This window comes from Hyperoodon ampullatus (genome assembly GCF_949752795.1).
Source record: "Hyperoodon ampullatus genome assembly, chromosome: 1".
NCBI lineage: Eukaryota > Metazoa > Chordata > Mammalia > Artiodactyla > Ziphiidae > Hyperoodon > Hyperoodon ampullatus.
Genome location: NC_136914.1, coordinates 181,756,328 through 181,817,275, shown reverse-complemented (window position 1 = coordinate 181,817,275; position 60,948 = coordinate 181,756,328). Strand labels below are relative to the sequence as shown.

At 35.9% G+C, this 60,948-nt stretch overlaps 1 protein-coding gene across 5 annotated transcripts; it reads right to left on the bottom strand.

The window, feature by feature from the left end:
- Nucleotides 1–797: 797 nt before the first annotated feature.
- On the bottom strand, nt 798–43,741 carry MAPK8 (mitogen-activated protein kinase 8; the record flags this gene model as incomplete). Of its 5 annotated transcripts, none has more annotated exons than XM_079698042.1 (11): nt 798–943; nt 5,302–5,379; nt 8,481–8,544; nt 9,096–9,220; nt 9,539–9,721; nt 11,512–11,583; nt 14,923–15,088; nt 28,840–28,978; nt 29,066–29,124; nt 39,614–39,743; nt 43,620–43,741. In XM_079698042.1, the coding sequence occupies 11 exons, from the start codon at nt 43,739–43,741 to the stop codon at nt 798–800; spliced, it is 1,284 nt and encodes a 427-aa protein (XP_079554168.1). The 5 variants fall into 5 exon arrangements, with proteins under 5 accessions (XP_079554168.1, XP_079554170.1, XP_079554167.1 ...); XM_079698044.1 differs by having other exon boundaries at nt 798–934; XM_079698041.1 differs by lacking the exon at nt 11,512–11,583 and adding an exon at nt 11,074–11,145.
- Between the last annotated feature and the right edge of the window lie 17,207 nt (nt 43,742–60,948).

The following is a 60,948-nucleotide window of genomic DNA, read 5'->3' as shown; positions in this document are numbered from 1 at the left end:
ATGAAGTATCCTCTTGATTTTATGTGATCATAAGCTTTGAGCATGCCACAAATTTGCAGAAAACACCATATTCTCTTACTTTACTTTTGGTGGGTAGGATGGGGGATAGGAGGGTGGTGGTAGATGCCCAACATCTTCAAAGACATGCTCTGAGTTATTCTACCATTTAGATGATGGGGCTTTTGCCAAAATTCATGTAGGATTACCTACCAACTGTTGTAACTAAATTAGAATTGGCAAGTAGCAAATATTGGAGGTTTTTTTAACACGTTCATCATTTACAGTAGTTATTCCTGAATATAACTGGCTACAGGTTATTTTCCCTCACTCCTCTGGGGTTATTTCATTGATAAGCACATAACCCTAAAGGATAGCATCATGAACAAAACATTTGAATAAATTCTAATAAAAAAACTATAAAAATCTTAAATAATTCATGATATAGGCAAGTCACCACATAATAATTGCTTTGATAAACAAAATCTTACAAATTCAGTAAAAAAAAAAATCAGCAGCATAAGATAAAGCAAATATGCAAAAATTTTAAACCATGATAAAATAATTAGGTTTACATTATACAGTTAATTACAGCAAAAATAGTTTTGTTGCTGTTTTAAAACACAACTTAAGTTTTAAATTACATCACTTGAAATTAAAAAAAAAACTACTTTACTACAAAATGAATTCTACGTTTTTGAAAAATCACTCAAAAATAAGACCACTGAATTGTTTTCAAAGTAGTTCTATCAATGACTAAACAACTCCCCATCCCTCCCACCCCCACAAGGCCCAAGTAGTCATCTACAGCAGCCCAGAGGTCCAGCTGATGCTTCTAGACTGCTGTCCGTATCGGAGGCCAAAGTCGGATCTGTTGACATTGAAGACACATCATTGACAGACGATGATGACGATGGATGCTGAGAGCCATTGATCACTGCTGCACCTGTGCTATGAGAAACAAAACAGCAAATCAGTTGCAGACAGAGTTGCAGACCGAGCTACTTGTACTGTACTGACTACCTCCAGTGGTCAATAATTTTTCTTTTGGTTTTAAAAGGCTCACTAAAAATAATCACAAGTGATATTCAACACAACACTAACAAACACTTTTCACTGCTAGCTACGAGGTAAGAATTCTGAAATCGTCTGGAAACTTGGAGTCCTGTCCTTTCAACTAATTTGTTTTTCATTTTCAGTTCAGGACAAGAATTGTTAAGTCCAAGCCATAGTTAGAAATGGTCCTATGGAAAGACTCATGAATTGGCTTCAGACTGTGTGTGAGTAACACTTAATAATACATGCAAAACTGTCTGCATTGCATTTTGTTGGAGAGAGGATCTCAAAGGAATGTATGACTCAAAGAGTTAAAAACTACTGCCCTAATAAATGTAAATTGATGCAGCCACTGTGGAAAACAGTATGGAGGTTCCTCAAAAAACTAAAAAGAGAATTGCCATATGATCCAGCGATCCCACTCTTGGGCATATATCCAGACAAAAACTATACTTTGAAAAGATACATATACCCCAATGTTCACTGAAGCGCTATTTAAACAGCCAAAACATGGAAGCAACCTATATGTCCAACGACAGATGACTGGACTACTACTCAGCCATAAAAAAATAACAAAATAATGCCATTTGCAGCAACATGGATGAACCTAGAGATTACCATACTAAGTGAAGTAAGTCAGAAAGAGAAAGACAAATAACATATGATATCACTTATATGTGGAATCTAAAATATGACACAAATGAACTTACCTATGAAACAGAAACAGACTTACATAGAGAACAGACTTGTGGTTGCCAAGCAGGAGGGGGTGGTGGGGAAGGGATGGATTGGGAGTTTGGGATTAGCAGATGCAAACTATTGTATATATGTATAACTGAATCACTCTGCTGTACACCAGAAACTAATGTAATACTGTAAATCAACTATACTTCAATAAAATAAATTAAAAAAAAACTACTTCCCTAAAAAAAGTGCTCTATGATATCTTCTCACTGTAAAGTCCAAACAATCCTTCTGGTACATCTTGTTTTAAAGCAAAAGCCAAGACGAAGATTAAAATCATTTTAATTCAAAGGATCCTCAGTTCAACTGCCCCATTTGGTTACGTGACTTGCCGAGCCACACAAGTGCCCCAGTTAGGTAAACTCAGGTCTTGTTATTTCAGTTCTAATAAGTACTTGGTATATGCAAATATGGACTTATTAAACACGAAAGTAGGGGGAGACTGTTTCCTTTACCAAAAGTATAGCCTAACAAGCATTTCCTGGATTTTAAAAAGCAACAGGAATACTTAACCTATAGAAAAATCCTCTCAAGGGGGTTGGGTCAGGAAGGGAAGGGAATGACACCGTGGGGTGGGGAAAAGTTAAAGGTGATTCATGTACTAGGTTAAGTGCTTTTGAACTACATGACCACTAAATAAGAGTCATTCCAAATTTGAGTATATTAAATAACGCAAGTTATACAAAAGTTCCTAAGAACACATTCATGGAATAAAAACCAATGGTTTTCAAACTGAGCAATAAGAATAGGGGTGAGTTTCAGGGACCCAATGATGTTAAAACTAAGCAGGTTGAAAACCACTGTTCCAGAACGCAGCACCTCATTGTTTGAAATTATCCCTCCTTTGTGTCCAATGATAAGCAATAAAAACACTTAAATATGAAAGGTCCTCTGAGAGCTTGTCTTCAAATCTAACAATGAAAATGCTAGGGAATGGGAATAGGCAAATCTTTAGGGCAGTGGGGCAGGGACTGGGAAACAGAAAGGAATGGAACCACAAGGGATAAAGCAGGTGATGGGAGGTGCACTGGGAAAGAAAAGCAGACTGGGTACTTCAGGCCTAATAGAAGAGAGGAAAAGGAGAAATGTGATAACTTTCTAGACCCAAGAACCCATTAGCTCCCAGCCAAGAGTGAAATGAAGATACTAAACTTTTAAAAGTTCAATTGGTACACTACAGAATGTACCTTTTCTGACTAAAGAGTATACAATATTATGGCTAGCTTCAAAGACCTGTACTGAAACATTCAAATCATAAAAGGGTTCTATATACTTTTTCATGCCTCTACTTCTTTATCCAAATTTTATTTCATCCAAATTTTTTAATCTAATAAAAATCATTTTTTTCACTTGATTTTATTTTTATTTAAACATCTTTATTGGAGTATAATTGCTTTACAATGTTGTGTTAGTTTGAAATGCATCATAATTAAAGTTAACTTTTTAATCTGAAAATCAAATAGCTAAGGGAAAAAAAACTTGTTTACTTCTGACCTTTAAAGTAATATATTGGGTTGGCCAAAAAGTTCATTCGGGTTTTCCCGTAAGTTACAGAAAAACCCAAACGAACTTTTGGGCCAAGCCAATAGTAAATTCTCAATATCTGAACAGCAGTAATATGGAAAAATCTTTAATTTCAGGTATCTGGGTCATTTCCCTCTCAGTGACTCTACACACTCAAAGGTATGCAAACTCATTCTAGTATTAGCCAAACCAAAATAAAGATAAGAGGCAATCCAGAAGGAAAAATATTTACTTTTTAAAATCAAGTCGAAATGGTATTGTGATTATCTGATATTTTGAGTCATCAAATACTGTATCTTGTTTTTGCATATAATCAAGAACTGAATATTTTTATAACAGATTAATTTACTAACACTCTTTTTTGCCAGCTATAACTGAGAATCCAGAAAATGTCTAGAAACTTGCAGTCCTGTCCTTTCCACTGATTTATTTTGTAACCATAGCCAAGTGTTGTCTAGGATTCAAATTTTTCACTTATAAATTAAGAACAAACACAACTGCTCTATCTATCTCATGAGATTATTAAGTTTACTCAAACATTTGACACTTAGGATGTGCCATTCACTAGGACAGTATGTTAAAGTATAAAACTCTCCCTAATAATAGACTTTTCAAATTCCATTCAAGCCTCCATCATGAACAATTCATTTATATGACTACTGTATATCAATACAAAGCTAATTAACTGAGTTATTAAAGCATTTATAAGATAGCTTTTGTTACAGCTAATTGTAGATAAAAAGCTGTTGAAACCAATTTATGTTTTCAAGAGGATCTATATTAAAATTTGGAAGACTGCATTCTTGATCAAGGTTTAAAAAACAAAGAATTAAAAGAACTCAAAATATAACCAAAAATGTCATAGGAAGCTACAAAAATTATTTAAACAAATATATGTTTATAGTACAACAAAATGGGCACCTGAAATTATACCTATAAATCTTACTTCATTGATGCTAAATATGATATCCATTTTTTTTCTTAGAATGTATAAGAATTTTAGAAGGATTAAAATGGCATAGTTTCACGCAAATTCAAGACCTACCTGTTGAAACATTACTCAGCCTTCAAGGCTCAGCTCAAATTTAATCTCTTCCCTAAAACTGCCCTATTCTCTGTTGCCAGCCATATGTGATGCTGGAAAAACCAGGCCCTCTGAAGTTACTAATAAACATGGCTTCAACTATTGCTTTGCTACACAAAAGATTTGTAGTCTTATATCATTTAATTTTTCTAAACTTGTTTCCTCATCTGTAAAATGTGCACAACAACCCCTTCCTCAGGGTTCTGGGGGGCTGAATGAAACAAAGTGCAAAAACTATCAGTGTCTATCATGTAGTATGTACTTAATATGTACATGTTACCTGTCATTTAACTTTTCCTTTAAATTCTTTATGCTTTTACAAGTACTAAAATTTAATATAAGATGAGCTTATGATAAAAGAAAATGTTTAACTCCTGCAAACCAATGTTCTTAAGAGCTAGAATACCTTCTGACAGCAGTTTTAATGCTACTGCCTTAAACAAATCAAAAATACCAAAATGAGAAAGAGGTATCATGTACAAAATTGGTATCCCGTACAGAATTTTGCCATGAAGTTTTAGTTTATCTATCCAAAGTAAGGATTGTTAAATCACAGAAAGGTAAATATATTGAATTGTGATAAACTTCTTCTTTAAAGACAACAATGCCAACAACAACAAAAAAAGGTTTTAAGTTTCTGTTCTTCAATGGGATGTCAGTATCAAAGAAAAAGATATGCATTTTATGAAGTCAGTTACTGATATACTAGTACAATGTACTGATAGAACAGTGTACCAGTGCTTTCAAATTTACCACAGAAATTGTATTCCTTATACTTAATAAACTTTGAATACTAATGGTACTAAATATGGAAAGAACTGAAGGTTTCAGGCCACTGAAGACTACAACGCCAAGAAGTAAACTGTAATCTTAACTAAGCTTATATTGTAACCAACCTAAAGGAGAGGGTTGCCCCCGTATAACTCCATTCTTGGTTCTCTCCTCCAAGTCCATAACTTCTTTGTATATCAATTCTGAAAAAGAGGTGAACAAAAACTTTTCAAAGTCTGAGAGGCAATCTCCCAAGATATGTATGCTTTAAGTAAAAAATTTTTACACACATTAAGTACTTCGAATGGTGTTCTTGCAATGGCAGAGGCTCCAGAAGTGTCAGCCTAAGATTCAAAGGTGTTAATAACAATTTCTTGATCCTCAACCATGAATTATACTGAAAGAAGTAAAGTCTCTGCTATAATATTCCGAAAGTTGGATTAAGATAGAGCTGGGGTTAGAAGCTTTATCTTTTTTACTCCACCAGCACTTTGTACTATACCATATCATTCTGTACAGCAAATGCTAATTTAATTCTCTCAGTGAGGGCCTGAATCAAATTTGTCTTTAACTTCTATTTCCTGAGCCCTGGCATAGTACCTGGTACATTGTAGGTACTTACCCAGATATCTGTTAAAAGATTTAAATGCAAGAGTATGTGGAACCTTCTTTAATCAGAATAGAATATAAATATATATATATATATATATAAATTTTTTTTGCTGTACATGGGCTTCTCACTGTTGTGGCCTCTCCCGTTACGGAGCACAGGCTCCGGACGCGCAGGCTCAGCGGCCATGGCTCACAGGCCCAGCCGCTCTGTGGCATGTGGGATCTTCCCAGACTGGGGCATGAACCCGTGCCCCCTAGCATCGGCAGGTGGACTTTCAACCACTGCATCACCAGGGAAGCCCTAAATATATTTTTATTAAAGAAAAAGAATCAGGTAACTATACTTTAACTCCTTCTGAGTTGAAGCATGGCATGCTATGACTGTCAAGAAGATTTCTTCATGAGAATCTTGTTCCTTAACTAGGCTTCTGGACAGTGGGTGGACTGCTGGGAGGACTACTCCAAATGAAGAGTAACACCAGATCCTGCCTTGCAGTGTACGTGCCTCCTGCCCTGTATTCTTCTATATGATCCTGATGTCAAGTGTGATGTGCCTTATGAGTCTGAATGCCGACCTAAGAAGAACCTTCTGGTGGATGCTAACATTGCCATTATTCATCATCTTCTCTGGGTCATAAAATCCTTTGAGAATTGCATAAAAGCAATGAACCCTCTTCTGAGAAAAATGTATAAACAAAAATTGTTGCAAAGAATTTCAAGGAGTCTGTAATTCTTTACATTAAACTTTCAATAAATGATTTCTGATCACAGGGTATGGCAACATTCATGTTGATAATAAGGTAAAACAAGTGGATATGTTGGGATGAACAAGAGTTGGAGACGGCTAACTTTGCTTGCGATGGTAACCTACTTGGGCTGGGAAGAAGAAAAATAGGAAGTCTTGATAGAGGAAAGAATGGGACATGCTTTTCTTTAAAGAAACAAAAAGGAATGGTAAGCATTCCGGATAGGAGGATTAAAAAGAGAGAGAAAATACCCCTTTGTAAAGTGGGACTGAGGCAGAAGAACCAAAGCTAATCAGGAGTACTAACTAGACAAAGCAATCTGTAGTTCATGGCTTTGGCAATGAATTTTTCTGTTATGATGCTAAAATTCTTAAGCAGATCTTGAAAAAGGGAGTTTGTAGGTAATTACTAAACGGCATTTGGGGCTAGGAGAAAAAGATACAGAATAAAGATAAACATGTTTACAGTAATCAAAAATCCCAGATATAACCATATACAAATGAAAATACGATGTTTCACTGATTTTAAGATGTACTTTTTTCACAGTTTAATATCTTTGAAACTGGGTTGCATCTATAATCAATCGTGCAGTACAACTGGCATTGTTTCCTCTTTCTTAGTGGTACGTAATAGTGTGTTTTACAATTGGTGGCCTATTAAGATTCCATGAAATACCAAAAATGTTTATTGTAAATGTAATGATATAGAAAAATATCAGGTTAGATACTTTAATACATACTCTGATCTATAGTTTCTATACTCCTGTATATTACATATATAGATGCACTAGGTTCTACCCAATTCTATCATTCTGGTGGGCTCTACAGAGTCTAACTATATGTCTCCCAAAGTCAACTTGGCGAAAACTAATCTCTGGTTATTCCTAAGAAGAAAGAATCAAATTCATTCCTCCCAAATAAATCTGTAGATGGATTACGTGCTCCGATTTATATTTTTGCCTTCCAAGTATTTAGGTTCTTAGCTATTAATAACATGTCTTCTGTCTACCTGATTTTAAGTGACTTGTCCAAAGTCATGTAGTTACAAAAGTGGTCAAAATATCAAATGACAACAACATAAATGGAGGCAAGCAGGATCTAAAAGTTACCTGGCCGAACTGTCCCAGGGAATCTTTTAAAGAAAGAAATATTTTAACATTGCCATGACTTTCAAAGCATTATTAATGTTCAACCAAAGTAAAAAAATAAAATAAAACTATTGGATATGCAAAGATTAAAAATTAACTCACTCTGCTGGTGAGGGTGGGGGTAAAAGAGACATTCCCATAAAATGCTGATGGAAGTGTAAACTGCAACAATTTCTTTGGAGAATAATCGGAAATAACTGAAAAATATCCTTTGGCCCAGTGAATCTCCTTGTAGGATTTTTCTTACAGGCATGTTCTCAGATGTGCACAAGAACACTGCAGAGTTGTTTGTAACAACAGACTAGATACAACTTAAATGCTCTTCAAATGGTTGTTAGATACAGAACCCTGTGACACAGCCGAACAGCTGATCACTAACCGGCTATTAAACCAAATGAGCCAGGTATATGGAGCAAGAGAGAATAATCTCTAAAATATACGATTATATCAACAAAGCAAGTGTGCACTGTATACAACCATATGTGACTAAAACAGGGTGGGAGAGGAGAAGGGGGAAACATTAAACACACAAGTTTGTATTTTTGTAGACTACGGAAGCACATAAAAGTTCCAGAAAGCACAAATGTGTCTTTGTCTGGGGTGGGGAACAAAGACATTAGGATTAAGTCAGTGAGGGAAGGAGACATACTCTCTACTTCTGTAAAAATATTAAATCATATTATTAAATATCAGTTACGAATAATAGAAAATATCTTTCACTTCCCTAAAATGATGAATAAATCAACATAGAAAGCCAGAGCTCTTTCAGCTTCATCTTAAAGAATCTGGTGAATGTTACCTTTCCACTCTTCTATTGTGTGTTCTCTTTCATCTAACTGCTTGTCAGGTATCTTTGGTGGTGGCTGAAAAGCAAGGGAACAATAACTGAGTCAGTTTATTGGGGGTATATAAATTCTTTACAATTATTTGAAATGTTAGCCAGACAGAAGGCTTGGAAAAATACATCATTAGGCCAAGATTGATCAATGATCAACACTGATCTCGTGTAGACAGAACAGTGACAGGAAAAAAGATGTTTAACCGTCTTTTTCTTTTCTTCCTGTTTTTGAAATTGTCACATTTTATTTATATCATAGAATTGTGGTATGCTTTGGATACAATAATTTGTTTACAACTAAGTTAAGATGTTTTCCCAAAGTGCTCAACATTCTAGCTCAGCATACAAGGTGTCACGGCAAAAAGGCAAGAAACAGTGGGGGGGGGAACTTTATTTTGTGTAGGAGGTACTTGGATATGTTCATTCTCTTAAGAAACTTTTCATGCAAAAACAGAAAAACACCATCATCATTTATTTATATTTTTATTTAAAATTAAAAAATATCCTCCAAACCTAACTTTAACTCTAACTCTAAGAGTACAATATAGTCTTCAAACATTAAAGAAAAGAACTTACAGCTTCTGCTTCAGAAGGATCATACCAGACGTTGATATATGGGTGCTGGAGAGCTTCATCTACAGAAATCCTTTTAGATGCATCAATTACCAGCATTTTGGATAACAAATCCCTTGCCTGACTGGCTGCAAAAATAATGAGATGTTAATGTACACATATCTCATAAAAGCTTTAAAATTATCAATAAATTTCAGAAACTTGAAATTATCATTTATTAAAAAATGCTTTAAACAGAATAGATTTATTATAAAATTAGGTCATACATATGATTAAAAAATATAAAGTCACAAAAAAATAACTAAAGAGAACTAAAACTTCACACTGTTCCATTACCCAGAGACAATGTTATGTCCCATGAGAATATGAATACACCCTCATAAACCCCCTCCACAACCACCCACCTACCCACAATGGAATTAAAGATATATGTTTATAAAAAGTACCTTTAAGTTTGTTGTGTTCCGAGTCAGCCGGGAAAAGTACATCAGGGAAGAGTTTCTCAAAGCTATATCCAGCATATTTAGGTCTGTTTTCAACATAAGTCCTTACTGTTGGTTGTAGTTTCTTCATGAATTCAGGACATGGTGTTCCAAGCTGTTCAATAACTTTATTCCACTGATCAATATCTAATATCAAGTAGCTAAGAAAAAATACTGTGTATCTAATGTTCAACATATTAGTCATATCCATATTAAAATAAGAAAATGGCAATTAAAAAATCCTAAGAAAGAATGTGGCAGTTATAAATCTTACAGCCACCTTGCAAAAGGCAATGATTGTAGGTGGACAAAAAGGATCAGTAAACAAGCTTTGTTAACCTTATTTATTATGTGCATGTGTGTGTCTACTAATACTAACTTTATCATAAAAATGGAAGCTTAAATTCTAAATTCTTAAATTCTAAATACACAAATTCTAAATATAAATGATAAGTGGCTCAAAGAAAAATGACAATTACTACCCATAAGGACTCTAAATGTAAACTGTACATAATTTTAGAATACAAAATTTGCCTTTCCTTCCAGCTTATCAGAAAATGTGAATGCATTTCCGAGAAGATAGGAAATATTTCTTATTACATGTCCTGCATTTCTTGAGTTTTCTACACTAACAGAAAACCAGTAGCAATAAAAATGATGGCATTTCCTTTTGCCATTCTTTGTTCAGCTTATGTTAATAAAATTTTTTTAAAGCTCTGGAATTTAAGAAAATGACTCAGTATTTTGGTTAAGGTGTAAGGTTAGAATTCTCTGGTTTCTTTCCTTCCAATCTTTAGCGTTTACACCTCAAACTCCTCCCCGTGGACTAAGACCTAAAACTTTCCTATTGTAACCCAGTGAATACGGTTTTTCCCATTCCTCTTCCTAAAACAATTCTAAGTTTCACTAGCTGATAGACACATAACAGATCACTGTTATTATAAAGATTAGTAGTCAGTCAGATGAAAAAAAATCATGACCCAAATCTACTCATCACCATGTAAAATTATTACTGCTGAAATTCTCAGATGAAAAGATCAGTGTGTTATGTTGAGTAATGAGACAATAACCAAAAGACATAACACACACAGCACATTAACAAAAAAGGAAGCGGGGAGGACAAAACAAAAGGATGACCAGAAGCAACAGACAATTCCAAAATTCATTATGTCCTAAGTACTTCTAGACTTACTCAAGTGTATAATTATTAGAAAATTTAATACAAGCCATGACTTTTGATTTAGGTTAAATAAATCAACTCAAAGCCAGCAAATAATTGCGGATAATTAACCTGAGCAGTTTTCAGAATTAACATATGAAACAACAAAAAAATTAGGGAAAGGAAAGTCTAAGTCAAATAGCAGGTGGTATTTTGAAAGAGTAATTTAACAAGACTTTCTTATTAGGGAGAGACAAAATACATTATACCTGACCAAGCTGAAGTGCTGTCATACATTTTGACCTTTAGAAACTACATTTTAGGCCAAAGATAAGGATACGATCAGTACCTGGGAACAAAACACCACCTTTGATCATTTCTCCCATGATGCACCCAACTGACCAAATGTCAACTGAAAACAAAATGCAATGACATTAACATAAAGATTTTGGTTAAAATAAAAAAAAATATATAAACATTAAAAAAAAAATCACACACACCATGTATACTTCAAAATTATAGAAAGCAGTATAAAATAAAAATGAGTGACAGTGAATGTGCTCTAACTACCAGCAGAGACTGTATTTCCTACTGCCAGATGCAGCCTACAAACATTTCAGCTTTGTATCTCAACAATTTTTGAACTATAACAGCCACAAACTTTACGTCTGTTTAAAAAAACCCACATGTATAAATGTACACTATATTCATTTTCATTAGAGAACATAAGGAAGTTCATCACCTAACTAATTAAACTGCTGCAGCAGCACAAGGATACAGTCCCTTCCTGGAAAGAGGATTTTGTGGCAAACCATTTCTCCCATAATGCACCCCACAGACCATAAATCCACTATATGTTTGCAGCACAAAAGAAGGAAAAGCAAAGCAAAAGGTCGTTAAAATCAAAGAAGCATAATATGACTGCGTTATATAAAAACTGCAAAACATCACCAAAAGAAAAAAGTGATTTTAATTTTAGCTAATGGAATAATTTAAAACACAAAATATTTGTCAAAAGGCTTTGATTCACAAAAGCAAATGTAAAGTGTGGCGTTTTAACTACATATCTAATTTAAAGTGAGAGCTATGCACAGAAATCACATAATTTAAAAAACCTACACATTTTGCCCCTGAAAATTTATTTATAAAATATGAAAAAGAACCAAACACAAATCTTATAAGTAAGGCTGAAAATGTACACGAGGTAGCAAAATTTTAAAAATAAAATCTTTATACTATTTTGAGGTCCAGCTGTGCACTATACTCTCTCTTTAAGTCAAATAAAAGAAAAAAGCATGAGCAGAAATAATCTAGTATATTAAAATACTTAACAGAAACAATGTTTCTATGAATAATTACAGTTATTCTATGAATAATTACAGTTCAACTTTCAAGGATAAAATTTTAGAGGAAAAGTTAATTTAAAGCTCTTCAGAAATTTTCAAGTTGGAGTTAATAAATTCATTCTGAGAGGTGCTATGTTTACTCTGAATTGAAGGTCATTTTTCTCCTTGGCAACACCATGCTGCATTTACTCTACTATCCCAAAAGGAACAAGTGCATAGAGAACGAACAAATAATCAATCAAGAAAACTTAGTAAGAGAAGTATATTTCATGTTTTCCACCTAAAGTGTTTTAAACCCATAGAACCAAAACGCTTTTGGTTTAAGAAGTTGGTTTTGGCTGAATACAGTTTGAAAGTTCCCACAGATTTATTATCTACAGAGTTTCCTAGTGGACTTACTGACCCTTGCCAACTTTAATTTTTTTCTTTTTTTTTGTTGGCCACACAGCATACACGATCTTAGTTCCCCGACCAGGATCAAACCCGTGCCCCCTGCAGTTGAAATGCGGAGTCTTAACCACTGGACCACCAGGGAAGTCCCATGACCCTTGTCAACTTTAAATGAGAGCTCTAGTCAATACTGAAAAGAATCTGCTAGACATAGAAATGGGCAATTTGAGGACCTCCACCTGTTTCATTAAAACTAAGCACATACCCTGACATTTTATATCTTTGGGTTTGAAAATCAGACAAAGAGAGTAGGTGCTTGCAGTTTAATACAAGAGGGGAATGAGCAATTTGAAAGGAAAGCTTTAGAAACTTGCATTTGTTTTTGAAGTTTGAAGGCCCCAATCCTCTAATAGCAAAAGAAGAAAAGGGCAGGAATAGATGTTAGAAATATACCCTTTACCAATACAGGAGGACTTGGGAACTTAAAGTCAGTACTTTCTAATACACTCATGAGGAGACTGCCAGTTCATTACAGAATTTTAGGAGCTAGATTAGGAACAAATTTTAGAAATCCTGTGGAACTAAAGTTTCTCTAAAATTTCACATTAAAATACATACAATTCTTTTTATGTTTATGGCATAGTTCAACTTTCAAGGATAAAATTTTAGAGGAAAAGTTAACATTCATAAATCAGTTCAGAGAAAAATTTTTTCCAGGGTTTTCATTTTTTGGCAAAAATCTATTAAAATAATTTTTCCCTGTGGACTTTATAGAGAATAGCAAGCTTTAGTTAAATATTCAGGACACTACTTATGTACATAATCTTAAGAAAAACATCTTAAAACAGATTTCAAAAGCTGCAAGCATAAGAGAAGATATTGTCTGAGTTAATGAAGACTTTCCTCAGAATATGATAAGCCTGATTCATACATAAAACAAGTTTTACAGGGTCTAACTGCTTAGTCTATTTGGCAGTTTAAATATATTCCATTATCTCACACTTTCCAAAAAGCTTTGAGCCGGCTTTCAATAAAAGATGTATAAAATAAAGTTGTTAAAACAGGTGGGGGTGGGTGAAAGGTGTTACTAACAGGCAGAAGTTCTTATGTTTACCCTTGCTGGCTAATGTAGTTATCATAATTCAGCATTACATTTGACTCAGTTTCCTGCCCCCCCCCCAAAAAGGCAATAAGGTAGATCTATATAATTCTTATCTAAGAAAGGAAAACATGTCAATTCTTTACATGACAGTTTTTCTTGGTGCTAATTTCTGGTAGGGAGCTCCCAAGATCACAATTATAGGACAGAGTGCCACATTATACATTATCTGTGACAATCAATGGTTTTACAGCAAATACAAAAACAATCTTCATGCCAGTCACTTAAAGCAAAGATTCTCAAAAAAAAAAAAAAAAAAAGAGTCTAATACTAAATCTAACTCACTGGATTTTACAGGGTATAAGGCAATTTTAGATAAAGAGTAAGACAACAGAACAGCATGTTTATTTAAGAACAAAAGAATAGTAGTAAATATTTGAAGTGTTTTTAATGAGCTCAGAGAAGAAAATTAAGCTAAAATCCTCAGTTCAATGTTATCTTTTATAAAAAAGAGTCCCAGAATACAGTTTCCTGATTCAAAGTGAACTGCTGCTTCAGATTCTTTGCTAGAAAAAATGTCTAGGTCCTATTCTAGTAAGTATTTTGGATTAAGTTACCACATTTAAAAAGTTATAGTTTAAGTCAATAAAATCCTGTGTAGACTTATTCATCTCTTAAATGACTGAGATTAATAAACAAAATTTCTTAAGTATAAATATATGTATGTTTATGCATAAAATTTTTTTAAATTCATGAACTACATGCCTGATAATGTTCTTCAACCTTGATTCTAATGCTGATACATATAAGTGACTATACTTGCACATAATAATGTGAGTTCTTTAAGGCTGGACACAAGGTCTTTGATGAAACATTGTTTTCTCCGAAAGGCAACCTTAAATTAATTATCCATCAGCTATGCAGAATGGCATTATTGCAGCCCTTAAAGTCTGCACTAAGTGCTACTGCTATTAACTTTAATGTCATGGGATTGGAAATGTGTGCAAATATCATTAATGCAAACTTAAGATTTCTTGAGCCCATGTTAGAATGCTCATTTTCAAGTTACAGGCAAGAAAATGGTATATATTCTGTTACAGGGGCCATGGCAACAAATTCTTTATCTAATGCTAGTGTTGATGATTATATATTTGTATTTAAATAAACAGGGGCCCCAAGTTTTTCCAAACGTTTATGACAGAATTTGTAGTTACTTTCAAACTCCTGATAAACATCATTTCATACAGTGATACATTTAACTCTATGCACTTCAATTTAAGTATTTACATAAGAAATCTGATAAACAAAAGCAAATAAATCAGAACAGTATTTCAAGTAAATAGTGTTTGCTGACCGTTTTCTTTGTAGCCCATCCCTAGGATGACCTCAGGTGCTCTGTAGTAGCGAGTCACTACGTAAGGTGTCATCATAAAACTAGTTCCTGCAGTCCTGGCCAGTCCAAAGTCAAGAATCTTCAATGTGCAGTCTGATTTTACTACTATATTACTGGGCTTTAAGTCCTTCAAAAATAAAAATTAAAAAAATGGCTGCTATGATATAAACAAATATTTTGCAGTCCACAAGTTATGAGATCACTTATAAAACAATTCATGGTTACTGTTCATTTTTCTCACTGTAATTGTTATCACTGCACAGATTCATCATAATAGGCAAATCTGAGAAATTAGCTTGATGGCATTTTTAATTTATGAATATATACAGTTATTAGAAGTTAGTAATGCTTTATTTGCTAGAAATTATGATTAGCTAGAAACTTTCAATCAAGTGGTGTGAAAGCAATTTGGAAAGGCATCTCAAAGCTCACGTAAGAACTATTACGGTAAAAGTAAGAGAGAATCGTAAGTTAGCATCTATATGCACTTGTATACTAAATTTTCAGCTTTTAAAAGATCCCATTTTAAAGTCAAAACAAGCTTTATATAGATACTATATACCAACAATGGGCCATTCTATGTCAACCCAAGCACGTGTCACTTGACCTTTCAAACTGGCAGATGTTCAACTCTAAAGGATCGAAGTCAGTCCTTCCATCACTGATTTCCCACCCGAAATCGTACAAATTTGCTCATAAAATTTTTGACTGCTAGTTGAGGTAGGACACCATTGTCTTGGTGCCACTAATCCATAAAATTACTTGCTGTTGATGCTACCAAATAATGTCTTTGTGAAGAATTTCCCACCTGAACCCAACCTCAATGAATTCTGTGCTATGATCATTAAAAGGCAGCAGCATAAACACTCATGGCTTCAAGTTCAACCCATGAACTTGTTAGCTCCCATGTTAGCTCCCATGAATTCTATTATGAACCAAGAGACCAAGGAAAGCAGGAGTATGATTCACATACATTGAATACCAGTGATTGATGTAACACAGAATAAAGCTGGCCTGAAAGATAATAATTACTTTTGTAATGTCTATATCCAGAGAAGCATGTATGCTGTCTTTAGCATATTTTGATATGCAATCATGGATGGGTTAGGTGATATGTAATCTATAGGTTTTATCAAATTAAAAATAGATATCAACAGGCTTATTGAAACAGAAAATGAAAATTTTCATTATTGCTATCCTGTAAATACGTTGTCACTATTTCCAAAATACAATATCTCTGCAAAGTAACACTGCATGTTCAAAAATAAATATTATGAGCCTTGATACTATTTCAATGTCTATAGCGTTGGTTAATGATTAATGGCTCTTCATACTACTGCATTCTAGTCTAGAAATAAGATTTCAACCTTAAACACTTTATTTTGGAAAGATTAAGAACAAAATACAATTTTTTAAAAATAGACATCTTGTTAAGGAAAAGAAACTGTCCAAAAAGAATATCATCTGAAATTCATCCTTGCATATCAAGATGTACCTTTCTACACATGTTTAAGTTGCATTGTTATCTATACCTCTGAAGAATAACTGAACTTGTATGAATGTGTGACAGAAGTAATGGACTAACAATATTCCACCTTCTCTCCCACATTTTTCCAGCCTGTGATTAATTCTAGTCAATGGGACGTGAGTGGGAATCAAGAATAGAAGGGCCAGTGCATAACATCCTTTTGTCTCTTGCCCTGCTTTGGTGACTAGTAACATTCTAGATATTGAGCTGCTGAGCATCTATGTATGGCAGAGTCCTCACTCCACTAGGACCTGTACTGGACACATACTGTGGGAGATAAACCTTGGTTGTGTTAAGCCACTGAAAACTCAAGTGTTTGTTAATAACCTAGTTGTGATATTGTGATTTATAATACGAAAACCATATTTGGTCATTGTCCCAATTACTAGCACAGAGCTCCTAGAACCCTTGGAATTTCCTAAGTGATAAGAGCAATAAAGGTGAAAGGAGTGCTTTTTTTATTCATAAGAAGTACCTTTCAACTACACCAGAATTGACTTAATGAGGTTACTTTTGGAAAGTCCCGAAGGATAAGGCTGGTTGCCAGGGAACCAACAAAATAATTAGTGTTGGAACTTTCAGTCCCACCGGCCCCCAGACCACCCGGGAGGGGAGAGGGGCTAGAGACTGAGTTCAATCTCCAATGGCCAAAGATTTAATCAATCATGCCTATGTAATGAAGCCTCCATAAAAACCCAAAAGGACTGGTACAGAGAGCTTCCGGTAAACACATGGAGGTGCTGCGAGAGTGGTGCACCCAGAGAGAGCTTAGAATCTCCGTGCACCTTCCCACATACTTTGCCTTATGCATCTCTCCATTTGGCTGTTCCTGAGTTACGTCCTTTGTAATAAACCAGTAATCCAGAAAGTAAAATGTTTTCCTGAGTTCTGTTAGCCACTCTAGCAAATTAACTGTATCTGACGAGGGGGTTGTGGGAACCTCCAAATTATAGCCTGGGATTATGACTGGCATTTGAAGCTGGGGCAGTCTTGTGGGACTGAGCCCTTAACCTGGAGGATCTGATGCTACTGAATTGAGTAAAATTGTAAGATACCCAGGCTGGTGTCCAGAGAATCTGAGAACTGTTTGGTGTGGGAAAAACTACCTCACATCTGGTGTGAGAAGCATTATGGTAGTAGTGTGAGAGTAAAAGAGACACCTAAGAATGTTTTCCGTTACACTAGTCTATTCTGACTAACACTGAAATTGATGACAGGAGTACGGTGTGACTATTATAAACACAGGATCATAGCTTAGTAGTTGAGCAGCAGGCAGCAGGGAAACTAATATCAAAGGTTGGAAAGGTGATCCAGGTTATAGAGTAGCAAGACATTTCATGACACTGTCACCTACAATAACTTGGAAGGCACAGCACTTGCATAATGAACTTGAGCTCTAGAACAGGGGTTGGCAAATTAATGCCTGCCTATTTTTGTGAAGAAAGTTTTATCAGAACACAGTCACACTCTCATTACCTACTGTCTATGGCTGCTTTTGTGTTACTATGATAAAGTTGAGAAGCTGTAACAGAGACTGTATCTTATCATCTGCAAAACCTAAGATATATACTATCTGGTCTTGCCTTTACAGAAAAAGTCTGCTGACCCCTGCTCTAGAAGGAGATTGAAAAGCAAAACTTTAGTAGTGGGTATAGGTGGCTATTGGCTACAAATCAAAGAATTGGCCACTTCACAAGAAGAAATAAAAGGGAACAGAGAATCTAGAATTTCAAGGCCTTGCCATTCTGGGAAAGCTAAATGCTACTAGACCTTTCAAAAAGAAAAAAAAAAAAAGAAAAAATGGTGGGTTGCTCAGCAAATATCTCTGCCTCCTAACCCAATATACTTCTTCACCTTATTGATGGGCCTACACTAATTCTGGCCAATGGACTGTGAGGAAATGTGATGTTCATCAAATCTGAAGAGAAGTTTTAGATGTGCTTGATTGATTTAGCTTGGCTCTTGCCCTTCTTTCACCATGAGAAAAGGATGGGCCCCAGGGAGGCACTCCTTCAGCCTGGATGCTAAAACCTGGACATGAAACAAACCCTGAACCTGATCCCATGATCTGGAGCAGTGCCACACAGCCAACCTGCAGACCCCTGAGCAAGAAATAAATGTTGTGAGCCACTGATATCTTGAATTTGTTTCTAATGCACCATTTTCACATAACAATTCTGAAAGCCTTTGATGGAAGAAGACCTGAAAAATCTTTCAACTGATGAAAATACCTCAGACTTGCCAACAGAGGCCTGAAAACATAAAGGTAGACATTAAGTCCAAGAATATAGAGCCAGTGAGCTACCAGATGTGCTTTGAAAAGAACTGTAATTAAAAAGATAAGAAGTCTCCTGAGTTTCTAAGAGAGATGTACCATTTAAAAAAAAAAGAACTCCTTAAGCCTGTGACTGTTATAGCCTTAAAACAATGGTTCTCAAATCAGGGCAATTTTGTTCCCAGGGGATATCTGGCAATGTCTAAAGACATTTTTGGTTGTCACAATTGGGGAGTACTACTGGCATCTCATGGGTAAAGGCCAGGAATGCTGCTAAACTTTCTACAATGTACAGGAGAGCCCCTCAAAAGAAAGAATTATTCATCCAAAATGTCAATAGTGTCCAGGTTAAGGACTGTCTTAAAGTGACACTTGGGCCTCCAATCTTTAACAGATAGGAACTTGTGAAACAGGGGCAGCCCCCAATGAGAACACACTTTCCAATACCCACTTCAGATATACTCAAGAAGGCTAGCAGAAAAGACTCTCCACAGGGTGGAGCCAGGTACCACAGAGAAGAGTGGACAGAGTGCTCCTTGCAGACATCAGATTCAGGGCCTAATCAACGAGTAGTCTTCCCCACCACAAGGGCAAAAGGACGCTAACAATGTCTACACAACAGAATTACAGATTACAAATAAATAACGACTGCATTTTTCAACTTCCCAAATGGGATTGTTTATTGTAGTTACCCTGACCCTGTTTGACCACCATATCTAGAGAATGGGGGGAGGGGGAGGAGATGCAAGTGACCAGATAATTTGGTCATTTTAGTTCTAATATTTCTGGACCAAAAGGAGAAATATCTGGATTAATGTAGAGATTACTATGTATCACTTAGCACTAAATGCCTTGATAGGCTAGGACTCTGGATTATCTTCCCTAAGGAGGGGGTGACTAGGTACTAGGTGTGGAATAAAGGAAGCAAAGGAATGCTTGATAAGCAGAGCAGAATGGCACAGACCATTCTGAAGTCTGCCTCCCCCCACTTCCCAGTTCCCTTACAATAAGGCAGGTCCTTATGACTAGTTCTGCCCATGGCCTTAGACCCAGTACATTCCACCCGGCTTTTTCTTCCCCTGACACAGGGACCAGCAACTATCTAGATGCTGGAGGCTTATACAGCTTAGCTTGGATCTCTGAGCAAATATGTAGAACTCCATCCCCCATCCTGACTTGTACTGAACCCCTAAAGGATGAAAGCTCAGGTTATTTTATCAAGCAAGTAATCTCAGACAAGCAGAGAGGGTAGGTAAGGGTAAGGGGAATTTAGGAGTAGAACACAGAGGTGAGTATCAATTGTGGCCTCAAGACCAGCTACAGAAATGGGTGCTATGGTTTATCCCATTAAACTTCTTGGAACTTGCTCAAGAAACAGACATCAAATAAAATCCTGGAAAAACAGTTTCCAGAGCTTACCGTATGAAAGAAGTAGGAACAAATGGCACCAGGGGTGGCCTATGGTGGGTGCTGTGATACCTGCTCTGAGCCTGGGTTTAGGACTGAGGCACTCATTCTTCCAGGGGCTGGCAGTGTTGACTACTGACAGTTTTCAGCAAAATCTCTCTCCAGGAAATGCCCTCAGCCACAGAGAGCCACTTTTTCCAAAGTCTGCTCTCCAAGACCAAGGTCTGCTTGAGTCACCAGTTGAGGCCTCTAGAGTGATTGCATCCAATTTTTCCCCTATGTCTATTTTTTACTTCCTTTACTCCCCACAGATGTTGATCCTGAGGGGACTCCCCATTAAACTTCTTACATGTCAATATATCTCCATCCTTGAGTTTGTTTCCCAAACAGCCTGATCTAAGATAAAGGCATATTTTTCATCATAGTAAAAGACCCCAATATGTCTCTAATTAGCTCAAATTTACTGTGTAAATTTTCTATAGTTGTACTTAGGTTTAAACACTTTATCTGTCTATACTAATGGAGTATGTTAGAACATCCCAATAACTATCATTGTGTTCGTGCAGTTCTTCTATTTTCTACAGTTTAAGCTTGGCATACTGCAACACTACTCCATGTATAAAGTTCTTCACAGTTATTTATCCGAATAAGTGTATTATACTCTTTATCTTTACAAAATGACGGTTTATAACAGTATTCAACTTCACCTCATTAAACAGAGATTCCTTGTTTTCACATCTGTATTCTCCCAGTACATCTTTGCCAAAACCTTTGCTCTCAGCCTTTGGGAGTTAGCTACAACTGTCTGCATTATAGAAACATATACATGTTGGTGGTGGGTTTGTGTGTAGGTCAAAATCTGACCTTTTAATGAAGAGGTAATCGCATCTACAAATTATGCTATATATTGGTCTTCTGTAATTTAATGTTTCCTTTTTTGCTTCTTACTGTTTCTTTTGTTTTCAATCTTCTGTCATTTGATCTATATGTCTGTTTTACCCACCCGCTACCCTCATTAATTTGAAAATTTTCTATTTGGAAGATGTTACTTTACTATAATCAAATTAACGTCCATGGTTGCAGATTACTTTCCTGATCCATAGGACAAAGTTAACAAACAAAAACAAAACCCAGAAGTCTAACTCACTTGCCTGTAACAATATAGAGTATGGGATGAGGAAAGTAATGTACTCTCCCATCTAAAGAGATTTCTCTTATGTTGCTTAAAGATAGCATTTACATATAATATTATAGCAGTATATCTGTATAATTGCTTTGTATATTATACAAAGCAATTCGATTAGAATGATAACTAAAGATAAGCCTGAATATCTCAGATACGTAATTAGTTTAAAATAGTTAACTTGAGCACAAACTATGTATTTATTTCCTTTTTTGAGTTAGGCTATTTGATACAAGGTAGCATAGAATGAAGATATAATTCCACTGAATTAAATAATTTTTTAAGAAATTCCTTTCAAATTAGATGCAACACTTTCAAAGAATAAGCTAGAATTAAAACTAAAATACAAAAACATAGACCCACACAAAAACTTGTACACAAATGTTCATGTCAGCATTACTCATGATAGACAATGGTAATAATCCCTTAAGTGATAGTCCCTTAAGTGATGAATGTATAAACAAAATGTGGTAGATCCATATAGTGAAATGTTATTTGGCAATAAAAGGAAATTAAATACTGATACCTGATACGTGATACATATGTGGATGAATCTTGAAAACATTATGATAGATAAGAGAAGCCAGCCACAAAAGACCACATATTACATAATTCTATTTATATGAAATGTCCAGGATAGGCAAATATATGGAGACAGAAAGTAGATTAGTGGTTGTCAGGGCTGAGGTTAAAGGGGTCAGGGAAGAATGGAAATTGAAGGCTAATGGGTACAGGATTTCTTCAAGGGGGACAAATATGTTCTAAAATTAGACTGTGGTCATGGTTATACAACCTTTGAATATAATAAATAACACTGAATTGTACACTTTAAATGGGTAAATTGTATGGTATGTGAATTATATGGCAATAAAGTAGTTAAAAAACAGAGTACAAAAATATAAAGTATTTCAGAATATATAAGAAACACAACACTGGTGAATACTTAATTTTATGTAACTGGTAATAAAAGCAGGATATTTTATATACTGCTTCATTTAAGAACAAAAATAACCTTATATTAATCTATATAAATCAGTGAAATATATCGCCACAAGAATATGATGAAAGGCAGTGATGTCAGCAAAAATGGCAAAGAAGTAGATAGCTCCACAGAAGATCAGAATAAACTTTTTCAGAAATGTGAAAATAGTCAAAGGTTTACAACAACCAAGTGAACACAGAATCGAGAAAAAAACAACTTAAAAACAATAGAAAATATTTATGGGTGGTGTTTTTATTAGCCCTTGCCCTACCCATCTCCCTGGCTGGCTGGGTGGGTGGGGGTCCTTGAAGAAAGCAGCCTGCATTCTTAGTACTGGACCCCAGTCCAGGGATAGACAGACAGCATTTCTTGAAACCATTGTAAGCCAAATAAATAACTTACTCTGCCTGGAACGAAACATCAAAGTTGAGGAAAACAAGACACGGCATACCATCAAGCATACCAACAAACACATAATGGGAATCCCAAAAGGAGAGAAGAGAGAAAAAAGGGCAGAAAGAATACTTGAAAAAATAATGACTGAAAACGGCCAAATTTAATGAAAGACATGAATCTACAAGTTCAAACTGCTCAATGAACCCCAAAAGGATAAAAAGCAAATAAATCTGCACTGACAATCATTAAACTCAAACCACCAAAAGACATACAATCTTGAGAGCATCAAAAAAGAAGCAACCTGTCAATTACAAGAGATTCTCAATGACATTAACAGATGGTTTCTCAAAAGAAATCATGGAGGCTAAAAGACAGTGAAATGGCACATATAAAGTGCTGAAAGAAAAAAAATGCCAAACAAAAATTCTATATCCAGCAAAAATACCTTTCAAAAGTGAAGGAAAAATTAAGACATTTTGGGATAAATAAAAGCTAAGGGAGTTTGTTCTTAGTATACCTGCCCTATAAGAAATGCGAAAGGGAATCTTTCAGGTGAAAATAAAAGGACACTAGACAGTAACTTGAAGTCATATAAAGAAATAAAGAATACTGGTAAAGGTAATTATGTAGGTAAATACAAAGGTCAGTATTATTGTATTTTGGGTTTTTAACTCCTATTTTTTTCCCAATATGACTTAAAAGACAAATGCATTAAGCAACTATAAATCTACCTTAACAGGAACCCAATATAAAAATATGTAATTTGTGATAACAGCAACATAAACGGGTAAGGACAGGTTGTATAGAAGCAGAGTTTTTGTATACTATTGATGCTAAGGTGGTAATAATTCAAAACAGATTGTTATAAGTTGAAGAGGTTAACTGTAACCCCCAAGGTAACTTTTAAGAAAATAACTGAAAAATATACAGAAAAGGAAATGAGAAAAGAATTAAACAGTACACTGTAAAAAAAGCAATTGAACACAAAAAAGGCAGGAATGAAGGAACCAAGAAACAAAAAGATATGACATATAGAAAACAAATAGCACATGGCAGAAGTTAACTTCTTCCTTATCATTAATTACTTTATATGTAGATGGATTAAACTCTCCAACTAAAATCAGAGAATGGCAGAAAGGATAAAAGAAACATGATTCTACTGTAGGCTATGTAAACAAGAGACTCACTTTAGATACAAAGGCATAAACAAGTTGAAAGAATGGAAAAAGATATTTCATGCAAATAGAAACCAAAAGAGAGATGGAACAGCTATACTAGTATCAAACAAAACAGACTGTAAGTCAAAAGTTGTTACAAGAGGCAAAGAAGCAAAATACATATTGATAAAAGGGTCAATACATCAAGAAGATAAAGCAACTGTAAACATACACATACATAACAACAAAGTCCCAAAACACCTGAATCACAAACTGACATAATTAAAGGGACAAGCAGACAGTTACACAATAATAGTTGAAAACTTCTATAACTGACTTTCATTAATTGACAAAATAATTAAACAAAAGATCAATAAAGAAATAGAGAACGTGAACAACACTATAAACCAACTAGACATAACAGAAATATATAGAATACTCCCTCCAAAAATTCAGAATACATTATCTTTCTAAAGTACATGTGGAACATGCTCCAGGATAGATCATATGTTAGGCCACAGAACAAGTCTCAATAAATTTAAAAAGACTGAAATCATAAAAAGTATCTTCACTGACCACAATGGAATGAAGCTAGAAATCAAGGAAAAGGAAAACAGGAAAATTCACAAATTTGTAGAAATTAATATTCTTAATCTATGGGTCAAAGAACAATTCACAGGGAAATTAGAAAATACTTTGAGATGAGTGAAAATGAAAACTGAATATACCAAAATTTAGGTAATGCAGAAAAAACAGACCTTGGAGGGCAATTTTAAGGCTGTTAACACCTACATTAATTTAAAAAAAGAAGAAACATCTCAAATCAATAACCTAACATTCCACCTTAAGAAACTAGAAAAAGCAAACTAATCCCAAAGCAAGATGATGCCAGGAAATAATAAAGCTTAAAGTAGAGATTAACAAAATAGAGAACAGAAAAATAAAGAAAATCAACAAAACCAAAAACTGGTTCTTTAAAAAGATCAACAAAATAGATAAACCTTTACCTAGACTAAGGAAGAAGAAAGAGAGAAAATACAAATAAATAAATTTAAAAATGAAATTAATAATAAATTTTAAAAGTTGGGATATTATCACCAACTTTATAAAACAAAAAGGATTGATAAGAAATACTATGAACAGTTGTATACCAACAAATTAGATAACTCAGATGAAATGGACAACAGATTATTTCCTTCTTAGAGACACACAATATTACCAAAACTGACTCAAGAAACAGAAGAGCTAAACATATCTATAAAAAGTAAAGACAGTAAATCAATAATCAAAATCTTTCAAACAAGAAAAGCTCAGGACCAGACAGCTTTCTGGCAAATTCTACCAATCATTTAAAAAAGAATTAAGATCAATCCTTCTCAAACTCTTCCAAAAAACAGAAGAGGGAGGAACACTTCCTAACTCATTCCAAGGTCACCATTACCCTGATACCAAATCCAGACAAAAACATCACAAGAAAAGAAAACCACAGGCTAAGATCACATATGAACACAGGTGCAAACAATTCACAACAAAATGCTAGCAAAACAATTCCAATAGCATATCAAAAGGATTGCACACTATGACCAAGTGGGACTTACCCAGGAATGCAAGGGTAATTCAATACATAAAAATCAATTAGTATAATATACTACATTAATTGAATCAAGGAAAAAACAAATATATGATCATCTCAAATGATGCAGAAATACATTTGACAAAATCCAATATCTTTTCATGATAAAAACACTTAAACCAGGAATAGAAGGTATGTGTCCTATGTAAAGACACGTGTGGTATTTGCCCTCAGCTACAGGTGATCTCTAGGCCAGTGGAATGTCTGACTGACAGCAGTGTCTTTGTTTGCCTGGGAGTTTCTGTCACAGGACAGTCTAACAACATGATTTATAACTGGGGCTTTGGGACACATGTCAGTTCCAACCTCTGGAGAAACAGGAGAGTAGAGGTATTAGTGTGAACCTTAGGAAGTGCTGGAGACAAAAGTCAGCCAGGCAGGCAGTACGTGACTGAGCAGCAAAAAAAACTTTGGAGTGAACTTTCCTGGCTGGCAATACCCCACACACATTCTCATACTTTGTGGCTGGGAGGAAAAGGACGAATGACTGAAATCTCCATGACTCTCCCACATTCTGCCCTATACATCTCCTCCTTTGGTTGGTTCTAATTTGTATCCTTTAGCTGTAATAAAACTTTTAAGTGTAGTGCTTTTTGGAGTTCTGTGAATCTTTCTAGTGAATTACTGAACCTAGGAGTGGCTGTGAGGACCCCAAATTTGCAGCCAGCTAGTCTGAAGTGAGGGTAGTCTTTTGGAGTCTGTACCCTCTAACTGCAAAATGTGATTAACTCCAACGCAGAAGGAAACTTACTCAGACAGAAAGAGTGAAACCCCAGAGGTAATATCACACTTAATGGTGAAAAATGAAAGTCTTTCCCCTAAGATAAACAATAAAACTAGATGCCCACTTTTGTCACTTCTATTCAACATTTTACTGGAAATTCTAGCCAGAGCAACTAGACAAAAAAAGAAACTTAAGGTACCCAAATTGGAAAGGAAGAAATAAAACTACTGAGCAGATGATGCGATCTTATATATAGCAAACTGTAGGGAAAAAACCCTATTAGAATAAACTGAGCAAAGATGCAGGATATAAGACTAACACACAAAAATCAGTTGTGTTTCTTATACACTAGCAATGAACCATCTGAAAGAGAAATTAAGAAAACAATTCCATTTATAATAGCTTCCAAAAGAATAAAATACCTAGGAAAAGGTTTTAACTAAGGACGTTAATTAAAACTACACTGAAAACTGTAAAACATAAAAGAAGACCTGTCATAGACTGCAGACTGCATTGTGTTCTTCCCCACCCAAATGCAAATACTGAAGCCCTAACCCCTAATGTGACTGTATTTGGAGATCAGGCCCTTATGGAGGTAATTAAGGTTAAATGAAGTCATGAGGGTGGGACCCCAATACAAAAGAACTGATGTCCTTATAGAAAAGAAAGAGACACCAGAGCTTGCTCTCTCTTCCTGCATGCACAGAGGAAAGGGCATGTGAGGACACAGCAAGAAGGCAGCTATCTCCAAGCCAGGAAGAGAGAACTCACCAGAAACTGAATTTATTTGCACCTTGGTCCTGGACTTCTAACCTCCAAAACTGTGAGAAAATAAATTTCTGTTTTTTAAGCCAGCCAGGTCTGTGGTATTTTGTTATGGTACCCCAAACAGACTAATACAACCTAAGTAAATGGAAAGACATCCTGTGTTCATGAATCTGAATACTAAACATAGTTAAGATGGCAAAACTACCCAAGCAATGTAGAGTCAATGAAACCCTTATTAAAATTCCAATGGCCTTTTCTGCAGAAATGGAAAAGCTGATACTCAAATTCATGTGGAATCACAAGGGGCCCTGAATAGTCAAAATGATATTGAGAAAGAATAAAGTTGGTAGACTCATACTTTCCCATTTCAAAATTTACTACAAAGCTACAGTGATCAAAATAATGTGGTACTGATATAAGCACAGACACAAAGACCAATGGAATAGAGAACTAGGAGTCCAAAAATAAAACCATGTCTACGGCCAACTGAATTTCAATAAGGGTGCCAAGACCATTCAATTAGAAAACAATAGTCTCTTTAATAAATGATGCTGGGATAACTGGATTTCCACAAGCGAAAGAATGAAGTTGGCACCTTATCTCATACTATATACAAAAATTAACTCAAAATGGGTCAAAGACCTAACTGTAAGAGCCAAAACTATAAAACTCTTGATGGAAAACTAAGGGTGAATCTTAATGACCTCAGATTTCACAATGGAGTCTTACATATGACACTAAAAGGACAAGCAACCAAAGAAAAAATAAACTGATTTTCACGAAAAGTAAAAACATCTGCATATCAAAAGAGATCAAGTAAAAACATCTGCATATCAAAAGAGATCAAGGAAGTAAAAAAAACCCAACATACAAATTAGGAGAAAATATTTACAAATTACTTATCTGATAAGGGTCTAGTATTCAGAATATATAAAGAACTCTAATAACTCAACAACAAAGACAAACAACTCAATTAAAAAATGGGCAGAGCTTGAATAGACATTTCTCCCAAGAAGATATATAAACGTCCAACAAACATGAAAAGATGCTCAATGTCATTAGAGAAATGCAAGTCAAAACCACAATGAGATGCCACTTCATACTCATTAGCATGGCTAGAATGAAAAAGTCATTAAGCATTAGCAAAGATTTGGGGAAGATGGAACTTCCGTGCACCGTTGCTGGGAATGTAAAATGGTGTAGCCACTGTGGAAAACAGTTTGTTCGTTCCTCCGAAAGTTAAATATGACCCAACAATTCAACTCCAAGGTAGATACCCAAAAGAACTGAAAACAGGAACTCAAATACCTGTACCTTAATGTTCATAACAGCACTATCCACAAAAGCTAAAAGGTGGAAATAACCCAAATGTCCATGAATGGATGAATGGATAAACAAAATGTGGTAAATACATACAACAGAATATTAATCAGTCATAAAAAGGAATGAACTACTGATATATGCTTCAATATGGGTGAACTTGAAAACACTATGCTAAGTTAAAGAAACCAGACACAAAAGGTCATATATTGTATGATTCCACATATATGAAACATCCAGAAGAGGGATATCCATGGACACACAAAGCAGACTGGTATATGCCAGGGGTTGGGGTGAGAGGGGAGTGGGGAGCTACTGCCTAATGGGTAGGCAGTTTTCTTTTGGGGCAATGAATATATTTTGAAATTTGGTATCAGTAGTGGTTGCACAATGTTGTGAATGCACTAAATATCACTGAATTGTACACTTTAAGATGGTTAATTTTATGTTACATGAATTATACCTCTATGATTAGAAAAAGAATATGATAGTTTTTTCTACTAACCCGATGAATAATTCCAGCAGAGTGAAGGTGCTTGATTCCACACAGCATCTGATAGAGAAGGTAGGACATTCTTTCATGATCTAGTTCCATCTGAATCACTTGACAAAGATTTGCATCCATGAGCTCCATGACTATGTAACTTCACGGGTGAAAAAATATGACAGCTAAAGTATACAGTAACAATCGAAGAACAATGTATTAACAAAATTTTAATTATCACACTTACACATCTTGAAATTCTTCTAGGGATTTCTGTGGTGTAAAAACATTCAAAAGGCCAATTATCTGTGGCAAAAGCAGAGAAATAGGAAAATTAGAAATTCCTTAATAATAGTTTCATTTGGGAACGGCAAATACATGGATTCAAAAAAAGCCACCTTCAGTGTAAAATTTTTCAAGTCTTCTGTTCTAAGCTTAAGTAATCCCTTTTATTTTATATATTAAAACTTTATTGCCAGGGGTTGGGGGCAGGGAGGGAAGCAGAGCACAGAGAATTTTAAGGGCAGTGACAATACCCGGAATTATACTATAATGGTAGATATATGTCATTGTACATTTATCCAAACCCATAGAATGTACAACACCAAGAGTGAATCCTAATGTAAACTATGGACTTTGGGTGATAAGGAGGTGTCAATGTAGGTTCACTGATTATAACAAATGCACCACTCTGGCGGGGGATGTTAATAATGCAGAAAGCTGTGCATGTGCGGGGGCAGGGGGTATATGGGAAATCTCTGTATCTTTCTCTCAATCTTGCTGTGAACCGAAAACTGCTCTAAAAAAAACAGCCTTCACACACACACACAATATCAACAGAAGAGCTCCACAAAATCCATTCCATTTATGAACATTCAATTATCAAGAACCTACATTATACAACCCTCTACATAATTTGTAAGCAAATCTTAAATACCTTCTGCCAGCTCTTATCCAACTCAATATTTCTATATAATCTCAGCCCTTTTGCCCCCTGGTTTTTCATAATACTGCACTTTCCCAGTTTTCCTCATTTCCAGTCTATTCCACTAGTTTATCCATAGGCATGCTCTCTTTCCCACTATTTTGTTTTAATCCTCCTCCTTTATCTGTACCCTTTTCCTGGGTGATACTATGTATGTCTTTTTCTCCAAACATCTCTATGTGGATAATTTCTAAATACTCATTAAAAGTCCTTGCTTAGTTTATGAGTCTCAGATTTTCACAGCTACCTCACATGAGGTCTCACAAAATAATATAAAATTGAACTCATTATCCTTCCAACCCAAACCCCTTACTTTTCCAGTGTCTTTTCTTTTACAATAGAAAGCTGAGAGTGATTTTTGACTTTTTTCAATATTTGTACCATAATGAATATTCAAAAGAATGCCATCCATTCTTTGTTAGTCTGAATTTCAACCTCTTCTTTTCATTTCCTGTGCCACTATTTATGCTGAGGATTCTAACATCTCATCTAGACTGTTCATGCTATAATAACTTCTAACACTTGGTTCCCTAACAACAGTTTTCTGCCAACCCAGCTACCATTTTACTGCTTATAATATATGGTAATGAAAAGACCTGATCATATTACTCACCTTCTCAAAAACCTAATGCCACCAAAAACAAAGCCAAAACTCCCTTGCAGTACATTCAAAGCCCTCCATAACAGGATATCAACCCACTTCTTCTCTTGCTAAGCCCTCTATTAAACTTGACACTTGAGCAAGAATATTGTTTTCAAAAAACTGTCAAGGCCTTTAAACATACTATTCCCTATGTTGGTCATTTACCTATGAAACTACTAAACAAACCTGCAAGATAGGCCTCTTTTGTAGGGTCTGACAACCCCTAGTCCTTGACAGACCTGAATATTCTACTTTGTCCCCACAATATCTTATATGTTATTATGGCATTTAACACACCATAGTATAGTCTCCCTTTCACAACAGCCTCTTATTCCCCTTTACAATTCCAGCATTCAGGAAAACACCTCACACATATTTTTGAAATGTCTGTTGACAATTATACTTAGGAATGGGAATGGTTTTCTAGACATAAACCTCATGAGAGCAGAATCCATGTTACTCATTTAAGCATAAAGCTTTACTTATAGAAGGCATTCAAATATATGTTCAGTGAATAAATTCAGAAAAGTACTTTTCAGATCAGAGAGGGTAAAACAAATTTGTTTAAGACAGAGGAATAAGTATCTAGTTGTTCTAAATGAATTCATGTCTCCTAACCAGATAAACTGTACACTTGGAGACTTGGAGAATTAGTAAAACCATTCTCATTAGTATCTGGGAAATCCCAGAGTAGAAGACAGGTGTTAAAGATGAAAGGCATACAGAGACAGAAAGGAGGTTAGCAGTTGCTTAGAACTAAGGAATATGGGAGATGGGGGAATGAGAGCTAAAGGAATGGCCTCTCTTTTTGAGGTGATGAAGATGTTCTAGAACTGACTGTGGTGATAGTCACATATATCAGTGAATATACTAAAAACCACTGAATTAAATGGATTAGTTGTACGGTATGTGAATTGTATCGTAAGAAAGCTGTTATATAAAAAAAGATTAAAAGGGACAGTTGTCTTGCTTCTCAAAAAGAGAAATAAAGAAAATTACATCAATCATATACTGGACAAACAAAAGTCAAGGACTGATTAAGTGGGTGGTATATGACTACTTTAAAAGAAGTAAAAATTACTAGGAACACGTAAAAATTCACTGGGAAACTTTATACTTCTGTGAATAAAAACAACAACAGCAATAGTAACAACAAAGAACAGCAGCAGATCAGAGAAATGCAACCAGATATAATATATGAAGATTTCAAAAAGGCATTTTTGAAAATGTCACTAATAACAATATCCTTGTGAATAGGTTGAAGAATTGGGAGATATGGGCAATTTTTATAGTTAGAGATGTAATTTTTGCAGGTTGCTAATGAACTAATCCAACTATTATGAGGGCATCCTGAGCAAAACTGGTAAGTGAAGCCAACAAGTGAAATATCAGAACAAAGAAGAAAGCAATCCCCAACAGTCTAGTGAGAGGAGCCAGATTCCACATATGCAACTGAATAGGGAGATACAGAAAGTACTATACTAAAGAATGGGAAAGACCTGTTAGCTGGTCTATGACAAAGAATAACTTGCTTATTAGATAATGTGAGTCAAATGGTGACCAGATTTCCAAACAGGATTACAATGTCCACAGTTAAGAGATGACATGCTTCAGCTCCTCTCAGAGGATTCAATCAGACATGCAGTACTGTGTACCAAGTGACATATCCAAGTGCATTCACAGATAAGTGACCAAGTTGAAAAAGAAACTCAAAACCATCTATGAAAAGAGTGGAAAATGCACAATATGAATGTACTTAGTACTACTGAATTGTACATTTAAAAATGGTTAAGATAGTAAGTTTTATTGTTATTGTATTTTACCTCAATTAAAAAAAAAAAGAAGAAGGGAATGGGAAAAACCAAAGATGTTTAGACCAATAAAGAGATGATTTGCACAAAAAGGCAAGACATTACAAAAGCACCCATCCATCAGGGAGTGGAAAAATTCCATTACCATTCCTCTTTTCCCTATCTTTATTCACATTCATTCACTGAACAATTCACTGAACAAGTTATGTTTTGAGCACCTATTCCGTGCAAGCACTCTTCTAGGTGCCAAGGGTATTACCTGGATGAATCTGTGCCACCTCCACTAAAGGGTTAATCATGTGAAACAAGCTTTCCATGCCCTCCATTTAGTTGACAGAACCATCTTTCTTTGCAGTCACCCAGGCTCAGGAGGTAGGTGTCACTGGCCGTCTCTCCCCAATGCAAAACCAAGGTAATGCCACCACGACATTGCCACGAAACAGGCTCCAAGGGGTACGAGCAGTTCTATTCCAGGGCAGGAGGCCACCAGCAAAATCTTGACAAGCAACATACTTGGCTCCCATCTAGAACAAGAATGGCTGACACAACTTCTTCCCGATCACTGACTGACTGTAATCTTTATCTCTAGGCCTTTTTTTTTTCTGGTTAATAAAATAAGTTTATTTATATATACATGGTAGCTGAATTCTGTGGATAAGGAAAAATAAGTCATATATCTCACATATGTATATATAACATATGTATCTCTGATTACATATATTATATATAAATTTTTCTTCTCAAACAGATTTCTTTCTCTATATACACACACACATTGATATTTTAAATGCAATCGCCGACAGAAATATTATGATAAGATTACTTAACATGAGTTTGGTGATTGTCTCTATGCCTCTTTTTAAATACTATTTCTTCCTCTTTGGGAGGCTCCCTTCCTTCAATAACCCAATTTTTATCCCATCTTTAACAAACAGTCTAGGTCCACCCTTCCCCAAAGCTGTCCCATTTCATTCAAGCTCACAACAATCTTCTTTCTCCTTAAATCTCAACACTTATTTTCCATCTGCCATAATTTTTTTTGAATTTTATTTAATTTTTTTATACAGCAGGTTCTTATTAGTTATCCATTTTATACATAATAGTGTACACATGTCAATCCCAATCTCCCAATTCATCACACCCACCCCGCCACTTTCCCCCCTTGGTGTCCATGCGTTTGTTCTCTACATCTGTGTCTCTATTTCTGCCATGCAAACCGGTTCATCTGTACTGTTTTTCTAGGTTCCACATATATGCGTTAATATACGATATTTGGTTTTCTCCTTCTGACTTACTTCACTCTGTATGACAGTCTCTAGAGCCAACCACGTCTCTACAAATGACCCAATTTCGTTCCCTTTTATGGCTGAGTAATATTCCATTGTATATATGTACCATGTCTTCTTTATCCATTCGTCTGTAAATGGACATTTAGGTTGCTTCCATGACCTGGCTATTGTAAATAGTGCTGCAATGAACTTTGGGGTGCATGTGTCTTTTTGAATTATGGTTTTCTCTGGCTATATGCCCAGTAGTGGGATTACTGGGTCATATGGTAATTCTACTTTTAGTTTTTTAAGGAACCTCCATACTGTTCTCCATAGTGGCTGTATAAATTTACATTCCCACCAACAGTGCAAGAGGATTCCCTTTTCTCCACACCCTCTCCAGCATTTGTTGTTTGTAGATTTTCTGATGTGAGGTGATACCTCATTGTAGTTTTGATTTGCATTTCTCTAGTAATTAGTGATGTTGAGCAGCTTTTCATGTGCTTCTTGGCCATCTGTATGTCTTCTTTGGAGAAATGTCTATTTAGGTCTTCAGCCCATTTTTTGATTGGGTTGCTTGTTTTTTTAATATTGAGCTGCATGAGCTGTTTATACTTCGTCCGTTAATTTGTTTGCAAATATTTTCTCACATTCTGAGGGCTGTCTTTTCGTCTTGTTTGTAGTTTCCTTTGCTTTGCAAAAGTTTTTAAGTTTCATTAGGTCCCATTTCTTTATTTTTGTTTTTATTTCTAGGAGGTGGATCAAAAATGATCTTGCTGTGATTTATGTCAAAAAGTGTTCTTCCTATGTTTTCCTCTAAGAGTTTTATAGTGTCCAGTCTTACATTTAGGTCTCTAATCCATTCTGAGTTTATTTTTGTGTATGGTGTTAGGGAGTGTTCTAATTTCATTCTTTTACATGTAGCTGTCCAGTTTTCCCAGCACCACTTACTGAAGAGGCTGTCTTTTCTCCACTGTATATTCTTGCCTCCTTTATCAAAGATAAGGTGACCATATGTGCGTGGGTTTATCTCTGGGCTTTCAATCCTGTTCCATTGATCTATATTTCTGTTTTTGTGCCAGTACCACATTGTCTTGATTAATGTAGCTTTGTAGTATCGTCTGAAGTCAGGGGGTCTGATTCCTCCAGCTTCGTTTTTTTTCCCCTCAAGACTGCTTTGGCTGATCAGAGTCTTTTGTGTCTCCATACAAATTTTAAGATTTTTTGTTCTAGTTCTGTAAAAAATGCCATCTGTAATTTGATAGGGATTGCACTGAATCTGTAGATTGCTTTGGGTAGTATAGTCATTTTCACAATACTGATTCCTCCAATCCAAGAAGAGGGTGTATCTCTCCATCTGTTTGTATCATCTTTAATTTCTTTCATCAGTGTCTTACAGTTTTCTGCACAAAGGTTTTTTGTCTCCTTAGGTAGGTTTATTCCTAGGTATTTTATTCTTTTTGTTGTAATGGTAAATGGGAGTGTTTCCTTAATTTCTCTTTCAGATTTTATATCATTAGTGTATAGGAATGCAAGAGATTTCTGTGCATTAATTTTGTATCCTGCTACTCTACCAGATTCATTGATTAGCTCTAGTAGTTTTCTGGTGGCATCTTTAGGATTATCTATGTATAGTATCATGTCATCTGCAAACAGTGACAGTTTTACTTCTTCTGTTCCAATTTGTATTCCTTTTATTTCTTTTTCTTCTCTGATTGCCGTGGCTAGGACTTCCAAAACCATGGTGAATAACAGAGGTGAGAGTGGACATCCTTGTCTTGTTCCTGATGTTAGAGGAAATACTTTCAGTTTTTCACCACTGAGAATGATGTTTGCTGTGGGTTTGTAATATATGGCCTTTATTATGGTGAGGAAGGTTCCCTCTATGCCCATGTTTTGGAGAGTTTTCATCATAAATGGGTATTGAATTTTGTCAAAAGCTTTTTCTGCATCTGTTGAGATGATCATATGGTTTTTACTCTTCAATTTGTTAATATGGTGTATCACATTTGATTGATTTGCATACATTGAAGAATCCTTGCATCCCTGGGATAAATCCCACTTGATCATGGTGTATGATCCTTTTAATATGTTGTTGTAGTCTGTTTGCTAGTATTCTGCTGAGGATTTTTGCATCTATATTCATCAGTGATATTGGTCTGTAATTTTCTTTTTTTGTAGTATCTTTGTCTGGTTTTGGTATCAGGGTGATGGTGGCCTCATAGAATGAGTTTGGGAGTGTTCCTTCCTCTGCAATTGTTTGGAAGAGTTTGAGAAGGATGGGTATTAACTCTTCCCTAAATGTTTGATAGAATTCTCCTGTGAAGTCATCTGGTCCTGGACTTTTGTCTGTTGGAAGATTTTTAATCACAGTTTCAATTTCATTACTTGTGACTGGTCTGTTCATATTTTCTATTTCTTCCTGGATCACTCTTGGCAGGTTGTGCATTTCTAAGAATTTGTCCATTTCTTCCAGGTTGTCCATTTTATTGGCATAGAGTTGCTTGTAGTCGTCTCTTAGGATGCTTTGTATTTCTGTGGTGTCTACTGTAACTTCTCCTTTTTCATTTCTAATTTTATTGAGTCCTCTCCCTCTTTTTCTTGATGAGTTTGGCTCATGTTTTATCAATTTTGTTTATCTTCTCAAGGAACTAGCTTTTAGTTTTATTGATCTTTGCTATTGTTTTCTTTGTTTCTATTTCATTTATTTCTGCTCTGATCTTTATGATTTCTTTACTTCTACTAACTTTGGGTTTTGTTTGTTCTTCTTTATCTAGCTCCTTTAGGTGTAAGGTTAGATGGTTTATTTGAGATTTTTCTTGTTCCTTGAGGTAGGCTTGTATTACTATAAACTTCCCTCTTAGAACTGCTTTTGCTGCATCCCAGAGGTTTTGGATCGTCGTGTTTTTGTTGTCATTTGTCTTTAGGTATTTTTTGATTTCCTCTTTGATTTCTTTTTTTTTTTTTTTTTTTTGTGGTACGCGGGCCTCTCACCGCTGCGGCCTCTCCCGTTGCGGAGCACAGGCTCCGGACGCGCAGGCTCAGCGGCCATGGCTCACGGGCCCAGCCACTCCACGGCATGTGGGATCCTCCCGGACCGGGGCACGAACCCGTGTCCCCTGCATCGGCAGGCAGACTCTCAACCACTGCACCACCAGGGAAGCCCCTCTTTGATTTCTTCAGTGATCTCTTGGTTATGTAGTAACGTATTTGTTTAGCCTCCATGTGTCTGTGTTCTTTACGTTTTTTTCCCTGTAACTGATTTCTAATCTCATAGCGTTGTGGTCAGAAAAGATGCTTGATATGATTTCAATTTTCTTAAATTTACTGAGGCTTGATTTGTGACCCAGTATGTGATCTATCCTGGAGAATGTTCCATGGGCACTTAAGAAGAAAGTGTAATCTGCTGCTATTGGATGGAATGTCCTAAAATATTAATTAAACCTGTCTGGTCTATTGTGTCATTTAAAGTTTGTGTTTCCTTATTAATTTTCTGTCTGGATGATCTGTCCATTGGTGTAAGTGAGGTGTTTAAGTCCCCCACTATTATTGTGTTCCTGTCGATTTCCTCTTTTATAGCTGTTAGCAATTGCCTAACGTATTGAGGTGCTCCTATGTTGGGTGCATATATATTTATAATTGTTATATCTTCTTCTTGGATTGATCCCTTGTTCATTACGTAGTGTCCTTCCTTGTCTCTTGTAACATTCTTTATTTTAAAGTCTATTTTATCTGATATGAGTATTGCACCTCCAGCTTTCTTTTGATTTCTATTTGCATGGAATATCTTTTTCCATCCCTTCACTTTCAGTCTGTATGTGTCCCTAGGTCTGAAGTGGGTCTCCTGTAGACAGCATATATATGGGTCTTGTTTTTGTATCCATTCAGCAAGCCTGTGTCTTTTGGTTGGAGCATTTAATCCATTCACGTTTAAGGTAATTATCGATATGTATGTTCCTATTACCATTTTCTTAATTGTTATGGGTTTGTTTTTGTAGGTCCTTTTCTTCTCTGTGTTTCCCACTTAGAGAAGTTCCTTTAGCATTTGCTGTAGAGCTGGTTTGGTGGTGCTGAATTCTCTTAGCTTTTGCTTGTCTGTAAAGCTTTTGATTTCTCCGTTGAATCTGAATGAGATCCTTGCTGGGTAGAGTAATCTTGGTTGTAGGTTCTTCTCTTTCATCATTTTAAATATATCATGCCACTCCCTTCTGGCTTGTAGAGTTTCTGCTGAGAAATCAGCTGTTAACCTTATGGGAGTTCCCTTGTATGTTATATGTCGTTTTTCCCTTGTTGCTTTCAATAATTTTTCTTTCTCTTTAATTTTCGTCAATTTGATTACTACGTGCCTCGGCGTGTTTGTCCTTGGGTTTATCCTGCCTGGGACTCTCTGTGCTTCCTGGACTTGGGTGGCTATTTCCTTTCCCGTGTTAGGGAAGTTTTCAACTATAATCTCTTCAAATATTTCCTCGGGTCCTTTCTCTCTCTCTTCTCGTTCTGGGACCCTTATAATGAGAATGTTGTTGCATTTAATATTGTCCCAGAGGTCTCTTAAGCTGTCTTCCTTTCTTTTCATTCTTTTTTCTTTATTCTGTTCCGTGGCAGTGAATCCACCATTCTGTCTTCCAGGTCACTTATACGTTCTTCTGCCTCAGTTATTCTGCTATTGATTCCTTCTAGTCTATTTTTCATTTCAGTTATTGTCTTGTTCATCTCTGTTTCTTTGTTCTTTAATTCTTTTAGGTGTTTGTTAAACATGTCTTGCATCTTCTCGATCTTTGCCTCCATTCTTTTTCTGAGGTCCTGGATCACCTTCACTATCATTATTCTGAATTCTTTTTCTGGAAGGTTGCCTATCTCCACTTCATTTAGTGGGTTTTCTGGGGTTTTATCTTGTTCCTTCATCTGGTAAAAAGTCCTCTTCCTTTTCCTTTTGTCTATCTTTCTGTGAATGTGGTTCTCCTTCCCCAGGCTGCAGAACTGTAGTTCTTCTTGCTTCTGCTGTCTGTCCTCTGGTGGATGAGGCTATCTAAGAGGCTTGTGCAAGTTTCCTGATTGGAGGGACTGGTGGTGGGTAGAGCTGGGTGTTGCTCTGGTGGGCAGAGCTCAGTAAAACTTTAATCCGCTTGTCTGCTGATGGGTAGGTAGGGCTGCGTTCCATCTGCCATAATTTGACAATTAAACTTTTACTGCTTTATCACATCTGATATTTAACTCTTTATGTATTTATTTTGTCTTCAAAATAACACTGTAAGCTCCCTCAAAAAGGAGTCTAGTCCTCAATTTCCATAAATTTTTTCCCTTGGGGCTAATCTACTAACTCCAGTACACAGAGGCTTGCACATAGCTAGCTCTCAAAATGTGGCAAATTATGTTTTCTGCAATCAGAAAGTATTGAGCTCTTTATAAACTCCTTTGGACAAACACCACAATACATCTCCAGTCAGATGCTTTGGGTTTAGTACTTCATAAAACTGTCCCTTGTACAATTTACTCCTAGTTTATTTCCTCTCATTTTGGAGAAATCATTCCATTAAAATAATCATAAAAGTATCAGTATGCTTAATTTAAGTTTTTAAAAGTGTAAAGGAGTGAAAGTCGTATGTTTAAGTCTTTATAATCATTAGAAAATAGAATTAGGAATGTTTTACTAATTCCATTTAAATATTTTTTAAAGTTTCTGGTAAACTGCTTTATCCAATATTATTAAATAAAGTTCCAATGTCAAAGAATAATGGGAACAATTTCATCTCTGTGCTCAGGCTCCAGTTTTCCAAAATGTCAGCTTAATAGAAAACAAAAAGCAGAAGATGAGATCAAGCCTAAATAAAGTTCTAAAACATCTACCTCTTTAAAACTCCTTGTGCAAATTAAATGTCAGAAAATTACACAATCTCAATTTCATAAGCTATCTTTCTTCTAATATAATTTAATAAAGTTGAGAAAAATTTATATATCCCTTTAAGCAATGCTTCAATCCAAAAGAACAATTTAAAGCACCTACTATTTTAAAAGATTTTTATATTCATGCATTCATGAACAAATCTTTATTTCATTTATACTTAAGAAATTTTCTAAAATGTTCACTTACATTTTTGTGATTTACACATTTCATAAGAACTAGCTCTCTGTAAGCACGCTTAGCATGAGTTTGATTCTGAAATGGCCGGCTTAGCTTCTTGATTGCAACATTTCTTTCAAGAATGGCATCATAAGCTGCACTGTAATAAGAAATTCAAAAACAAAAAACTTAAAAATCTGCAAAACTGAATTTATGAAACATTCATGTAGATTCCTCACTTTCTCCAAAGATAAATGCATTTGAACCAATTTCCAGCCCTTGATGCTCAACATGTCTCTTCTATACCTATTAGAGCATACTCCAACAGTGTACAGCATTGTTAACTGTTTCTTAAAATGCTAATGGATTAAAAGTGAAAATGGACTGTGAAGAAAGAGACTGCTTGTTCACTGGGTGTCATCCAAGATCCACCTAGCATACAATGGGCACTCAATGCACAAATGTCTAATGAGTATTCAGGTCCAATAGATAGCTTAGAGCCCAAATGAATCCCTCACCCCAAATCTACACCAAGGAAAGACAGGATAAAGAGTACATGTGGTCATAAATTCTACTCAAAACATTTGCTGAAGAATTCTACATAAGTACATCACTTCCTCTTTAGACACAACAAAATGAATACAGAAGAGGAAAGTGCATATAGAGGCATCTATACGAAAGATTATTTTATAAAAAGTAAACACTTAAAATTTGTTTTGGAGGAGAAATTAAAAATCAAGGTATTTATAAATATAAATGCCAGATTTCAGGACATCAGAAGCTGCTTCATAACTATTAATGAAACATCTATAATTCTAGGAAATATAACACTATACTCATTAACTCTTCACATCTTCCTCTACCATATGACTCTGACCAAATGGCACATTTTGCAAATGACAGGTCAAAGAAAGTATAGCACAAGGTAAAGTGTCTTAAAATTATAGAATATTATGATTAAAATAGGCTTTTAAAAATCATTTGGATTAATCACTGCCTGATATAGGGCCAGAGAGGTTAAGTAATTTGTCCAAGGTCAGCCAGAAAGTTAAAAGCAAAGCTGAAACGAGAAGACTAAGACATGAGGTCGTGCTTTTCATACTGGACCGCCTAACATACTATAAAAGATGAGTTCTGTTTATATAATATTTGGAAAGTCAGCACACTACTGATTAAAATTATTCTCTCACCTAATTGGAAATCTGAGTTTGTTCTTACTAATCTTACTATATCAAATATAGTGAAGAAATTATGTATTAAGAAGTTGGTACTATATAAAAGGACACATCTATACATTCTGTATATACCAGTAACTATTGCCTATATACATATATATACATACACACCAAAACATACATATTATAATCTTTACTTAGAAAATGCTGTTATTTACAGATATGTTCTTCCCAAATTAAAAAAAAGGCAAAACAAAAAACATTAGGGGTCACATAAAATGATTAAAAGTTTTGACTGTTTCAGATATTTTATGTTTAACCATTAAATTAATTCCTATTAATTTTTTATCTGCTATATCAAACTCTAAAAATACAAAAATTCAAGTATTTGATTGAACTATTTTGTATCCAAGGAAATTAGATTTCTAATTATTGATTCTTTTAATTAATTAATTAATTAATTTTTGGCTGCATTGTGTGTTCGTTCATTGTGGTGCGTGGGCTTCTCACTGCGGTGGCTTCTCTTGCTGCGGAGCACAGGCTCTAGGCACACGGGCTTCAGTAGCTGTGGCTCAAAGGCTCTAGAGCGCAGGCTCAGTAGTTGTGGCTCACGGGCTTAGTTGCTCCGCGGCATGTGGGATCTTCCCAGACCAGGGCTCGAACCCATGTCTCCTGCACTGGCAGACAGATTCTTAACCACTGCGCCACCAGGGAAGCCCATAAGTATTGATTCTTTTTTTTTTTTTTTTTTTTTTTTTGCGGTATGCGGGCCTCTCACTGCTGTGGCCTCTCCCCGTTGCGGAGCACAGGCTCCAGTCACGCAGGCTCAACGGCCATGGCTCACGGGCCCAGCCGCTCTGCGGCATGTGGGATCTTCCCAGACCGGGGCACGAACCCGTGTCCCCTGCATCGGCAGGCGGACTCTCAACCACTGCGCCACCAGGGAAGCCCTATTGATTCTTAAATGTGCACAAATTAGAAACACCTGGGGACTCAGAGGCCCCAATCCAGACCCAATGAATCTTACCATCTATAACTGGGGCCCAAAATAATGCCTTTAAAAAAAAAATTAAGTTCTTCTGTTGATTCTGACAGTAGTACAACAGTGAGTTTTAAAAACTTTTTTATTATTTGTCTATTTCATAGTAATATTTTGTGAAGGAATAAGCAAAAATTTGAAGGCTTTTATTCCTTAGGACAGGGGCTGGTTACCTTCCAAAGCAATTAAAAAAGAAAATTCTGGTACACAAATTTCAAAAAGCACTTGTCTGAGGATAAGTGAAGGTACGGGAACATAATATATTTTTTAAATACTATTAAGTATTTTATAAATAATATATTCCTCACAACAACCCTGTATACTAGGTGAGAAAACAGGCTTTAGAAGAGTTAATTTGCCATGTGAGTCACAAAGTTAATAAATCAGAGAGTTAGAATCTGAACCAAGAGGTCGCTTTCAAAATTCTTACCATATTGATATTACCACATCATTTTCTTTAAATTTAATTTGTGGATGGTTAAATGTGATCAGTTAAAATGACAACCAATCAGCCAATAATGCTTTATAAAATGACCCAGCTTCTGTAATTTGTGATAGTATAAATTACTTTAATAATACAGAAAAGGGAATAAATGCTACAGTCCCCATTACACAAATTTGTTCGATTCCAATATTTTACCATTATTCCTCTGAACTTTTTTAAAAGAAATATATTATTATAGGTAAAGCCCCCTTCCTTCTCTCTATTCTCAGAGGTAAGTACTATCCTGAGTTTGGTGTTTATGAAGGTTTTTATACTTTTGCATACATAAATATGTGGTATTGTTTTGCATACTTTAAACTACATATATATATACAGTATAATAATGTATGTATATTCTACATCTTGCTTTTAAACTCCACGTTACATTTCTGATTATCCTTGTTGATACATATAAGCTCCAGTTCATTTTAAATGTTGTAGAGTATTTCACTGTATGATTATATTTTATTCTCCCACTGATAGATTTGATGCTATTACCAATTTTTGCTATTTTAAATGGTACTGCAAAGAACAGTCCTACATATGTCTCTTTCTGTACATATGCAAGAGCTGTATGCAAAAGTTTTTCTAGAACCTGGGAGAACTGCAGGGTTGTAAACACTTAGGATTTTTTAATAGATTCCAAAACAAATCTGGTTCAAGAAGAGGTAATAAAGATATAATTATGCTTAAGTGAGGCTTAGAATTCCCAACAACACTAGCTTATTATGCTAACTTAGTAACCTAAAATTATTAAAAGAACTGTCCCGAAGAGTGTTTTGATTTTCAGTTTATACGGAATTATGCTGATCTATAAAGCCTAGGCCTTTTGTAAAAAGTAGCTTGTAGATCAATTTTAAAGATACATAGGAGTTTTGAAACACATACAGTGACATATTAGCTGACTTTATTCCCCAGTGTAAAATAATATTTATGATATTCCAGAATTTCATTACAGTGTAAAAGTGATGATTAAGTGAAGCTTATTAAACAGTTAGCTATGGGAATAAATGTATACATGGAATTAACAAGCATGCCACTTATTCTTTCCTGATACACATATCTGTCTTTACATGGCTTATGACCAAGTATTTAATCATGATTTATACTTAAAGATGACAGAGTTGGTTTATAAAATTATAATTTATGAATAATAAAAAAGCCATTAATCTCAGAACAAAACAACTTACCGTGTTATAGCTTTAATTTAAATTTTATAGTTTTAATTTTTTGAGGCAAGCTAAATATTTACCAAGGAATATTTACCAAGGACTTTATAAGAGAAGAAAACAGAGCAGTTAATGATTCTTTGCCTAATTTTTGGAAGTAAAAACTTACCATACTATTCCTTGGGCTCCTGAACCTATAGGTTTTAAATTCTGATACCGTTTCAGGACTGTGAATGTAGAATCTCCAATCTCTACACTATAAAAATTGCTGTCACGCTTGCTTCTGCTCATGGTGGCAAGCAATTAATTTAATGGCTTCATCCAAAAATTCACCAAGAAGCTGCAAAATGGAACAAAATGTGATGTTAACAAAATGAATTTGCTTAATCTTAAAATTCAAGTCATCACTCTATTCACAGATTGCTAGATCATGTTAAAAGAGCTGCTTCATTAAAAAACACAGTTAGAAAGAAAAAATTACCACAGAGCCTGGTTAGCATCTGTTATACTTAAGAAACAACCAATAGTTTAAAAAAGAAAAACAAAAAGCAAATAATTATAACTGTTTTTAAGGTCACTGCCAGTTTACAAGTTTAAACTAGTCCTTTTTATGTGTTTATTATAGTGTTGAAACCTTAATTTTTGTAACTGATAAACTTTCATTCAAAAATAATTCACAATCTCACTGAGTGTTCATGGAAGGAACAACAAATTGACAGGCTAGTAAGCTGGTTATCACATATCACTGCTACAGAAAAAACTAACAAACGCAGAGCAGCACCTTGCTGTCATTATAACAGAGCCCCTGATCCCCAATAGCAACATCTGGGTGTAATGCATAAGCTGAGGTTGTAATGGTTGAAAGAAAAGAATCACGGTAGAAAATATAAGATTAAAAAAAAGATATAAGGTAAAGTTATTTTAAAAATAAGAAACTATACGAGAAGCATTTAGTATATTAGGATATGAAACAAAACAATGCTGTTCTGAACTGTTTGGGTCATCTAAAGCATAACCTAAGTTCTGACCACAGTTTTTTACAATTTGTCTGATTAAAAGCCAAAGCAGTCTTTTCCTACCCGTTTGAGTACTGCTTACTGACAAATCTTATTAACCATCCTTACTAGACAAAACTGGCCTATTCTAAAATGCATGCAAGGGACTTCCCTGGCGGTCCAATAGTTGAGACTCCGTGCTTCCAATGCAGGGGGTGGAGGTTCAATCCCTGGTCGGGGAACTAGGATCCCACATGCAGCACAATGTGGCCAAAAAATAAAATAAAATAAAGTGAGCCTTAAAATGCATGCAAGACAGCTCCAACCTACTCTCCATATCCCGCAATAAACTGAGAAACCAGTTAGGTCTAAAGAATTACTATTTTTGTGTGTGTGGCTGTAAGACAATGCTAACAACAACAACAAAAACAAACACACAAAAAATTCTGTTAAGACTTAGAATGCAAAGACTTAATTCAACATATATTAAATGCATACCATGTGCCAGGCACTGTGCTGTGTCCTGGGGCCAGATCATGTAGAGGCTCATGAACTGGATTCTAATAGCTGAATTCTTTTTTTTTTCTTTTTTTTAAAGCAGGTGGATGAGTTTATTCTGTGCACACACACGCAGACCTAAGTAATCATATCCACATAATAGGTGAATTCTTAGAGTAGGATAGAAGCCACTGGAAAGTGCAGAGTAAGAGAGTGCCTTGACTATATCCCTAGCTGCTACTTGGAGATTATACTGCAAGAGAGGGAGCAAGAGCTGGAAGAGGAAAACCAGTGAGCTACTGAACTAAGCCAAATGAAAGAAATAAAATTAAAAAGAAGTTTTAGGTAGGTGGAGTTAAAAATAAAAACTAAACAAAAAGTTTAAACAGTGTAGGCTTTAGAAGAAATAAACTGGAAGCAATTGTGAAGGTAGAGAAATGATTTAGATAAAGAAAGGCCCAGAGAAACATTTCCAAAATCAATAACAAAACTAGTCATGTAATATTCCAGAGAAGACTGTCTGAAACCACAAGTCTCATTAACTCTGCCTAAGTTAACAGACCATAGGCTTGTCAATTTCTACAAAAAAGCCTGTGGAGATAGTGACTGGAACTGTACTGACTAATAAACATCAATCTGGGGAGAACTGACATTATAACAATTTTGAGTTTTCTGATCCATGAACATGATATGCATTTCCATTTATTTGGTTCTCCTTTAAGTTCCCTCAGCAATGTTTTATAGTTTCCAATACACAGGTCTTGCAAAATTCTGTTCAACTTCTCCATAGTATTATTGACATTTAGGTGCTACTGTGAATGTTTTTACGTTAATTTATTTTTATTTAAATTTCAGTTGTTCATTGCTAGCACAAAGAAATACAATTAATTCTTTTGTATAATAACTTTGTACTAAGCTCACTTATTAGTCTTAGTAGCCTTTTTTGTGGATTCTTTGAGATTTTCTACACACACAAGCAGTTTCATTTCTTCATTTCCAATTTGGATGGCTTTGAATTCCTTTTCTTGTCTCACTGCACTGACTGTAATTCCCATACAATCCTGAACAGAAGTGGTAAGAGCAAGCATCATTCCCTCATTCCCGACCTTAGGGGAAAAGCATTTAGTCTTTCACCACTAAGTGTGATGTAAATTACAGGATTTTACTTGACACCCTTTAACAGGCAGAAAAAGTTCCCTTCAAGTCCTAGTTTACCGAGAGTTTTTTTATCACTAAAGAGCATTAAATTTTGTCAAGTGATTTTTCTGAATCTATTCAGGTTCATATGGTTTTTCTTTCTTAGTAGGTTCATATGGTGAATTACACTGATTGATTTTCAAAGGTTAAACCAAACTTGTATTCCTGTAATGACTCTTACTTGGTAAAAAGTATTATCCTTTTTTTTTTAATACTATTGATTCAGTTGGCTAAAATTTCATTAAAGGTTTTTCCATCTATTTTTGTGGGGGCTATTGGTCTGTAGTTTTCTTTCATGCTAAGGGTAAATGCTGACCTCATAAAATGAGTTGGGAAGTATTCCCTCCTTTTTATTTTCTGAGAGACTTTGTGTAGAACTGATATTATTTCATCTTGAATGTTTGATAGAATGGCTCAGTGAACATTCTAGGACAAGAGATTTTTTGAAGGAAGATTTTAACTGCAAATTTATTTTTTAAAAATATATAGGGCTGCTCAGGTTATCTATTTCTTCTTAAATGAGCTTTTGGTAGTTTGTGTTTTTAAAGGCATTTGCTCATTTCATCTAAATTGTTGAATTTAATGTCTATAGGATCTGTAGACACGTGTCCTCTTTCATTCCTGCTATTGTAATCTGCAACCTCTCTCTTTTTTTCCTGATTAGTCTGGCTAGAATTTTATCACTATTATTGATCTTTTTAAAAAGCCAAATTTTAGTTTCTGTTTTTCTTTATTGTTTTGTACTTTTCTATTTCTTTGGTTTCTGCTCTTGTCTTTATTCCCTTTTTTTAGGATTACTCTTATCCTTTAGTTTCTTAAAATGGAAGCTTAAGAGTACTGATTTGAGGATTGCTTTTTATAATATAAACAATTAATACCATAATTTACCCTTAAAGCAGCACTTCAGAGCTTCATCCCACAATTTTTTTTACCATCAAATCTATATTTAATAATAATAAAAGCAAAATTTTACATAGAGCTTACTTTATGCTGGGTCCTGTTTCAAGTGCTTATAAATACTCTTTTAATCCTCACAACAGTCCTATGAAGGTTTTCTAATTGTTTATGGATAGAGAGTAAATTCAGTCCCTGTTACTAAATCTTGGCTGGAAGTGTAAGTCCCATTTACTCATTTTGTCTGATGTTGCATTATCTTAAGAAAGGACCTATTGTTTTTCCATTTTACAGATGACAGAATTGAGTCTTTAAAGGTTACCTATGGTTGCAAAGTTAGTAAAGAGTAAAGTGAGGTTTGTTTGTTTTTTTTTAGAGTGAGGATTTGAGTCCTTCATCCATACATTATATTGAGTCCAAAATAAAACAAGTCTTGGTGCTGAAGAAGATATGAAGGAAGAGGTGAAGTTACAAACATGTTGTGTCTTAAGTATGTTGAGTCTGAGATACCGCACTGAGACATCCAAATGGAAATATCAATTTGGTAGCTAGATACAGAATTGGACCTCAGAGGAGAAGTCTATGTGAAAGATATAAATTTAAGAGTTGGCATTGTTATTGAAGCAATGAGAAAGAATAATATTACTCAAGAGGATATAGTAGTAAGAAAAGAAAGGCCTAAGAGTCAGCTTTGTGGATATCCACATTTAATGAGCAATTAGAGAAAGATAAGCCAACAAAGAAGTCAGAGAAGATGTAGCCAGAGACATACACAGAAAACGAGTAGAACACACTGAAGAAGCCAAAGGAAGAGTGTTTTCAAGAACAGAATGTCCAATAGTATTGAATGCTACAGAAATATCAAATAAGTAGAGTGACGGGGGTAGAAGGGTATTAGAATAGAATGATGGGGGTAGAAGGTAGATTGGAATGAGCTTAGGTGTGAATAGGATATGATTTTAGAAATAAGTTAAGTGGGTATAACTACTTCTTTAGAGAAGGTGATGGAGAAGACATGAGGAAATTGATGGAGAAAGGTATATGGTCAAGGGAGGATGATTAGATTAGATATTATATATAATATACTACAGCATAGCATGCATAATATATATAACATAAAGACAACCTGATCATATTTATCTGCTAATAGAAAAGACCCAAAAAGATAGGAAGGGTGACACTAGGAGAGTGAAAAAGAAACCTGAGGTTTCAGTTAGCATAATATCTCTGAAAAGGTGGAAAGAAATGGGATCCAAAGCACATGTGTGGCCATACAGAAAGAGATACTAATGCAGCATTGCCATCAGAAAATACCTTCAGAAGACTGAGACAGAAGGAACAATTTCTAAGATAAGGGCATTAAGGATACTGGTGAGATTTACAGAGGATCCATTTGGTGTACTGTTCTCTCCATAAGGGAGCTGGAACAGGAAGAGTGTGAGGAGGAAATGATATGGAGTCTGAAAACTAATTTCCCTACTCAAAAAGGCCTCTTTGTGGATTAAAACCAAAGAAACTATAGTTATAGAATTTAGATGTGACTGGTCATGAGGCTCACGGGAATAAAAGAAAAGATAGGCATTATTATGCCATTTAATAGATGAGTAGCTGAGGCTCAAAGTGGTTAACATGCAACAGAATGTTGTGGACATACTGAGTTTCAGCTTTAGCTTTCAAAATATTCCTCTGCAAGAACACTACACTCATGTCAACGTGGTTAAATCATCATCCCCAAACTCTTTCACCTGATTTACTCATTTCCCTTTCTTTTTTGGGAAATACTTTGACCTCTTTTTTGTAGCTAACCAAATTCTATCTACCAAAGACTAGCTTAAATATAATCTTCATGAAGCCTTTTCCAGCTTGAACCTAATTTCTCATCAAAACTACCTTGCTGTATATTTAGATATGCAGATTTTACTGCCAGACTGTGGTCTTTCTGAGGGCAAGGACTGTGTCTCCTACACTCTCAGATTTCCAAAACATGTCAGCTCTTCAAAAGAGGTATAATTTAATAAGTAACTGCTAAAAATGTTAACCAAGAATGTGAACCTTTTTTAAAGTAACAAATCACTTTTTAAAGTGATTTTTGTTTATCTTTACCATTGTTTTCCTTCATAAGAAAAAGAAAAGGCTGAATTAGGCTTTTATAACTCAAGGTTTATTTCTGTAATGTCTATACAAGAAACAAGCCTCAACTGCTATCAGGCTGGCCCATCCATAAAATGGTTGGCTGGTGAGCCTGAATGTAGACACAAACGAGTTAAACTAAGTAGTTATATAAAGAGTACTCAGGGAAAAAAGAGTGAGTTCAATAGACCCATAAAGCCAGGCCTCACAGACAACGGAAAATAATTCAGGCAATGCAACAAAGTTCAGAATTCAAGACAGCTCTAATCATCAGATTATCTTGACAATAAGGCACTGGGGTGAATTGGAGCCTATCTATCTTTACTCATCTTGCTTTTATGGCTACCAGCAGACCCCCTCTGTGATGGTTAATTTTGTGTGTCAAATTGACTAGGCCACAGGGTACACAGATATTTGGTCAAACATTACTCTAGATGATTCTGTGAGGGTGTTTGGATGACTTTAACATTTAAAATTTAAGTCAATAGATTGAGTAAAGCATATTGCTCTCCTCAATGTAGGCGGGCCACATCCAAACAGCTAAAGGCCTGAATAAAAACGAAAGGTGGGCTTCCCTGGTGGCGCAATGGTTGAGAATCTGCCTACTAATGCAAGGGACACGGGTTCGAGCCCTGGTCTGGGAGGATCCCACATCCCACATGGCACAGAGCAACTAGGCCCGTGTGCCACAACTACTGAGCCTGCGTGTCTGGAGCCTGTGCTCCACAACAAGAGAGGCCGCGATAGTGAGAGGCCCGCGCACCGCAATGAAGAGTGGCCCCCGCTCGCCGCAACTAGAGAAAGCCCTCGCACAGAAACAAAGACCCAACACAGCAAAAATAAATAGATTAATTAATAAACTCCTACGCCCAACATCTTCTTTAAAACAAACAAACAAAAAAAACGAAAAGGTTTATCCTCCTGCAAGTAGAAGGGAACTCCTCCTACCTGACTACCTTCAGGATAGGATATCATTTTTTTCATGCTTTCAGACTAGAACTGAAATATTGAGTCTTGAGCCTGCTGGCCTTCAGGCTAGAACTTAACATCATCGGCTATTCTGGGCCTCAGGCATTCAGACTTAGACTAGTGTTACATCAACTTTCTGGGTCTCCAGTGTGCCAACTGTAGATCTTGGAATTTGTCAGCCTCCATTATCTCTCTCTCTCTCTCTCTCTCGCCCCTCCCTCCCCCCATGCATCCATCCATCCATCCATCCATCCATCTACCCACCCACCCATCATATTGGTTCGTTTCTCTGGAGGACCTTGACTAATATAAAATTTCACTCTACTCTGAAATTTTCTTCTGTATTAACTCTTGGCTTCTACTACCTCATGATGGCTGCATGCTGATTTTTCCCTCATCATCTTCTACTTAGGACTCTGCTCAAACATCAGCTTCTCAGAAATGCCTTCCATGACTAGCCTATCTAAAACAGTGCCCTCTAATCACACCCTCTTCCTCAGCCTGCTTCATTTTTCTTCAAAGCACTTACACTACTGACATCTATTACATGTTACTTATCTGTCCCCTCAACGTAAGTTGCATGAAAGCATGAAAGTTGGTCTGTTCATGATTAAATCACCAGAGCCTACAATAGTAACTGGCAAATATTAGGCATTCAAATAGGTGTTGAATGAACAACAAATGAACAAACTGTAACTGTAAGTTCCCATTACAAACTGTCCATCATTCTCCTCTCAAGGAGTAATTTACAGGAGAAAAAGAGATATGTGCTTGATTAGTTTAATGCCCATTACTGCTGTTTGTGCAGTTTTCATACCAGGCCACTTCACAGACTACTACCCTTGGGTCAAAGGCCTGCCCTGGGCTTATCAATTATGGCCATGGTGGCAGAACCACATTCTACAGTATCCATCTATGCTAAGGAATTGCTTAGGGCTGCTTTCTCAGCAAGTAGGTAATAGCCTTTAAAATGAGGTTAGGTCTAACTAATGAAGTCTGACTACTTGCAGATTACAGTCAGAGATTCCTGGCCTCACACCTAAGTCAATGTTTCAAAATTCCTATTAAATTTAACATCACTCTTAAAAGCCCTCAAGTGGCCTCTAGAGCAGATCTCAACTGCCACTATGTAAATGCATCTATTTCAGTTCCACATATTTTTCAAAGCTTATTCTTCAATTATATTTGAAGTAATTAATATAGAAATACCATTATGTCATACACTAAGGTGGCCCACTCCAACAACAGATTTGTCCACAATTAAACTGACACAAGTAGAAACAATATATCAAGTATAAGGTGCATTCTAGGGTAATCTCCTCTCCCTCCTTTCCCCAAAATAAGTTGTGGTCGATTAGCTATTTCTGTCTCTCACAAACTATGCTTTTTTTCTTTCCCTAGGAAGGAGAGTCCCTACTGGGTGGTGTGTAAGCGGTACAAAATCTTGGGCTTAGTGGTTTCTCTTCTATAACAAGGCAGTAGACCCAATATGAACAATGAGCCAGCCCAGGTCTAAGCACACACTGGAGGGCTCAGGTTGAGACATGATTGATGATCATGCTTCAGACACAGCTGCTACTAGCACCAAACTAAGAAAACCAGACTTTAATCACTAGTATAATTAGCACATTCTTTAGCCACCCACGAGTGGACAAAGAAATCATTCCAGCCAAGAGATAACCCTGGTGTCCGGACCACTATCAATTCTTTCTATTAGGAGAACCAGAGCCCCACCCACAAGGAAGGTAGGGGAAAGAAGGCCTGGTTTGTACTTCTGCAATTGGATTTTGTACAATCTACTCATAAAATAGACTTAATTCTTTTGTGTGTGTGTAAATTTTAACTGAAATACAGTTGATTTACAATGTTGTGTCAGTTTCAGGTGTACAGCAAAGTGATTCAGTATATATATATTCTTTTTTCAGATTTTCCCTTATAAGTTATTACAAAATATTGAGTATAGTTCCCTGTGCTATAGAATAGGTCCTTGTTAGTTATCTGTTTTATATATAGTAGTGTGTATATGTTAATCCCAAATTCCTAGTTTATCCCTCCCCCATTCCTTCCCCTTTGGTAACCACAAATTTGTTTTCTATGTCTGCAGGTCTATTTCTGTTTTGTAAATAAGTTAAATTTGTATCTTTTTTTTTTTTTTAGATTGCACATATAAGCAATATCATGTAATATTTGTCTTTCTCTATCTGGCTTACTTCACTTAGTATGATAATCTCTAGGTCCATCCACGTTGCTGCAAATGGCATTATTTCATTCTTTTCTATGGCTGAGTAATATTCCATTGTATATCCATACCTTAATTGAGGTTACTTGAGTAGGTTTTTTACATTCCAACCACAAAATAATGCTTAGACAGGTATCCCTTCACAATTTCTGTATTTTGAGGATGACTTTAGCTACATGAAAACCTCAGAACTAGTTTCTAAGATTTATATATTCAAATTATTTATTAAAGATCTCAAGACTTTATAGCAGCGTCCTCAGCCATAAAGTAACAGGCTGCTGGCTACTTTTTAAACAAATGATGATAAATACACTTTATGTAATGGAACCCAATATGGTTATGAAATTATCATCAACATTTCAGTTAGATGGTGTCCAAAATTTTTAAATTACTTTGTTCTCAAAACGGCAAACATCTCAAAATATTAGGAAACTGGCTCTGGGCTGCTCAACTGTATTTAGATTATTGATGTTAGTGGCTAAAATGCAATGCCAATATTCTCAATGACATTCAATTCAATAAAAATAGGTAACCTAATTTGTAAGAATATACTATTTCCCAAGATACTCAAAAGATATTTTCATTTCAAAGTTAAAAAAATTCATACTTGTAAATTCCTATAAAATTTTTATGAGTTCTTATACAAGAAAGAATACATAGTTTTAAGGGTACCTTTGTAGAATGCAGTACCTGGGTAAATTCTTCCACTATCCAAAAAATTGATCATGTAAAATAACTTATTCCTTGAGAAAGATTCAAATGCCTGCCATTTTCTAATAACTTTTGCCAAGTCTTTTAGTAATAAGATTCTAGGCTCACAAGAGAAGAAAATGTTGATCGCATTCAACCACCACCAGAGATACTTTCTAAAACCACAAACTGGGAATAGCAAATGAGAAGTGTCCCAGATGTATCTTACAGGGAATTTTATTAATGTCAGTTAATTCCACATATAATTACCACTAGTTTATCTTGCCAGCAATGGAATTATGATCAGAATTTTTAAAAAGTGCTAGGTAGGTGTTAGAAGAAGATGATTCCATGACAAACAGCTTTCTGTAATTAAATGTGCCTGTTTCCAGCAGGAAAAAACAAAACAAAACAAAACACTGAATTTCAGAGTACATCACACCATTTTTCAGAATCTGTAAGCTCAGCAAGACAGGGAGAAACAAAGCACTTCCATTTGATTGTATTAACCAGGTATGACAAATCTAAGTTGAAGATTTGCAAGAATAGTAAAAAGGTTTAATTGTCCAGCTTCAAAACTATAATCAATCACTCAGAAACAGCTTTCATTTTAAGCTCTATCTCATCTTCAAGTTGCCCTTCACTGGCTAAGACCTACAGCTTGGGTCATAAAAATCTCTTTTTTCACTACTAACACAGTAACAGCAACAAAAGCCAGAGACTAAAAACAGATTTTTTTCCTGCATAAACCTATAGCAGATATTAAGTGTTTTCTCCTCTAATCTTCTCCCCCCTCAGACCCTCTAAAGAGATATATGACTTTCTGGAGTAGTTCAATAACCTACATATGGAAAAACCTCATGAAGTCACTTAGAAGACAATTTAAACATAACATGGGTGTCCAACATGCCAACTGGCAGAAGTGATAAAATGACTAGCTTTTTTTGGGTCTGGATCTTTTGTTTCACAAATGTTAACAGTGCTAACTACTCTAAGTATATTTATTTGTTCCTAAAGAGCTCTCTAATTCTCTAACAATTTTAAGCTATAACACAGTGAAGTACTTTGAAGGAAAAAGATTCTTGAATAATAACGTCAACTGACTTAGAGGAAGAAACCGGCAAAAAACAAGGCACACGGGAAGCACTCAGTATAAGAACAAGTCCTAACAGTGCTCAGAAGGTCCTAGCTGTATTACAGTGCTGAGTAATAATCACTAATTATGATACTCCTGAGGCTTTAAGAAATTAAATGACCAGTGTACTCCATTTCAGAAAGCTAGAAGCTGGCTAATAAAATTTTTTAAAGCAAAGTTATGATTTTTAAATGTCAGTATACTGGGGAGATTTTAAAAATCACATATAATACGTATCATTCATTGGCAATAAACATGTTGCCAAAAAGTCACAGTTAATCCTCACATCTTTACAATCTCTTTTCATGTTCCACTATTTCTTGACCCCTCTGGAGAGCCGCTCAAGAATTCCCAAATCCAGTGGCCTGTTGAGTCAACTCCTCTTTAACTTCGCTTAAGTTTCTCTGTAAATTGCTCAAACCTTGCAAGCACGTTTTCTCTACTTCCCACTCCTTAAATGCACACCGTGCCTAAGACCACCTTATCACTCTATATATTACGCTTTCTTAGTAAAGTCATAGCTTCAATTATGACTCCCAATTTCGTTTCCAGCCCTGACCTCTCTCCTATATTTTCAACTGCCTCTTGATCATCTCAGTATGGATATTCCATGGCTATTCAAACTCTAAATAGTGAAGATCAAACTTTTCTTCCTTCCAAAACTCACTCTTCCTTCCACATCTATTTCTATTAGCAGCAGTACTATTCTTCCAGCAACCCAGACTGCAACTCTCCAAAGAAACTACTGGTTCATTTTCCTTTAGTGTCACCTTCATTTTAGGATCAGTCTCACACTGAGTTACTGTCACTTATGTTCTGCACATAAGGATTCCCACCCAGGCCTTTAAGAACTCTACTTTCCTGTTAGTCCTCTCATGTTTTTACTTCTTTCATTCCTCAGCTTATGGCCCATTAGATAGACCACCACTATGCCAATAACCCTGCCCTACTCTCTCCTGATGCACCAACCTGAAATCGCACAGCACAAACCAAACTAGCTGTCTCCTTTTGAGCATATATGTAGACTGCTGAATAAAAACCACAATGGTCCATAGTGCTTTTAAGTTCAAGGCCTTCAATCTAACCCAGGCAGAAAATTCTAGATTTCCCCTAGTCAGCTATCCCCTCTAAATTTCTACAAGGTCTATTTCAAAGAGTCCCACTGCTCCTTACATCTTCAACCCTACCTTACTTGTAGATAATCCCAATCCCTTCCCAGAGAAAAGTCAGGAAATAACTTCTTCCCTTTACTAAACCAGGGTCCAAATACTTACTTTTGTTTCATTCTTCACTATTACAATGTAACAGTACTCTGAATAACTCTCCTGATCTTACTCAAGTAATCATCAGTCTTTCTTCTAGCACTCAAATATGACTAAGACCCTGCTATTTAAAAACAAAAATACACACATACTTTAAAACCCTATTTCACTGTCAAAAACAATCACTAGCTATTGATCCCTCTCTCTCCTTCCTCTCACAGCCAAATTTCTCAAGCACTGTTTATATTTGCTGTTTTGATCTCTTTACTGCCCCCACCAAGAGTCCTCAACCCTCTGCTTCTACTTTCACCACTTCCATTAAACTCATTCACCAACATCATCAACAAGCTCCTTGCTCTGAAACCCAACAAAACTTGACTCCTTATGCTGCTCAGCAGTATCTGGCACTGTTCACCATATTCTCCTGTCTGAAACACTCTCTTTTCTTGGATTCCCCAAAACACTGCATACTCCTGATTTTTCTTACCTTCTGTTCCTTCTCAGTCTTCCCTTGTAGGTTCATTTCCCCTACCAGCCCTCAAAAATGATTCTCTTCAGGGTTGTCTTGGCTCTCTTCTCTTGTTACACTCTCCCAGGGCAATCTCACCCACTCTTAAGGCTTCAGCTAGCATGTAAAACTAGTTTTCAAACATTTATCTACCATTGAGATTTTTCTTCTGCTCTAAATGTATATATTCAGTGGTCCATTACACATTTCCACTTACATGTCTCAAAGCTACCTCAAACTCTGCATGTGCAAAAATGAATAATTCATTCCATCTCCTTCAATCCCCACCAAATTTGCTTCTCCTATGTCCTTCCAGCTCAGGGAATGCTATCATCATCCACTCAGTTATACAAGCCAGAAACACAGACATTATCCTTGTTTCTTTATCCTCCCATATCTGCTTACCATGCAGTTCTGGAAAGTCAATCTTTAATCTACTACAAATTCATTCTCTTCTTACTCACCACTCTAACTCAGGTCAACATTAACATTGCTTGCATTACTGTATTCTCCTAAAGGGGACTCTAATCCCCTTGCCCCTAATTCTTCACTCTTATGCCAGAGTGATCTTAAATTGGTTCATTCTGAGAAATCTGTCCAGCCTACAACTCACTGCACCCCCTTAATTGTGACAGGGGTGGGCTTTGAAGCAGTTATACTTATTCTATATGCTCTACTGGCCACAGATGATTAGACCAAGGGGAGATAACTGAGATAATGAGCCAATCAGACTCTCTCCAGGGGATCTGGAATTGGGAGAAAAGCTAAGAGGGGCTGTGGGTTAGCTTTGTAGTTAGAGAAGCCAGGTATACAAAGAAAAAATAATGTGTCAGGAGCTAGAGACAAGACATGCAGTGATGAGGGAGAGCAAGAGCAAAGGCACTTGATATTAATTGATAGCCATTTCTGGTTCTAGACCTTTGTGAGGTACAGCTGTACTTCCTATCCTTGTATATGCTAAACTTCCCTGGACCACTTTCTTTGTCTTTGGCTTAAGTTTCTTACTTGTAACTAAAATATCCGTAACTAAAATAATTGTTCTAACATGCACATTTGACCCTGAATCCCCCTTGCCTAAAACCATACCATGTTTACCTTCTGCTCAAAGAATAAAGCCCAAACCTTTCATTAGGATTTTTCAGTACTCTGGATGATTTGGTCCTGGCCTCCTCTCCAATCCCAAAATATAGCCACAATGAACCTTTCAGTTCCACAATGTATCACCGTCTCTCTCTCATTTCCAAGCTGATACACAGTTTCTTCTTGCCTGCAACATACTTCTCCCTGCTTATTTTCCCTGGTCAAGACCTACCCATCCATGAGACTTCAAGATTAGTAGTCTGGACACTCATTGCCAGGGCACACTGGCCTTCTATGGCAGCATATGCATCACCCTAAATTGTAAACATCTGGGTTTCCCACTGGACTAAAACCCATAGGGGCAAAGAGTATGTGTTTTATTCACACTTGTGTTCCCAGAATTGTACAGAAGATACCCAAATATTTATGAATGAATTAATCTAATCGATGGACAAATAATGGTGATTTTACTCTGATAATCTTGATAAAATGTTCTATTTCTTTTTCCCGTCGCGGAGCACAGGCTCCGGACGTGCAGGCCCAGCAGCCATGGCCCATGGGCCTAGCAGCTCCGCGGCATGAGGGATCCTCCCGGACCGGGGCACAAATCCATGTCCCCTGCATCGGCAGGCGGACCCTCAACCACTGCGCCACCAGGGAAGCCCAAAATGTTCTATTTCTGAAGACACTATCTTACCGAATCTCATTTCTTCTTCTCTAAACTACTTCAATGAAATCTTACCGAATCTCATTTCTTCTTCTCTAAACTACTTCAATGAATTCTTAGCTAATCTCCCTGCCTAATTTCACCCCACTCAAATCCATCTGCTGTCTCCTGTAGCAAATGGGTACTACAAGAGACATTAGCTCTCTCCTCTGCTTAAAAACTGCCTCTAGAACAAAGTTCATCCAAATAGACTACTTTCAATTTCTTGAACATGTCAAACTTTTCTGCCTTTTTGCCTCTGTTCCCTTCTGAGAAATGACCATCACCATCCTTTCTAAGTGTTCAAATATAAGCCATCATATAAGGCCAGGAAATTATATTTTTTATCTGAATTTTGTCTGTACTTCTCATGACACTTTTAAATACATTACAAAATGATTACCATAATAAGTGTAGTAACCATCTGCCCCTATACAAAGTTGTTACAATATGATTGACCATACTCCTTATGCTGTATATTACATCACCGTGACTTATTTATAACTGGAAGTTTATATCCCTTCTCCTTTTCCACCAAATACCATGCCTACCTCCCCTCTGACAACTACCCGATTGTTCTCTGATCTACGAGTCTGTTTTCATTTCGTTTGTTCAGTTGTTTTGTTGTATAGATCCCACATATAAGTGAAATCATACAGTATTTATCTTTCTCTTTCTGATTTATTTCACTTAGCATAATGTCCTCTAGATCCGCCCATGCTGTCACAAATAGCAAGGTACCATTTTTTAAATCTTCTTTACCATTCATCTATTGATGGACACTTGTGTTGCTTCCATATCTTAGCTATTGTAAATAATGCTGCAATAAACATGGGGGTGGTGCATTATCTTCTCCAGTTAGTGTTTTTGTTTTCTTCGGGTAAATACCCAGAGGTAAAACTGCTGAATCATATGGTAGTTCTATTTCTAATTTTTTGAGGAACCTCCATAATGTTTTCCACAGTGTCTGCATTAATTCATAATCCCAACAGTGCATGAGGGTTCCCTTTTCTCCACATCCTCACCAACTCTTTTTTTTTTTTTTTGCGTTACATGGGCCTCTCACTGTTGTGGCCTCTCCCGTTGCGGAGCACAGGCTCCGGACGCGCAGGCTCAATGGCCATGGCTCACGGGCCCAGCCGCTCCGCGGCATGTGGGATCTTCCCAGACCGGGGCATGAACCCGTGTCCCCTGCATCGGCAGGCGGACTCTCAACCACTGCGCCACCAGGGAAGCCCCTCACCAACTCTTGATATCTGTTGTCTTTTTGATTATAGCCATCCTTGACAGGTGTGAAGTGATATCTCATTGTGTTTTTGATTTGCGTTTCCCTGATGATTACTGATGTTGAGCATCTTTTCATGCACCTGTTGGCCATCTGTAAGTCTTCTTTGGGAAAATGTCTATTCAGATTCTCTTCCCATTTTTTAATTGGATTGTTTGCTTTTTTGATATTGAGTTGTATGAATCCTTTATATATTTTGTATTTTAACTCCTTATCAGGATTATCATTGCAAATATTTTCTCTCATTCAGTAGGATGCCTTCTTGTTTTGTTAATGGTTTCCTTTGCTGTAGAAAAGCTTTTTAGTTTGACATGGTACCATTTGCTTATTTTTGCTTGTTTCCCTTGCCTGAGGAGACATCCAAAAAGTAATGCTAAGACCTCTAATACTACTGTATATTGTCAATTTCTTCTTTGATGCATGTTAGTATTTGCTTTATGATTTAGGTGCTCCTATTTTGCGTGTATATACATTTACAAGTGTTACCTTCTTGTTGGATTGATCCCTTTATCATTAGGTAATGCCCTTTTTTGTCTCTTGTAACAGTTTTTGTTTTAAAGTCTATTTTGTCTAAGTACTGTTTTCTTTTTGTTTCCATTTGCATGGAATATCTTTTTCCATCTTCTCACTTTTAGTCTGTGTGTGTCTTTATATCTGAAGCAAGTCTCTTGTAGGCAGCATATACATTGGTCTTGTTTTTTTAACCCATTCAGGCACTTTGTCTTTTGAATAGAGTATTTATTTACTATATTTACATTTAAAGTAATAATTATCAATAGGTATATACTTAATTGTCATTTGTTAATAGTCTTCTGGTTGTTTTTGTAGTTCCTTTCTACTTCTCTTGCTCTCTTCCCTTGTGATTTGGTGACTTAGCTTTAGTGTTTAGATTCCTTTCTCTTTATTTTTTGTGTATCTATTACAGTTTTTGGTTTCCATGAGATTCATATATAACAACTTATATATATATAGCAATCTATTTTTGTTCATGGTCTCTTAAGTTCGAGCACATTCTAAAAGCACTACATTTTTACTCCCCTCCACCCCACTTATGTTTCTGACCTCACAGATTACATCTGTTTTTTTGGGGTTTTTTTGGCCATGCCGTGCAGCATGCAGGACCCTAGTTCCCTGACCAGGGATCGAACCTGCACCGCCTGCAGGGGAAGTGTGGAGTCTTAACCACTGGACCACCAGGGAAGTCCTGCATCTTAAAATAAATTTATTTTGTGTATCTCTTAATCACTTACTACAGATATAGATGATTTTACTACTCTTGTCTTTTAACCTTCCTACTAGCTTTATAAGTGGTTATTCCACTATCTTAACTGTATGTTTCCCTCTACCAGTGACATTTTTCCTTTTGTAATTTTCTTATTTCTAGTTGTGGCCTTTTCTTTCCCATTTAGAGAATTCCCTTTAACATTTCTAGTAAGGTCAGTTTGGTAGTAATGAACTCTTAGTTTTTGCTTGTCTGCAAAACTCTTTATCTCTCCTTCAATTCTGAATGATAAACTTGCCAGGTAGAGTATTCATGGTTGAAGGTTTTTTCCTTTCAATATAATGTGCCATCCCTTCTGGCCTAGAGAATTTCTGCTGAAAAGTCAGCTGATAGTCTTGTGGGAGTTCCCTTGTTCATAACCAGTTGCTTTTCACTGGCTGTTTTTAAGATTCTACCTTTAACTTTTGTCATTTTAATTATGTATTCATGCAGACCTCTTTGGGTTCATCTTTTCGGGATTTTCTGTGTCCCCTGAACCTGGATATCTGTTTTTCTTCCTCAGGTTAGGGATGTTTTCATTTATTATTTCTTCGAATAGGTTATCTGCCCCCTTCTCTCCCTCTTCTCCTTCTGAGGCCCCTATAATGCAAATGTTAGTATGCCTGATATTGTCTCGGAGGTCTCAAAC